General features: G+C 33.2%; 8 protein-coding genes across 12 annotated transcripts in view; 4 read left to right on the top strand and 4 right to left on the bottom strand.

Moving 5' to 3' along the window:
* The window catches only part of LOC125847993 (uncharacterized), a 3,250-nt gene extending 2,991 nt beyond the window's left edge, over window positions 1-259 (bottom strand). The window contains exon 1 of the mRNA XM_049527767.1: window positions 5-259. Coding sequence (XP_049383724.1) covers window positions 5-228 — 224 coding nt within the window. The 5' untranslated portion in view covers window positions 229-259. The remainder of the gene's footprint in view (window positions 1-4) is intronic.
* Window positions 260-1,256: 997 nt separating this feature from the next.
* LOC125847738 (lysM domain receptor-like kinase 4) lies at window positions 1,257-3,560 on the top strand. Its single transcript, XM_049527418.1, has one exon. It carries the CDS (start codon window positions 1,454-1,456, stop codon window positions 3,392-3,394), a length of 1,941 nt encoding a protein of 646 aa, XP_049383375.1. The 5' UTR covers window positions 1,257-1,453; the 3' UTR covers window positions 3,395-3,560.
* A 1,143-nt stretch (window positions 3,561-4,703) lies between these two features.
* Window positions 4,704-7,284, top strand: LOC125847739 (protein LYK5-like). Its single transcript, XM_049527419.1, has one exon. It carries the CDS (start codon window positions 4,986-4,988, stop codon window positions 6,834-6,836), a length of 1,851 nt encoding a protein of 616 aa, XP_049383376.1. The 5' UTR covers window positions 4,704-4,985; the 3' UTR covers window positions 6,837-7,284.
* A 374-nt stretch (window positions 7,285-7,658) lies between these two features.
* Window positions 7,659-11,900, bottom strand: LOC125847744 (protein DA1-related 1-like). Its single transcript, XM_049527426.1, has 12 exons — window positions 11,546-11,900; window positions 10,797-11,094; window positions 10,525-10,615; window positions 9,889-10,042; window positions 9,655-9,775; window positions 9,464-9,547; window positions 9,198-9,317; window positions 8,812-9,024; window positions 8,636-8,698; window positions 8,433-8,548; window positions 8,251-8,309; window positions 7,659-8,160 (listed from the first exon to the last, which is right to left on the bottom strand). Exons 2-12 carry the CDS (start codon window positions 10,986-10,988, stop codon window positions 7,823-7,825), a joined length of 1,551 nt encoding a protein of 516 aa, XP_049383383.1. The 5' UTR covers window positions 10,989-11,094; window positions 11,546-11,900; the 3' UTR covers window positions 7,659-7,822.
* Window positions 11,901-30,682: 18,782 nt separating this feature from the next.
* On the top strand, window positions 30,683-37,003 carry LOC125847732 (BEL1-like homeodomain protein 2). 3 transcript variants are annotated; one of them, XM_049527408.1, is made up of 5 exons: window positions 30,683-31,020; window positions 31,249-32,523; window positions 33,049-33,431; window positions 34,868-34,928; window positions 36,196-37,003. In XM_049527408.1, exons 2-5 carry the CDS (start codon window positions 31,297-31,299, stop codon window positions 36,742-36,744), a joined length of 2,220 nt encoding a protein of 739 aa, XP_049383365.1. In that variant the 5' UTR covers window positions 30,683-31,020; window positions 31,249-31,296; the 3' UTR covers window positions 36,745-37,003. The 3 variants fall into 3 exon arrangements, with proteins under 3 accessions (XP_049383365.1, XP_049383366.1, XP_049383367.1); XM_049527409.1 differs by having other exon boundaries at window positions 30,714-31,020; window positions 31,252-32,523; XM_049527410.1 differs by having other exon boundaries at window positions 30,714-31,020; window positions 31,252-32,527; window positions 33,053-33,431.
* Window positions 37,004-42,480: 5,477 nt separating this feature from the next.
* LOC125847743 (BTB/POZ domain-containing protein At3g50780) lies at window positions 42,481-46,805 on the bottom strand. The gene is made up of 2 exons (XM_049527425.1): window positions 45,549-46,805; window positions 42,481-43,746 (listed from the first exon to the last, which is right to left on the bottom strand). Exons 1-2 carry the CDS (start codon window positions 46,170-46,172, stop codon window positions 42,772-42,774), a joined length of 1,599 nt encoding a protein of 532 aa, XP_049383382.1. The 5' UTR covers window positions 46,173-46,805; the 3' UTR covers window positions 42,481-42,771.
* Window positions 46,806-51,293: 4,488 nt separating this feature from the next.
* On the top strand, window positions 51,294-52,299 carry LOC125847763 (uncharacterized). Its single transcript, XM_049527445.1, has 3 exons — window positions 51,294-51,663; window positions 51,743-52,021; window positions 52,135-52,299. The coding sequence occupies exons 1-3, from the start codon at window positions 51,546-51,548 to the stop codon at window positions 52,212-52,214; spliced, it is 477 nt and encodes a 158-aa protein (XP_049383402.1). The 5' UTR covers window positions 51,294-51,545; the 3' UTR covers window positions 52,215-52,299.
* Window positions 52,300-52,392: 93 nt separating this feature from the next.
* On the bottom strand, window positions 52,393-65,060 carry LOC125847728 (histone-lysine N-methyltransferase SUVR5). Of its 3 annotated transcripts, none has more exons than XM_049527404.1 (12): window positions 64,767-65,060; window positions 61,835-62,430; window positions 60,387-60,689; window positions 60,162-60,272; window positions 58,930-59,028; window positions 55,538-58,351; window positions 55,227-55,388; window positions 54,826-54,942; window positions 54,656-54,759; window positions 54,423-54,560; window positions 53,046-53,133; window positions 52,393-52,788 (listed from the first exon to the last, which is right to left on the bottom strand). In XM_049527404.1, exons 2-12 carry the CDS (start codon window positions 62,318-62,320, stop codon window positions 52,681-52,683), a joined length of 4,530 nt encoding a protein of 1,509 aa, XP_049383361.1. In that variant the 5' UTR covers window positions 62,321-62,430; window positions 64,767-65,060; the 3' UTR covers window positions 52,393-52,680. The 3 variants fall into 3 exon arrangements, with proteins under 3 accessions (XP_049383361.1, XP_049383359.1, XP_049383360.1); XM_049527402.1 differs by having other exon boundaries at window positions 61,835-62,413; XM_049527403.1 differs by lacking the exon at window positions 64,767-65,060 and adding an exon at window positions 64,515-64,655 and having other exon boundaries at window positions 61,835-62,413.
* Window positions 65,061-71,568: the final 6,508 nt, after the last annotated feature.

The raw sequence follows: 71,568 nt of genomic DNA, 5'->3' as shown, positions 1-71,568 counted from the left end.
TCACCATCCATTGCTTTTCAAATCTGCAGCCAAGAATTTTCCTACGAAACCCATTCCCAGAATGAACATTCGATTTTTCGAATCCGGGTTTTTAGTGCTCGATTCGTCACCTAGACTGCATTTAATATAGGGGGGAAACTGTGGCGTTTTAATAGAGTATATTCCGGCTGTTTGACCCTGCCGGAGATGAATAACGGCCGGTTGACTTGGCAGCCGGCAAATCTCCATTCCAGATAACTCTATACTCTGAAACTTTCAGGTAGTGGTTAAAACTTAAAAGAAGTGCTGGTCAAACAGAAAGCTCGTAAGCCCATCCCAATGCGCTTTGGGCTAATAATATATGGGCCGTATCGGTGACTTAGTGCTAGTTGGCCTCAATAGAAAGCCCAAGTATAATGGTTTCAGTTTTTCTCTTCTTCAAACAACCATTACCAACCAACCAAATAGGTTTAATTGTGACATTCTTAGAAGGACATATTTCTATATTTAATAATAATTTATTTTTTAATGAAATAATTTATAACTACATAGATATTTAAAAGACTTGTATTAAATAACGAGTTTTAAACATTTTTATTTCATTCTTAAAATTGTGTATTGAATCAAATATCATCACATAATTTACGACGAAACGAGTATATTTGTGAAATTCCCCCACCCCCAAGGAACTTCTTCAAAACTTATTTCTAAAAGTTGACCAAAAGATTTGAAGGAGTCAAATTAGTAGCACAAGTAAGACAATATCTCCACTTGAATAGTTGATGCTTAAAGTCAATTTTGTACAGCTGCTTAAAAGCTCTCCACAATGAATCCACACGCTTTCTTGCCTACAAATAATTTTCAGGTGGCCCAATTGCTCCATTTCTTTTCATTCTAGCCTAACTCTTCAATTTTCCCTCCTTTTTATTTCTTTTTACTTATTTTGTTTCAATTTATGTGACACTTTTTATTTTTTGAGAGTCATATAATTTAAATTTGATAAAAAATTTGCACATGAAATCTTTAATTTTTTTGAAATTAAATTTATATATTTATAAATTACGTATAAAATACTATAAATTACAATAATTAATAATTTAAAATATCTATGAGACGTGACTTGAACGTCCACCTTTTTTTGGATGACTAACAGAGATCACAATGTCCAAATGCACAGCCTAGATATATTAGTCTATGTAATAGTACAGCTCTAATAGCGATGGGTCTAGAAATCAATATTTAATCTTCAAGGGTCAACCCATCAAATTATTTGTGATTAAATATTACTCCTATATATCTCTGTGTCTCATCAATTATTCTTTTCTTACATAATATTCCTACACGCATTTACGTTGACTTTTTCTTTTGAGACATTATTATGCCGCGTTGGTGTTTGATTATTGTTTAAAAAAATTAAAATTTCTGCTTTGCTTATATAACAAAACAACAATCTCTTGATTCTTCTGAGGTGAAAATGAATTATTCTCATCTCGTCTTTGTTTTTACCACCATTCTTTCTTATTCCTCTGTTTCAATTCTTGCACAACAGCCTTACTTTGGAACAGGAACAAATGACTGCAACGCCCAAGATACCTCCACTTCTGCTTTTGGGTATTTATGCAATGGCGCTAACCGTACTTGCCAATCTTATTTGACCTTCAGATCTCAACCCCCTTTCAACACCGTGCCCTCAATCTCTTCTCTATTGGGTGCTAACCCTTCACAGCTCTCTCAGCTCAATTCAGTTTCTCAAAATGCTACTTTTAACACCAACCAAATGGTTCTTGTTCCTGTCACTTGTTCTTGTTCAGGTCAGTTTTATCAATCAAATGCATCTTATGTTATCAGAAGGGATGATACTTTCTTGAATATTGCAATTAATACCTTACAAGGATTGTCAACTTGTCATGCTATCAACTCGGAGAACACTGAACAAGCTAATAATCTGGTTGTTGGTTCAAGAATTAATGTTCCCCTGCGATGTGCTTGTCCTACGCAAAACCAAACTGATAATGGTACAAATTATCTCCTTACTTATTTGATTGCTTCTGGGGAATTTGTTTCCTTCATTAGTGATAAATTTGGGGTGGATTTTAGGGCAACTCTTGCTGCTAATAGTATACCAGAAGATGCTCCTACTGTCTTTCCAAATACTACTCTATTAGTTCCTTTATCGACCCCACCTTTGAGTTCCCAAGTTGCTGGACCATCTCCACCACCGCCTCCTGCGACAACATCAACACCACCACCTGCTGTCCCTGTATCAGAGAGTAGCTCGAATAAAACTTGGATATATGTTGTGGCTGGTGTTGTTGGAGGACTTGTTGCTTTGTGTATTCTGGGGGTTGTTGTTTTCTTTTTGTTTTTCAGGAAAAAGGAAAAGAAAGCTGATCCACAGTTTGTTTCTGAAAGCTTTGAAGCTGTTGAGAAACCGTCGAATAAGAAAGTTGAAGAAGAATCAGAGGAGTTTTTGGAAAGTTTATCCAGCATAGCTCAATCTGTTAAGGTTTACAAGTTTGAAGAGGTTAAAGCAGCCACAGAAAATTTCAGTCCTACATGTTTGATTAAGGGATCTGTTTATCGGGGCACGATAAATGGAGATTTTGCTGCGATAAAGAAAATGAGTGGTGATGTATCAAAGGAAATTAATTTGTTGTGCAAAATCAATCATTTTAATCTTATTAGTCTCTCGGGAATTTGTTTTCATGATGGGCACTGGTATCTTGTATATGAATATGCTGCCAATGGACCATTAAGTGATTGGATATGTCACCATAATGGTGATCACAAGTCACTAAGTTGGGCACAGAGAGTACAGATTTCTTTTGATGTGGCTACAGGACTTAACTATCTCCATAGCTACACATCCCCTCCTCATGTTCACAAGGATTTAAACAGTGATAATATTCTTCTTGATGGTGATTTAAGAGCCAAGATTGCAAACTTTGGTCTAGCAAGGTCAGCAGATGGACAAGAAGGTGAGTTTGCGTTGACAAGGCACATAGTTGGGACCCAAGGCTACATGGCACCTGAGTATTTGGAGAATGGGCTAGTCTCTCCAAAGCTGGATGTCTATGCATTGGGAGTTCTGTTGCTGGAGATTCTCACTGGGAAAGAAGTTTCTGCTTTATATGAAGGCTCAAATACAAACTTGTCTGAGGTGTTGATCCCGGTGCTTCATGATGAGGATGCAAAGGAGAATTTAAGCAACTTCATCGACCCTTCTCTGCAAGGGAAGTACCCTGCAGAACTTGCCTTTGCCATGGTCAGATTGATCGATAACTGCATAATGAAAGATCCTTCGCATCGCCCTAGTACGGATGAGATTGTGCAATCTGTTTCAAGAATTATGACAGCCACACACTCATGGGAAATGTCATTTAGCACTTCAGTGCCACCACATAGATTGCCCTAGATCAATGATTGTAAGGTTTTCTTTTTGTGTTTTTTCTTTTTGGTTTTTCCTTCTTCCACGTCTAGCATGATTTGTTATGTGCATAATGTTATAACCTTGTTTATGAATTTCGAAGAGCTATGGCACCATTTATCCTACATAAAAATCAGTTAAATATTTCAATCAAGCCACCTTGTGCTCTCTTACTTATGTTCTTTCTTGCTCTGAGTAATGCATGTAGTCCTCCTCGTGTTCCATATATGTTCCAAGCGCAAACAGGTCCTGGCTTTAACCTAGCAAAAGAGGGTGGCTTCATCATAATAAAGATCCTGATAACTGGTAAACAACAGAACTAAACCTACCTTGAATCATAGATCAAGGCAGCAACTTGCTGGTTTTACCTTATAGTGACAATGGATCACTGGGCCTGTCTTTTGTTTTTGCATCTCGTATTGTTGGTAGCTATACAACTTGTGAACACAACAGGTTAAGCTGATTTATAAAGCCATGTTGAAGCTGTAGAATCAGCTGAACGCCAATTAAGTATAAAAGAAAAACTGACTGATTGAAGGAATATACCTGTATGTTCCCACTGATGCCACAATATTGAACTAGTCTAGCCGTCTGAAAACTAATTATTAATAACATCATCTTTGAGTTCTGGAATTCGATGGTCAAGAACCATAAAGTATTAGAAGGCTTTTGCACATGATGATGATGGCACAGGTATGTGAGATGAAAGTGGAAACATTGACTTGTAGCATACAAATCAAATGATTGAATACATATCTGGGGAAAAATGAAGGCAGGGCCGGCTGGTTATTTATTTAATTTAATCTGACTTGACTTTGTTCAAAAAGGACAACAGGCTAGTGGTTGTTATTATTATTATTATTATTATTATTTTTTGGGCCCTTGAATAGAAAGCAAATACCTGTGGGATGACGTGATTAATGTATATTCGAGCTTCTTGTAATTGAATGATTTATGACTGGTATATTAAGTTGTGATCATTTTGGACTAAGATCCGGTTAACTGCAGCAACATGGACAATGAGGACTCAAATAGCCGATCAAACTTGCATAGAATTGAGCATAGTAGGAGTTGTTACTGTTTATATTAAGTTGTGATCAAGTTAGAGTCTGCTATCTTAGTTTGCTTTAAATAAATAATTCCTTGTGGCATCTAGAGATTTCAATTTTCAGGATAAACTATGAATTATTATGGACGGCATCTTAATAAGCAGTTGCATCTGAGTTTCTTGCAAGACTGTATAAAACAGAAATTACACGCTAGACCTGCTCATCAAGCAAGGTCAACAGTTGAGAATGACATGAATCGCCGTTTTGAAACTTCACGTTTATGCTAATTGTTTAATAGTTAAATGTGGAAAGCTCCAATGGTTGTTAGAAGAAAATGTCGTTTAGCTAGAATATTGTTTCATTTCATAAGTGGTCTGCATCAATGTGGTGGCTTCATATTGTCAATGACATATGATGTTTGACTTTACATTGAAGAATATTTTGTGTTCACTTGAATTACACTGGCCATAAGGGCATGTACCTCTAACTTTCTCAGCTGCCATTGGGTGACTCTGAGGCAATAGCATACCATGGGCGATTTTCCGCTTATCTTTTTCATAAGTTTCATCGGTTTAGCTTCAAAGGTCTATGCCCAACAAAATTATTCAGGCAATACTGTCATGAGTTGTGAAGGAACCAATGAAACAGGAACTACTGCTTCTTTTCTCTATTCTTGCAATGGTGAAAAGTTCTCCTGTCCATCATTCCTGATTTTTAGATCAGATTCTCCTTATAATTCTGTTTCTTCCATCTCAAAACTCCTATCTTCGAACCCTGAAGATATTGTCCACATCAACAATATCTCAAGGTTTAAAATATTGGATCAGAATCAAGAAGTTATAGTTCCAGTAAATTGTTCATGTTCAGGTCAATACTATCAGGCTGACACCTCTTATGTTATACCAAGCAAATTTGATACCTATTTTCGCATCTCAAACAGCACGTATCAGGGGTTATCTACTTGCAGTGCTCTTATGCATAAAAATGTCTACAATGCACTGGATCTGTTTCCAGGTCTAAATTTGCGGGTACCACTCAGATGTGCCTGTCCTACAAGGGATCAGTCAAGAAATGGAGTGAAATATCTGGTGACTCATTTGGTTACATGGGGGGACAATGTTTCTAGCATTAGCGCGCAGTTCAGTGTCAGTAGTCAAAGTACAGCATATGCAAATGGATTATCTGAAAATTCAGTTCTTTATCCTTTCACAACAATACTGATTCCTCTGCCAAAAGAACCTTCAAGCTCCCAAACAAGGACTATTAAGACAGCACACACTGAAATATTTTACCCTTCTAGGCACAAAATATCATACCGCAGTCTTTTCATTGGGGTAGGAACTGGTGTATCCCTTGCAGTCCTCTGTTTTATCTTGTTCATTGTCTTAAAATATAAGAAGGAAAACAAAAGAGGTGAAATACTTGGGAACCGAAGACAAGGGAAACAAACAAGGAATTTGCCAGAACATGTCCTGGAAAGTATTGTTGGTGAAGGTCAAATGATTAAAGTGTATGAATTCGAAGAACTGGTGGCTGCAACTGAAAACTTCAGCTCGCGAAAAACAATTGGTAATTGTGTTTATAAAGGGGTCCTTCGAGGAAAACTGATGGCCATCAAGGAGACGCGGACAGACATATCAAAGGAGGTTAAATTCCTTGCAAAGATCAACCATTTCAATTTAATTAGCCTCACTGGTGTCTGTAAGCATCACCAACTATCCTATCTTGTTTTTGAGTTCATGGAAAATGGATCTTTAAATGAATGGCTTTTCAAGGATGATAACCCCGAGGCTCAGAGCTGGAACTGCAGAATTCGTATTGCCTTAGATATCGCTGATGGTCTAGATTATATTCATAACTTCACAGCTCCAGCTTATGTGCACAATAACATTAGTAGTAACAGTATCTTACTTAACAGACATCTAAGGGCCAAGATTTCAAATTTTAGCCTGGCGCGGTCAGCAAACAATGAGGGAAAGGAAAGTTCATCTATGAAGTTCGTCAAGGGAAACAATGGCTACTTGGCACCAGAGTACATTGAAACTGGCCAGGTTACTCCCAAGGTAGATATCTATGCATTTGGAATCGTTTTGTTGGAGATTATTACAGGAAAAGGGGCTGCTTTTGAGCAGGATGGAAAAGAAGTACTCTTGTCAGAGACCGTGCTTGAAAGTATGGATAAAGAATCTAAAATTCAAGAACTCGAAGATCCAAGGCTACAAATTAAGCACCCGCTTGGTTACATAATTCAACAAACTGATCTCGTTCTTCGATTGGTGAAATTATCTGTAGCATGCTTGACGATGGAACCTGAAAGAAGACCAAGTGCAACTGAAATAATATCTACCTTAATCAAAATCCAGACAGATATACAAAACTAGAGAACTTATATACAAAATGAATAAGTGCTTATATGTTATGTTCATACATATTGTCCCAACAGTAAACTTTTGTTTCTTAAATGTAAAGTTAAGACTTAGTTGTGGCTTCTGTACTACTGTTCATTTAGTCCCCCTTTCCTTCCTTTTCTCTTTTCTTAGTTTTCTCTCAATGGGCTGTGACTCCCAAAATATCAATTCTTGATGGATGCCATTCAACAAAATATACAACATCAACTGTTTCAGCTGCAAGACAAATGCAGAGAATAACCAGACACAAGGACTGCAATATGCAGTAAATTGTGGAGAGAGCTCATCATTCCATGCATCTTTTATGTTACTTTAGCTTTGTTTGTATGATTCTCTATTGTCATATATGAATCCTCTCTATCCACTTAGCTCAATCTAATGAATTTAGAGATTCATTATAGTTAAACTATTTTTACAATGACCCGCCATCCTCCTCTTATCTTCTAACTTAGAACAAGCTATGTGAAACTAACACAGTTGAAGTAAGCTGAAGAAGTAAATCAACCAAAAATGTTCTCTGAATAAGATGAAAAATAAGATATTACCACCATATAATTACAGGAGCAGGCAAACACAATACAACGCCATATAATTTCAGGAGCATGCAAATAAGATATAATTGGTGCTGCTTCATACATTACATGGAGTCAATTAGGCCTATATGATCAATCTTCCTCTTCTCCACGACAAAAATGAAGCACCTTTTGGTGGACAATAAGAAAGGTAGATACTTGTGCATCAATATGTTTGGATTTCCTTTATATGAATAAGTATACAACTTGAAGCAGACACAAGTGTATTAAACGTATCTGCATCTTATTGCTGCATTTACTCTTTATATTTTGATTATTGTGTAATGATTATAATTGTATGTGCTATGTGGTCCTAACAAAACTAGTATAGAAGGTTTGTTTAGAACATCCGCGTTGAAGTGGAAACACTCGGAATGACTGAATATTTTAACACGGGTAGGTTCCTGTAAGCCGGATGTGATCAAGTGTCGTCTTGAGGCCATACTTGAGCACTGCCTTATTACCTTCTCTGAATCCATCCCCATAAGCTGCTGATGTATCTGATTCAATCTGGTGCTTAAAAAAATCACCCAGTTTCTTCTCAAAGTCGGAGCGTTTCCCTTTCTTTGATGAAGTAGATGGTGATGAAGATGACGATGAGGATGCAGATGTAGATGCAGAAGTTGAAGTACTACCAGAACCAGCTATAATTTCTGAGTCCAACCACATGTGAGCTAAAACTTGGCAGATACCTTCTTCCACTTCTGGACTTAAACTTGGATAACCTAATAATCATTTAAATAGAGAACATATCTTCAGAATCTAAACATATAAACAGATATCTCATTCAAGTGTTATCAAAATAAAAGATCCACCTTTAAGCCGCAGCCATGCATGCATCATTTCATGAGCCAGAATTGAACCAGTCAATAACCTGGAAAAGTCTTAGTTATGAGTAAATTTGTCTTCAGAAAGAGTGAAGCAAGCAAGAATTTTTTTATGAGGTATGACTTTTAGCCCATTCTATTAAGCATGAAAGAAGTGTGACATTTATTACCTAGGAAGACCATACAAGATTAGAATAGCTGTCACTTCACATTGTCGAATTAACCTGTGAGGCTCTGTAAACATATCCAAAATCCGATAACCACCAATCCGTGGTCGCCTTGAAATCTGAAATGTTTGTTTGAATCAAGACATATTTCATTTTGAACAGTATATGGCCATTAAGGAAAGTGCAGAAAAAGGGAAGACTCATACACTGCTAATGGTCTGTTCTTCCGACAGGCATAGTCCTCGAGTCTCAGGCATGTGATGATGACCCTATCAAGACAAAAAAAAAAAAAAAAATGGAAGTTGGATGTAAGGTAACAGCTTTCTGGGCCTGTGATTGTGTAGTGTCTTAAGAAATGGATAATTCTGAACAGAACTCTCACATTCTTTTCTCCTTCCATCGCTTCATTTAATGCTTGTCTTTCAACTAGAAGCAAAGGAATTTGCTGCTCTACTTTCATATTTAAACCTTCATAAAATTCTTGTATCTCAAGATAAAGGGGTTGACATTCATGAGTGTCCATTATTGAAGAGTCCAAGCACTCTAGACACAGCTTCCTACCATCTTCAAGTATCAGATATCTGGCATCTACGGGCTAAAAAAACAAGAAATCCTAACATTATTCAACAAGAACAAGAAAGAAAGAAAAAAATGTCTCAGGTTGTGACATATATTCAGGTTTTATAATATTCCTATTTGTTCTGCTAATCTTTAAAGACATATATGCACTTTAAAGAAATGTAACAATAGTTAGTAGCAGCAGCTAACCTCCATTCTCTCACAACTGCAACAACGAGGCGTCCCATCAGTTTCATGTGATGGGCAATACTTCTGAAGCCAGAAAGGATGAGCCCTATATTCAATTAGACCAGCCGGATTTGTTGGAATCTAAGCACATAGAAGTAAAGGCAAAATACAAAAAATATGGTTAGTCATATTTTACCAGACGATGAAGCTGTTGGATGCAGTAAAGTTCACAGTGCAATACCACGATAACAAAATGTCGATCTAAACAAAAATGAATGAACACTTACAAAGTTCTTGCAAACATCACATTTTGGGTGATGTTGTTCCTTGTAGCATGATTTATGGTATGGACGGTTATCTAACATTGAAAACTGTAAAAGACAAGAAATGAATTGCTTTTATATTCAATAAGTCAAGGTAATTACTGAAAGCACCATGGGATAAAAATCTATTCAAGTAAATTTGACTACATTTAGACCTCATAGTCAGAAATTGGTTGATTGCAACCATGGCAACGGAAACATTCTGGATGCCAAACAGCTCCCATGCAACTTAAATATCTTCCCTGTCCAATTTCGGCATTGCAACCGGCACAAACCCTACACTCAGACACATCAGTACAAGGATATGATAAAAAAAAAAAAATTACAACTCAATTAAGAGAGAAAATAGTCAAAATTCTTCTGTTACAGAAGAATAGAAGAGGTGTTACCTATACCCATACGGAAACGAGTATGATACTGGTGGAAAGGGACTTCCATAATCATATCGAGGTGGTGGTGGTGGTGGTGGAGACGACTCCACATTCAAACTTTCCTGAAGGGCCTTGGCGAGAGCCTCGTCTTCCTCCAAATGGGGTTCACTCTCTATTAGGCAGCAGCAGAAGATTAGGATACACATTGATTAGCAATTAAGCACCAATATACTAGAGCTCTATAAAACATTACAGACTAGCCTAGATACTATAACCCCTAAATCCACAATTACCCTGACCAAAGACGCAACAGTAAATAAGTCCTATTACATCAGATGCTTGACAAAAACATCATTTTTTCTGATTGATTCTGCATTTATAACCACACAAATTCTCAAAAAGAAAGAAAAAAACTTAGGACAAGAGTTGCAGATTTATGCAAACACAACAATCTCAATAAGGCGAGTGTTGGACAAATACTTCATATATAGCATACAATTCTATAATGAAGTCAGTGAAAAACTTGTCGAGTGAAGAAAAACAGAAAACTTCGTCATTGTTTACCTTATTATTTATTCATCAGATGATCTAGACTAGAAATCAATCTTTATAAAATGGAAGACATTCATATTAAATCCCAGTAATGCTACTTACCGATTACTTTTTTCCCTTTCTGATCCTCTTCTGCTAGAGAAAGTGCAATGGCACGATCAATTTCTTCTTTATCAAAATCTGACAATTCATCCTACACTCAGTCCGTATTATCATATTCAGTTAGCAAGGGAAAGACTTAATTAAAAGCTAGAACTTTGAGAGCATTTTCTCAGCAACATAGCCTGGGAAAATGCTCATTTTGTAATGCACCAAGCAACTGTTAGAAAACACAGAACAACTTAAAAGCAATTAGCAATAAAATCACTGATTACCACTGATGTAGTTGGTCCATCCCAAGTAGTACTGTCCTCATACCCTCCATGATATTGTCCTCCTTCATGCCCCGAATGATATTGCCCTCCATCGTAGCCCCCATGATATTGCCCACCCTCATAACCTCCATGGTATTGTCCACCAGAGATCCTGTGTGTGGAACCTCCAAATATCTTTTCTAACCAACCCATAACACACGATTGCCTGTCCCTGGTATACAACAACAACTATGCCTCAATCCCAAACAAGTTGGAGTTGGCTATATGAATCCAACAGTGGTGTGTAGGCAATACACACCTGCAAAGACAAATAAGGATATTTATTAGGTACTGCTTGTGGACTGGATCATCTGTATCTGCTAGCAAACTCAAACTGATCCTATAAATAACAAAACTAACATGAACTGTAGGCAGAGTTGAAACTGCTCATCTACAAATTAGTCGAATGAATGATCAAGAAAATCACAAAAAAAAGATAAAGGTAGCATCTGAATACTACAGTTAATTCAACATGACTACTAACAGAACAGATAATCAGCTGAGGAAAACGACAATCTTCTCGAAAATTGTAATAAAAAAGTTGCCCCATGGAAACTCATCAGTACAAAATAATGACCACCCACCAACCGTCACAAAGACAACCGACTATTCATTTGGGGTCTAATTACCAGACCATAGAAAAACATTTGAATTACTATGATCCAAGTTAAAGAAACAGTAAAAAAGTGATTATATGTTTGGAGTCTCACTTCCAAATGAATCAGCACAAGTTGAAGTACAAAGCATCAAATTTCAGTTTGAAGGTAGGTCATGCCCCAAGAACTGGAGATGACACGAAAGATACCCATATCCCCACCATCATCATTCCACACAAGAATAAAAACTTGGCAAAATTACAAAACAGAGGTTCAGAGGAACATTCTAGTGGAAGTGTGAATAAGATAAAAAAAAAAAAAAAGGTAAGCCAGAAAAGGAGAAACCAAATGAAAGGAATTGAATTCCACCCAAAATATAAGCCCAAATTTTTTGCCAAAGAAGAGTAATTAGATCGGCGAAAATTGAATGAAAGGGGTTATGAGAAAAGTTTCATTATTTCAAAAATTGGAAAAAGTTTTGGTGCTTTTCTTGGAAGGTGGGAACTTTGTACCATTGATTTGGTATCATCAGTCCACACTATGTCAAAACCCCATTAACTTAACTGCTAAACTTTTTCAAAAAAAATGCGTCAGCAGAGAAAGAGAAGACCATTTTTGGGGGGTCACTGTTGAATCTTTTGGCCTTTTTCTCCAAGTGGGAACTCAACAGTGAACTTATTAATAAGTGTTGCAATTTTTATTATTTGCTGTGTGTTTTCTGGTAAAAAGAATGAAATTACTTAATCGTATTTTGAATGGGAGTTTAAGGATGTGTGGCAGGTGGGAAGTACAAATCCGAGCTGAGAAAATTGACAAGTGGCCAAATAAAAATCTCATCTATCTTTGCTTAAACTTCTGACACCAAGTGACTGTCTACTTTGTATTGTCCTATAAAAATCAATTTTCCCTTTTCCAAACTTTTACTACTTTAGAAAAAAACATTTCACCTGCTCTGTTTTCATCATTACTTTAAAAACATTCAGTTACTTTATTACTTCTCCATGTTGCACGTAATAATAACCGAACCAAGTTGAATTACCTACGCTTGAATTATTTTGGTAAAATTTTCTAAACTTTCAATGTAAACCAATTTTTTTGAATTATCTTTACCTCTATAGTGAGATGATTTTAAACTTTTGATTATTATCCAATTCATAATTTTCTAGGGAAGGAAATTCAATTATGCCCCTTATTATGGTCTACTATTCCTATTAGGTAAACTAATCGGTAAAACCTAGATTTTTTTGTAAAAATCACTTTTTTTATTGAAATTTGAATTTTGTTCCCTAATGATTTTCACCTATTTTATTGAACAGCGGCCACACCCTCAACTGTCGATCAGAAGGTTATAATTAAAATGCTAATCTTCAAATTCTACTTATATTTCCTTTTATGGATTATTAACTACATTAAAAGTGTTGGAAAATTATATGCACAATATATTAAAATCATATTACTTATATAAATAATAGACAACATATATGTTTATCCTAGAATACATACAATCGTGCTAGAAAACATAAACTTTCTGAAATTTAATTCATGAATTACCTCTTGAAGCATGAGCAGATAGATACCTTCAACCAAATCCACAAGTTAAACTGACCTTTAAGTGAATCCACAAGTTTGATATCAATTCTATGTCTACTAATCCCAAGTTCACATGTAACTCTCTCAATACTTGGATCATATACAAAACTTATTATCTTTCTAGGTAAGAAGAAACCCGCTAAGATTTCTTCCAAGTCCAAAAGCAAGAAGAAAACTCACGTTATTCTTGAAAACCAAGAAACCCACTCCATTCCTTTTTTCCCTTAAAATAGGATTTTGAATTATAGTTAAATATGGATTAGTAGCACTAAATTAATTACTGAGGCTTCATTGAAATATTTTCAAATAATTAATTTGAATTACTCATACCCTAACAAATTGCAAATCATTCCACTAGTAAATTCATAATTGCACTTTATTAATTATATTTCAAAAAACTTCATTAAACGCTTATGTAATTCCTCATGTTAAGATTACATATATTAATCAATAAATTAAATTACTGACGAATTTCATTCAAGATTGATATTCACTTTAAATGCTTCCTGTGTTTATTTATTTTATTTTAACATTTAATTCAGATAAAATAAGACATTTTAAGATCAAAAAATGAAATTAAATTCAAATTTATAATACTTTATTTAGTTAAAGGTATTCAAAATTAATTATGAATATTTCACCTTATTCTATCGACCTAAAAAAATTGTTTAATAATTATAATCTCAAGATAATTTATCCCACTAACCAAACTATCCTTTTATTTATCGATAGCCTTATATAGGGAACCGACTTATGTTTCAGTGATGTCAAAGTATTGTTTGTTCTGTTACTCTGCCTTACAATACTCCTATTTACTATTTTCGGAAAAGAGTACTTTGTATTCGTGTAACTTTCATTTATGGATGTTTTTTAGTTTCCTTTTTATATTGGTTTGAATTATCGGAAAATGAAATTCTATTTAAGGAAATATTTTCCTAATTGTATTACACTTCATTTATTTGTTTGTTGGGAGTTAGGGATGAAAACAATGTTTCAGCTTAAATTATGAATAATAATAACCATAAATAAAGTCAAGTGGTACCCTCTCAGTTCCATTTTAATAGACTTGCTTTAACTTTTTACTTCTTCCAATTTGCCACCAACAATATCAAGCATATAAATTAAGTAATATGGTACTATTTCAATCATCAACTGACACTTTTAATTTATTCATTGTACTTTCTCAATATTACAAAGTCATATAATGAATGCATATGTACTAGATGATAAAATTTGGATCGAGAAAATAATTATAAAGATAAATTATTACAATAATCACAATATCTTATTTCAAGTGTAATGAGTGTTGCAATTTTTATGAAAATCATTTGATTCTTCTTTCCGACAACAAATTCGAAGGCTTTTGCGATTGATTTTGGATTTGGTGGACTTGATCTTGACTTGTACTTGAATTCAATGGCTTGAAGTTGATTGGATCTTCTTTTCAATCTCTAGAACTTGTAGATAAATACTTATTTGTTTGAACCTCGTAGCTTATAGAGAAATTTGCGACATTTGATCCACGAGCCCTCTCTGAGACCCTGCGGAGAATTGTAATAAAAGATTAATTTTTTTTTACCACTGAAGTGACATGATCATATTCGATTGAACGGAACATGACATTTGTATACGTGATACATTTTCACTAACCTTTGATTTAACTAGACATATACTATGTCATTTTGGCAACTGACAATTTCATTAACTTCTTTATTTGACTAATTGAGTGCCATGTCATTTGACACGTGATATTAAATTAGACGTCTTGAATAAGAGCATGTGATCATGGACTTAACAAAGTGAGTTCGTCATTTATAACTCAACAAATTATACCATCAATTAAATTCAAATAACTAATTCAATTATATCAAGGTCATAATATTTATATGAAACTAATATTTTTAAATTTAATACTATCTAAATCATTAACTAATTTAAATCCAATAATTAATTTTAATTTTTTACAACATATATATATTGAGTGAAGTTGCAGATAAATAATTTTGGATCTCGCGAAATCAATGATGCATGTCTTATTGGCAATGTCTCATTTTTGTATAGGTGGAAGAGTAAATCCAACTCAATTTGCGCTTTTTAAAAAATAAATCTTAATGGCATACTACTATTTAAGCTTTAAAGCCACCCATGTAGAAATGAATATGTATACGTAGACATTAAAATTTTAGGGGACTCTACAAGATGTATGTGTTTAATTTGAGTTGAGACTCTACAAAAAATGTTCAATTCCAATTAGATATTTTGAAGGCTACTCAACCCTAAATCCTAGTTCATGTTTATTCCCATAAAAAGATATCTCAAATATTTCGTAAAGAGATAATCACAAATATTCTGCAAATTCAGAGAATATTCATAAAAAAAATCAAATTTAAATCATCCTAATTTGAAAACTCACAATGTTTATCAATTAAATTATATTTCTTCATATTTTATATTTGTGATTATTATTTTATTTTCTCAAACTAAAATTTGTTGCAAATACTACTATTCTTTTTTTTCCTTCGAATTTATTATGATATTTATATTGAAGTATGATTAAATTTAGTTTTGTATCATGAAATTCAACATCAAGGTTAAAGCCTCCCTGCGAGTAGATAAATGTGAATTTTCACTATAACTGCGACTTATTTTACTCTATAATATAGAGGCTAATAGAGGAGCATAGGGTCAGTCGGTCGATTGACCAATTTGCCCTTCTCCTCTATTTATATTTAGTTTATTTTTTAAATATATTATGTATTTCTAAATTACTAAAAAATAATATTATAAATTATAATATTTAAAAAATATACTATAAAAAATTTGTTCAATTCTCGAAATAGGAATAACATATATTATTTGAAAATTACATTAAGAGTATTATAAATCACAACAATTCACAACTTAAAAATATTTTAAAAATATATATTAAAATTTGATAAATTCTCGAAATTTCACATGTACAATATAAGTTGAAATTGAGAGAGTACATAACAATTAACAACTTAAAATATCTAAAAACATATTAAAAAATTGGATGACTCACAAAGTTTAGACAATAAGATGCTAAGTTAATTACTCTAGACATATTAATAGCAACATTGAAAATTTTTCTAACAACTAATTTATACTATGTAATTTGAGTCAACCTTATACGCCTACCATTTATTTAATTATCTGGACTCATTCACCGACAGCGTATTAGGATTATCAACCCAAAAACATCATTATCATTCCACCAAATCCCTTTGTTTTTTCAAAGATAATCATGTTGTACACCACATAATATATACTCTCATTTTCTTTTTTTCTCTCTCTCTGTTTTAAATATAAAAAATATTTTCAAATAAACTAATTTAAATCTTTTGATCAAACAGACTCTTTAATCCTTTCGGGCAAGCGGCCACTCACTTCGAGGCTACACTACAAAAAAAGCTTAAATTCTGGGGGTTTTAATTACATAATGTGACGGTCAATAACCCCCGCAATTTAGTATTGCGGGAGTTGAATAAACTCCTATAATTAGGTGTGTCACAATTAAGTCACAGGAGTTTCTGGGCAACTGTTGATATCATTAGCAGGGGTTGCAGCTAACCTCCGCTTTAAAACCCCCACGATTTAGGCCTTTTTTATTGTAGTGCTAGGGCCGGGGCCATGGCGCCATTACTTTTTGTCAATTATCTCAAATTTGTTGAGCGAAAGCATAGTGACGTTGAAATTTCAAACCTATATTAAAGGGTTGGCTTTTCAACGGGTTATATCAACATAAAGTACAAAATTTGCACTGAAATTAATTAATCAACTAAATTTTTCTTGCTCCTTTAATATCAACGCATTACCTCTATGTGAAAAACTGTAATTGTATCTTAAATAGACACTTGTAAATCTGTACTGTCATGATTTAATCTTGTTAATCTAGATAGAGACTTGAATGATTATATAATAAATTTATGTTTCAATTAATTTTTTTTAGCAGAAATTATCCATTATTATTAGTCAAAATTTTAGGTATCTATTATCATAGCAAGGAAATGAATTTTAGCCCCCAAATAGGATGCGCCTTGCTCATTGACCATTGTGCGCTTAGTGTTTTTTTTAAAAAATTTCTTCATTTTCAAAATTTGAATTTAAATTTCTAACTAAGAGCAAAGGGATATATCACACTCATCATATCCTGTCATAACTATAAAAAATAGTGGTTTATCACGTTAGAGTTTATGTGCATTTTAATATTAAAATTCAATATATCTTTTCATGTTATAAGTGGACATAAAATGACAAGAAAAGTGGTGGTATATCTCATGCCATGATATACCACTAATTACCACATTAAGACTGGAATATCGTAATCACTATCACATGTTTTACCTCACTTAATATCTCACTCTACTCTCTAATTCACTCTATGGAAGGATTCCTATACCTATTTATAGAGAGAGAAATTTCTTTCATGAGTTGTGATATGAGAAATATTATATATTAAAAATATGTGAAAGAAAAATGTTATAGTGTACAATGCATGATAAAAGTGAGCGTAATATGGTGAAAAAAGAGTTGAGAAAGAAAAAAATATTCTAAATCTAGAACTTATTTATTAATATGAAATTATTTGATTATATAACGTTATTAGGTTATTATATCTTAAAAAACAAGTCAAAAGATATATTAATATATTATTGTATAGGTGGAAATGCCCGACTTCTATAGAGGAAGTAGTTGGCCAAAAGGAAAAAGAAAGTAACAGGAAAGTAGACCAAGTTTCCTAATGGTCAAAGATGATACTCAATTAACGAATCCAAATAAAATAAGCACAACCATATGGTTGCTATAATATTGATCTAAATAACTTAATTAATTGTTCCTTACTATGTGCGTACGCAACTCATTATGTTACAAGAAAAAAAAAAGGAGTCCTTTTCATTACCTACACATCGATACCTAACGCTAAATAATGCACTTTCTTTAGAACCATTAATTTTGATGAGCCTAACAACCACAAATATTTTTCAAACTTTATTGTTTACTATATAATACATGATCAATCATATTTTGTTAGCATTAGATAAGGGGCTTTTGCTGATGGTGACTCCTTGCTGATGAATTTTTATACTTGATATACAATTTGAAAAAGAAAACTTTTTTAGCTTGAATAATATGAAATGGATGATTAAGACACATTAATTCTACATGTCTATAGATATGATTTCCGCACTAATTTAGTCAAAAAAAAAAAAAAAAAGAGATGTTGGTAAATGTAAAAGGAAAATTATAGTATAATAAGGAAAATTAATTTAAATAACCACCCTCTTAAAACACTATCTTCTCTAACTAAGTTTATCATACGTTCATCACAACTTGGAAATTGGTGTACATCTGGCCTTTAATCATTTAAAAATGGTAAAATAATCATATTGGTTGTTTTTTATGCAAATATTCATGCACGTTATTTGTGAATTTATTTTTCTATGTAGATTCCTTCTCCGTAATAGACATTTTAGGTATACATAAAAGGAAAAATTATGCAAATTGGCAAACATTACAAACTCAATTCGTACAATTTATAAATTTCAACGAAAATTAGCATAGCACAAATGGATTTATAACTATAAAATGTAATTAGGTAAATTGTAGCTAAGGAGGGTTATTGAGTTTCATCTCTTAGCTATTTATGAAATTTTCTCAATAAAACAAGAGACAAACGCAATTTTATGCATTAAACATTACAAAAACATTATTAACACCCAAGAAAAGGTTTCATATGCAACAACGTGATAATTATAGTTACAGTATGTTAGAATTTCTGTTATCTCAAAAAATAAAAGTTGAAAGTTATAACATAGAAATTTTGTGAAACACTTGTGCTTATTGGGCCGGTTGATCAAGCCCGCATAGTTGCTTCAGGCCATGTTCAAAATTTATGCTTGTGGATTTTCATGGCCCAGTCATGCTCCTGTCCAGTAGAATCCGCTTTGTTTTAATTCATTTGAGTTCTTGTTAGCTCTTACCTTGGCCACGTAAGTGTTTTTCTTTCCATTTAGGAGCACACCTTAAGAACTTGTTTATGGTATGTAAATTCTGCGTACATCTTACCCTCTTCATACAAGGTTATGTTATTTTTATTGTTGAATATTTTGTTTGATTGTTATCAGTTATATTTCACGAGCTATTGAAGAAAAGTTTGGCAGGTAAAACCAAAGGAAGACAACTACTTTTAAGAAAGAATAATGATGGTGATATTTTCCATCGCATGTTTACCATAAAATTGCACTTTTATCCTTCAAATTGGTTAATCTTTAACTTAACGTAACATAAATTCTTTAGAAACTGAAATCAAGTTCATAGAAAAACTACAGAATATGGCAAACATCAATATATATTTAAAACAAATAGCTATAGTTTATTTTTTTTATGTTATATGGATATAACTATACAATAAATAGCAAAGTTAATTATATACAAATAATCAGGAAAGTTATTAAATATTAAATAGGAAAATTATTATCACAAGGATACTTAATTATGTCTAGCCACATTTTATGTGATCAATTTTTCAATTTTATCCTCATTAATACTTTATCTTTCATCAATATTCCTATATCACATATTCTCAATATTTTCATCCTATATTCCTTCCAATTTAAGATCTTTTTGATGATTCTAGGAGCAATTTTTGTGATTTGAATTCATCGAGTATCTTTTAATTGATTTTTTTTTCTCTTTTTTATGAAGATTATATTGGTATCAATCTATATTTTCATCTATTTTTATAGGGGTTCAATTGAAGAATTATTTTATTTTCTCCATTGCAATGGTTATAGTTATAAAAAAAAAAGTAGTAAAGGAAGAACATAAGCAAAAAGAGATTGAGGTTTGTGTGATTATAATTTGAATTCATCAAGTATATTTTAATTGATTTTTTCTCTCTTTTTTTTTATGAAGATTATATTTGTATCCATCTATATTTTCATCTATTTTTATATATTGGGGTTCGATTGAAGAATTGTTTTGCTTTCTCCATTACAATGGTTATAGTTATACAAAAAAAAATAGCAAAGGAAGAACACGAGCAAAAAGAGATTGGGGTTTGTGTGATTGTCAAATTTGTATATAGTAGAATACTTATATACATAGATACTTGTATTGTAATATTAACACAAGTTGAAATGGTGATTTGTCCATACAAGTATATCTGGATACATAAGTAATCTATCCAATTTAAAAGATTGATTAGGCAATACAAGAATAATTGAATACATTAATCCTATATTTTTTATAAACAAATACATGAGTTAACACCAAACCTCAAGTATTACAGAAAAAACTTGACCAAAAAGAGATTGACGTTTGTTGGACTTATCCATTTTTTTATACAAGCGAATACTTACACACTTTGATACCTACACATTTTATTATTTTCCATTTTTCTTGTTTCTATGTTGTCCAATGTATCCATCTTTTGTTTAACAACAATGTATTCATATATATATATATACTATATTGGATTCATTTTTTTTTAATAACAACAATGTATTCATTTTTCAAATTGTCATGTTCATATGTTAATTGTCATACTTTACCTTGTTTGATATATTAATACATTAAGTTTTTATAAATACTTGTATCCTTGATATATTAATACTTTAAGTCTAATAAATAGTGATACCAATTTGAATTCAAAGTATTCATATGCTACACAATTAATACATGTTCCTTATTTAGTTCATTGTAATTAAAACTGTATTAGTGTATAAATAGAAAAATAAAAATATATAAAGAAATACAGCTAGAAAAAGATATAAATTGTAGTCATTTTTTATAAATAACATACTTATAGCTATTGAACTTCAACAACCCTATAAATATAGTCATCTTTGTAAGTTACTCTATAATTATTGAAATCTCGTAATATCAAAATATAAATTTGTGCTCAATAAAAAAGTTATTTATTACGAGAGACATAAATTAAAGGCCCAAGATGATGTGTATACTTGCACTTTATTATATGGCCCATGAGCCCATCAGCAGTATTTCGGCAATCCTTCGTTGGGCCGGACTACGTCTGCATGCCTATGGATTCTCGTCCAAGTGGGTGGAGGCAGCATATACTTAGGGGTTAATCCGAACCCCTTCGGCAGAAAATATTACTTCCTCCATTTAAAAAAGAATGACCTCATTTCTTTTCTAGTCTGTTTCAAAAAGAATGACCTCTTTCCTTTTTTGGTAACATTTTAATTTCAGCTTTCCACGTGACATGTTTAAAGCCATAAGATTGAAGGGCAATTTAGTACATTTGACATAACTTTAATTTTGGACCATAAGATTCAAAAGTCTTCTTTATTTTCTAAAACTCAGTGTCAAGTCAAACCAGGTCACTCTTTTTGAAACGGAGGGAGTACTATTTATACATGGTTAAAATTACTTTTTAGATATGTATAATAGATGTTGAATCCCCTTCCACTAGTTTGTGTGTTTACTTCTAAAAATTTTAAATTCCCTTATTAAAAATCCTGATTCTGCCACTGCGACGGTCCAACGGTCAACAAAATATCGGGTCTTCCGCCTCTTGATGGTTATACAAGAGAAGGTTCATATTTAGAGCTTCCTCTATTTAAGGGTGGACAGGTACGATGCATACCAAATATTATATGGAGCTACGATAGAAAAGTATGAAACAACAAATATCTTCCACCTCTCTCGCTCTTGCTCACTTCTATTTTCGTTGTAAATTGTAATAAGTAAATTATAGCTATGGAGCTTAATTAAATTTATTTTAAAGGCTATGTGCGAAATTTAACTTTATATTTAGCTCAAATCAACTCAATTTTTAGATTAGCATAATTTTAAACAAATCAAAATGAACCGAGTTGATAAACTAATTATACGAATTGAGTAGGTCATATTTTTACAGATTAATTTTTCCACCCCTATGTGAAGGAAATTTTCCCATGAAAATCTTGAGTTGTTTATTCTTATGCACCAAATTTCTTGAGAATGATGGTTCTGGTGGAGCTCATAGCTCCTCTTCTGAGGCTGCCATATCTCATTGCAAAAGAATATGATTGTTAGGTGTGGTTTCATGCTTTTCACCATTGAGATGATCATATCATGATAATTTGCGATAATAATTTAGTATAATATTATGAAGTCTGAAGAAGAATTATACTAACGTAATAGAAAAACTGTATGTTAAAAATTTGGTTTTCAAAAAGAAAAATGGATGTTAGGTGTTGTTTCAGTGTGTGGCCGCTAGTATATGGCAACCTCCATACTCAACCTTCCGAGGCCAACAGTCTGTCACGTTTTCTACAGTATACGTGTCAAATAGTTGACAACTCATGTCCCACTTGGACCACATCTCCCACGTGGCTGGGCCTACCACTCTGCCTGCCTGGCCACGTGGACCCCCTTCAGGACCACCATTTACATGTTGTTGGATACCCGCCTGTATTATAGGCCCCCAATACGACATCTCTCAAATCTTTTCTCATACCTATGCCTAATATAATACTCCTTCTCTCCTATCCAATTTTTCGTTTGTATACTTGTCGCTTTTTACGTTGAAAAAGATAGAACATCTTGAAAATCTTAATAGGAATAAAATGATAATCTTATTTATGTTAATTATTATTTTTCTTAATAGATATATCAATTCAAAACTGGAAAAGTAATTAGAATAAGAAGTAATAACCAAAATTTACTGATTTGATGAATTTTGAACATGATATTACATTGCCTTTATTTGGAGAAACGTATTATATTTTTATATATTAAATTAGAATTGAGATGTTTGATTAAGAGCGAAGGAATTTCAATTATTTTTTCGCGTTCATTAATGGTGTGAAATTTGGAAATTGAAAAGGAAAAGTTAAGAAAAGCAATGGAAAAAAGAAGTGAATCTGTCACTCCCACTCTTCCTTTTTTTTCCTTCGGCTTTTTCCTACTTTCAATAATTTCATGTCCTTTTCCATAATGGGGTCCATAACTCCTATTTTTACTTCATTGTTTTCCTCTTTTTCTTGTGTATATCTTTCATTTTATCTACCTCATTAGTTTTCTGAGGTGAATATATATAGTAGTAGTAACTAGCAATGAAAAGTAAGACTAGGGTGGGAGCAAAGGAATTAAAAAGGTGAAAATTAATTTAATGGAGAAGACAGAGGGAGGCATACCATGAGAATGTTTGTCCTTTATTAAATGTAATCATCAGATGAGAAAGTGACTCATATTGAGAAAGACCCTAGCTAGCTACTCCCTCTTGTCTCTTTTCATAGGGTTCGATAGGTTAGAAACAAGTAATCTCGAAATTAGTTATTTCAAGATTGTAATACTATATTTTCGAGATAACTATTTCTGTCACAAGTTATCTCGTAAATTTATTCTAGACCTATCCTTTATAGCTCTTATCTCTTTTCATAGGGTTCGATCGGTTAGAAGTAAGTAATCTCGAAATTAGTTATTTCAAGATTGTAATACTATATTTTCGAGATAACTATTTCTGTCATAAGTTATCTCGTAATTTTATTCCAGGCGTATCCTTTATAGCTCTTCTCTCTTTTCATAGGGTTCGATCGGTTAGAAATGAGTAATCTCGAAATTAATTATTTCAAGATTGTAATACTATAATTTCAGACCAGAGGGAGTTGCTCGGTATTAGGGTTTTGTCCTGATTTTCTTACCTTATTTTAAGTTTATTTTTTCCTAAAAGAAAAGACAAAACATTACCATAAATATTTTTACTTTTCCTGAAAGGAAAATATAATATTCTTCCATATTTGAGTTTTTCTTTCCTTGGAAGAAAAGTTTGGAACTCTATAAATTGAACACCCCTCTTCTCATATAAAAAACACAAGAGAATCCACAATGTAGTCAGTTAAGAGTCTTGTTTATGGGGAGATTTTCTCCTAAATATATTTATGTTTTTTTTCAATATTATATTAGTTTTATAATATGTACGTCGTTTGACCCAAACCATATTAATAATATATCTTTAGTATGTTTTTATTTGTCGTCTAATTTGTCAACCATATGATTTGCAAATTATAAGCTTCCGCATGACGTCCTATTCACATTCATAATCCAACACTCGGATGATAAACACCCCTCACTTCCAATCTGAAAGTTGCGAGTTCGAGTCACCAAGGGAGCAAAAGGGTGGGAGCTCCTAAGGAGGGTAAAAAAAAAAACTATAATTTCAAGATAATTATTTTTGTCATAAGTTATCTCGTAATTTTATTCCAGACTTATCCTTTATAGTATCATACCCCCTTTCTTTTTTTTCTTTTTTTTTTAAAATTTTAACTGTCCAATTATTACTGATATCAGTCTTTCCTGCTTTTCTGTCCCTTTTTAATTTTCAATATCATCCCCCCTCACCAACCTCTAAAAAAAACAAAATGCTACATTTGTAAGGACAAATCTACTGCTCAAGATTGATGATAGAAAGTTACAAAAAAAGACCACTAATTAATTTATTCTTTTTTTTCATCGACTGGCTAATTAATGAAGCTTAGGAAGACATAGTGGTACCCAAGTTGCATTTTTTTAATTGGTAATTCTTAGACGTTTGACTTGATCCAACATTATTACCAACATATAAAAATGTAAACCTTGTCTACTTGTTGGGCTACCAAAGGTGATTGGTTTTATGTAATGGTTATATATATACGACATGAATGACACCTTTGAAATAAACAACGTATATTTATGTGTGACGTAATTGCAATGATTTTCCTCATATTACAAAGTTGTCAAAAGAGGGATAGATTTCAACTTTTTGGACCAATAGAAGAAGAAGCTGAATAAATAAAAACACCTATCTAAATAGATGTTTGGTGGGGCTGTTGTCATAATAACCTTTGAGTTTAAGTAAAATATATTACTGATCATATGCCTTTTATAGATTTAATTGGTTTCTCTCTCTAGTTTGCTTAGAAGAGCATACATATTATAGAATCAACAGAGATCCCAATTGGAAATTTTGTTAGTTAGGTTGTTATACATCATTAGGTAAAAGGTTATGTTCTTTAATTAATATATTTGTGTACTGTACTTCTTTTTCTTTCTCTTAATAAGAAGATTAAAAAATTAGAATTTCGTTTTTCATGTGATCTTATTTTATATTCACTTATTTGTTTTTGTGACTATTCAAATTTCAAGGATATATATATATATTGAAAACACTCCCAAATTTAGCTTGAATTATTAGTTTCATTTCAAACTACTGACAGCCTTAAAAACACAATTTTAACTTACTTGACTAATTGAATTTAAATACACCCCCAAATCTTGTAACATGAGAGAAATACACCCCTAAATTCTCGTCAAGTTTAGGGATATTTCCAACATTTCTCTCGACGTTTTATGTCATGTGCCAGATAGAGGGTGTATCTAAGTTCAAATTTCAAACCCTCAAAAAACAATTTGCAAATTAGGCATATCCGATTTGTAGCTGTAATTACTGGAACAAAATATCAGAGAAACTCCAAATACTCCTACTAATTTACGGGATAAATTTCTTCTTTATGACCTAGGTGGTTATGGATTAATCTTGCAACTGGGACAAAAATTGCGAATATTTTTTCACTTTATTTGAAAATCAGCACTTAGATTATACAATTTTCAAATCCAACTTTGACAGATAACACATTGTCAGTTTTAAAAATGGACATCGTTACTATTTGCTAGGTGCCATATACTATTATTGTATGGTTCTTGAATTTGTAAAGGTCTAAAATTACCTTTGGGGAAAGTGAGGTGACTTCTTAAGAGTACCATTCACACTCAAGATAAAATTCAGAGCTACGACAAAAACATTTGTTTTTGCTAGTGACATGACAATATTGATCTTATCATCCTAGGTATATGCAACTCACAGTCACTTTCACTCAAGAATCTCCCTTCATTTTTCAGTCTCTGTTCTTGTTTGTAAATGGAAATAAAACTAAATTATCATGATTATTCAAAACTTTTTAAAAAGGTACTATTTGATGAAACCTTCCTAAGTTTCATAACATATATCTAAAAAAGAGTCTGATTTAATTTTTCATATGATGTCCGATATATCTCCGCTTTAATTTGGAGAGGTCGCTTACATGAATTTCACATCTAAGCACTTAAACAAAGTTACGTAAAGAAAAGTGTGGATCCACGACCAATTTCAATTTTCAGGTCCAAAATTCATCTTTCGATTACAACGTCTCCTACTCAAAAGAAAAAGGAGTACATTAAAGTCATAAAATTATGGACCGCAATGTATATTTAATGAGGCATGCTACCTCAACAAAAGTTGGTCAAGTTTTGATCTATCAAAAGGCTCCGATCAGTCAATGGCATCAAAATACTCAATGCCACAGAAATTTTTTTTTTTTTAAAAAGATATAGTGTGACATAAATTCAAAGATTTACAAAATTTTGTTGCTTTTAATATTGTTTAGGTTTTGAAGATAGAAAGGGGAAGTTGAACCCACAATGTCAATATCATGAAGGTGACTTTTAATACTAAGTCCACTTAAAATTATCAAGGAAGCTTTCCTCCAGTGGAATTGTGGTCACTGCTACTAATAATAAAGTTTTCGTATAATTATATTCTCAAAAGGGGGAATGAAAAGAAAGAGCATCACTAAAAGGTAAAGGAGGATTTCAGTGACACCAAAAGGAAAAAAATAAAGAAGCCTCCCATTTTCAACCCTTTGTCTACATATTTAGAATTTAGGTAAAATAAGTGATCGGATCATTTTTTACACAATATATATATATATATATATATATTTCAAGGAATTATAACGAAGCGTTGCGACGTGGAGTGGGATTGGGGGGGGGGGNGTAATTGAGTGGGAGAGTTGTGATGAATTATGGTCCTTTTTTGATTCTGTTGCTTTGCATCATTCTCTTTTATCATTTCTCCATTAGGCAAAGAGACAGTTATAGGAAATGGAGTTGACGCTTCCTCGTACGAAAAACTCACTTCCATCTTCTTTCTTTTCATTCCTTACCCATTGTTTAGCTTTATACAATCACCAGTTAATTTGTTTGCACTTCGCACGATTATAAATACATCTTTCGATTTTGTAAATACAATCGGAATAGAAAATATAAAGTTTTAAGCACAAAGATATTTTTGACATTGAGAATTAAGTTACTATGATACCATGGATCAACTGAAGAATTGGACACTAAAACATCATATATGATGGAAAAGGAAGTTGCAAAGCGCTTGTCAATGATAATTATAGCTTCCAAACTCCACTATCGCCAATTATTGTAAAGAAAAACATCATTGTTTTAGCTTCCTAAATCAGACTAACCATCAGATTATATTTACCTATTCTATTTACTTAATCTTTTCTTATCTAATAATCAACAGTGCATCTACCTTGAAAGTGTATTTACGTATACCTTGAACTCTTTTTAAATTGATTAGCGTATCAACGTATTTCAATGATAAAGAAATGTCATCTTACACAATACAGGAGAGGTTGCTCGAATGATAAACACTCTTTCTCTTCAGTAAATATTGAGGGTGTGGGTAAGAAATTAAAAAAAAAAAAAAAAAAAACTCCTCGAAAAGGAAAAAAAAGATATAATTTCTTTTTTTAAAGAATCTGAATGATTCAGTGCAAACTTGTTATCAAGCTTTTATGACCATGTAAATGACAATTAACTGATTATACATGTTAGTCCATCATCTGCAAATAATTTAGGTCGTATTAAATTGAATTTAAGGGTCTGTTAGACGACCTGCTATTTTTTCATAAATAAGCTAATTAAATAAAACCAACCGACATATAAACCCTTTTTAGCTTTTTGCATGCCCACATAAAATAACAAATATGTGATGCTTCTTAAATCCATAAAGTCCTCTACTTTAACACGTGAATTCCGGTAGACTCAATTACAAATATGGAAACAAGACTAATTAAGGTGCTAAATTGTGCTTATAGATCAGTAAAACTTGGTCTTATCCAAATAACAGCGTAAAATTAAACTCCTCAGTTGATAATGTTTGAAATTTGGTACAACATTTTTCATAACTTTTCCTTCAAAATTTTAAATTGTTATTTTCATGAGTCATTTAAATATTTTGCATTTTGGGTTTCATTAAAATATATTAATTGGAAGGTGGCACGTGTGGATGAGATAAGTGATTTTGAATGGTTAAGTTGAAGTGGTCCTGTCAATTAAGTTGAAGCGTGTGAAGTGTGAGATTCACGTGACATCACCCTAAAGTTCACCAAAGACAGCTGAAAGTTAAGTCTTCTACCATCAATCCTCCTAAGTTTCACCTCTTTACCTGATTTTTTTTCTTTTAGATTCTTAACTCGATGTTCAATATTTATATTAGGACATGACTAACTTTGATTTCACATATTAATTTTGTTACGTTTGTCATTTTTTATGCTATCAACATTTGATTGTAGCTTCCTTCCGACAAGAGACATTATTCAATAGTAAACATATTTTTGCTTGCCTCATCTACTATGTTAGAATATGAGGTTTAAAGTGAACTGTTAAAATGTCTCATGTTAATTAGTTGACGTACAAAATAAAATATTACTAGTTACTAGTATATCATTTTGATATTATCTTTTTGTTGAGATAGCCCAAAGTTCATTTTTATTAATTACTCTCCAACTTTAATTTATGTGGCATTGGGTATATATAAGACAATAAAGGAGGAAACTTGTGAGGATAAATAAAATACATCCATTAATTAGTCATAAAAAATCAATAACTCGTTCAAACTTAAAACGAATTTGACGAATTGAACAAGTTAGAGTTTGATATTATACCATTTACCACCCTATATATGCATAATATTAGGGAGGTGCAACGTGTAGATTGTTGTATAGGTACGTACCCTTGAAAGGGAAATCATGTACTATAATGCGTAGGTTACAATCAGAGATTAAAATACAATATCCAGAGAAGAGTAAGCCAATAATATAATTTAAAAAAACTTTGGGAGAAATGAAGAAAGTGACTAAATCATAGATAGATATGTATGTATATATAGTGATAGTTGTACAAGTCTTCCTCAGTGCCAAACATGAGTCAGTTATCAGTGCCTTTCACCTCTCCACACCATTTATACACAAAACCCCTCGAACACGTGTTACCTTTAATTCTTTAACGTTTCTCTAATTTTCTTCCTATTTAATTATACTATTTTTCTTATACTCTCAATCCATTATTATATGTCTAATCCATAATATCAAGTTAATTGAAGTACTGCTTTTATCATAGTAATAACTACTCTTTGTTTCATATTAATTGTAACATTATTTAATAAAATGTTTTATTATCCCAAAATATTTGTCAATTTATAAAAATAAGATTATAGACTTAGTTATTTTTTTTCATTTTCCATTAAAATAATATTAATTTCATTGAAAGAGTTGAGAATAATTTAGTTATTGAATTTTAAATGGGCGTGTGGAAGGAAAATGACAATTTTTATAACAAGTAGCAATAAATTAACTTATAAGTCATCTTTTTTGTTTCTGTCATCAGCATATTATAAAATAATTATTCCACATTATTATTATGTTCAAAAACTTTAATGAATTATCTTTTCTCCTCTTTTTGAATTTGGGGTGTTCAATATATAATTTAATGGAGATGAGATAAATTATAAAAGGGAGGAAAAAAAAGAAAAGAAAGCAATTAAATAGCTAGTAGTCTAGAAAGTGACTGGCATGACCCTATCAACAATACCAGTATACCACTACTGTCATGCAGGCAATGTTATAAGGGTATAATTGTCATCTAAACTGAAATAAAATATGAATAATTTTTTTAAAATTCTTTTACTGCAATAAGAAAATGTCATTGGGATGACTCATTGCTCACCTTATCCTTTTAATTAAACTCAAATTCAAAATATAGCATTTGGTTTCTATGACAATTACACCGTAGGTTCCCTGAAAATTGAGAAAAGCTGTGATAATGATAGATTAACGTTTAATAAAATGACGTTGAAATGTCTATTTAGCCTACCTTAATTTTAAACTTTTAAGAGAAAATTGTACCTTCAGCAAATTAAAGTTCACTTACTTAAATTGTAAGAGTTTAATTCTTAATGAATCATTAATCTCCTCACGAACGTTATGTTGCAATCATTAGCAAAAACAAAATGAAAGAAAGTTTGGATATGGAAAATTCCTTCGCGCTTTTCCCAAATGAGTAAGTCGGACTCGATATCAAATAATGAATGAAAAAAGAAAATGTTGAAAGCACATAATTTAAGTTTATCTTTTCTGCAAAAATAGTTAGTACAGTTTCTTATGTTAAATCAAGTTGGTATGGTAGATTGATAACTTGCAAAAATGACGAGTAAACTATGAGAAACCTTCAGTTTACGGTACTGTAAAATATATATTTTTTACACTTTGTTTAATTATTTTTAACTATTCTCTTTACATTTATTCCCCAAAGTTTGGTGAGCATATATTATAGTCACCCATCCCATCAACATCTTGGCTAATACTAGCTAGGAGGTTATATGAGTCAATTTAAAAAATGACTAAATAATTCAGGTAGTATTTTATGTTTTGGTTGAGTTAGTTTAAAGTTTATTTGTCAAGCAAGGAAATTAAATAGGAAACTAGTACTGGTACACACTTAATGGAATATAAAAATTAGTTGAGTGAAAAAAGAGAACAGCGACCTCTTCTCTATTTTCTTCCCTTAAAATTATGTCTCTCTCACACACAGAGAGAGACAAACACAATACAAAGAAAACCAGAATACATATGTGAAAGTTCATCTTCCTATTTAAAAAATATTTGTTGGAAGCTTAGTTCGATTATCTTTCCAGAAGGCGATTGCAGCATAGAGCACTCAGTACTGCAAAAGAGAAATAAAAAAGAAGAGAGATAGAGAAACGACAGCAGACAGAAGAGAAATAGAGAGAGACACTCACAACAGCTTTGCCTTTCAAATCCCACGAAGAGAAAACGATATCTGAGAAACCCTTTTTCCGACCTGCAAAAAACTCTTATGAGGTTTGTGCCTACATGAATAAAGCTGATGACTTCTCTTTCTTTTTTTATTTTTATAAAAAAATTAATAAATAAGAAAAAGTCTTTTTCTCTCCCTTCCTCACCTCTTACTCTTTGTCACACACTTATATATTTTTCAATCTCCTGACAATAATTGTATCCCATGATGTATTTTTTGAATTATTTTAATGATTATAAACCGATTTTAACTATTTCATGCCCGATCCATAGTAGATATATGAGAAGAAAAGAGATGATGAAGAAGAAGACAACGCTGCCATGGGAATAGCAACACAACCAATTACATCTCGTCCTTGTCACAAATATCCAGTAATTCATCAAGTCGCAGAAAATCTCAATTCTATGTCCCAAGATTATCATCACCACAGTCTCTTCAGTTTCCCTAATGGGTTCGAGAGATCACAAGCCGAACAACAGCACCAGCAACAACAGCAGCAGCACCAGCAACACATGGCTGCTCAACAGATCCGCCGAGATAAATTGCGAGTGCAAGGATTCGAACCGTTTGAAGAAGAAACAAGTGGCCTACCAACAGTTTATGAGACCGCTGGAATGTTATCTGAGATGTTTAATTTCCCTCCTGGAACCACCACAACCAACGCAGCAGAATTATTAGAAACTCAATTCAATCCGAATTTTAGACAGCCAAATCCACGGCCGCAGCAGATTCATGCTGCGGCCATGGGGAACGAGTGGTTCGGGAACCACCGACAAGGTATGGTAGTGGGTGGAGGTGCAAGTAGTCAACAATTGGGATATGCAAAAAATCATACTCCTAATGTGGCGGAGTCCATGCAACTTTTTCTAATGAATCCACAACCAAGGTCACCTTCTCCATCTCCTCCTAATACAACTTCTTCTACGCTTCACATGTTGTTACCAAACCCATCATCTACTTCAACACTTCAAGGGTTTCCTAATCCGGCCGAAGGATCTTTCGGTCAATTCATGACATGGGGGAATGGAGGAGCAAGTGCTTCCACAGCCACCCATCATCTCAATGCCCAGAATGAAATCGGAGGAGTAAACGTCGTAGAAAGTCAAGGCCTATCTCTATCCTTGTCTTCTTCGTTACAGCACAAGGCGGAGGAATTACAAATGAGCGGAGAAGCTGGAGGAATGATGTTCTTCAATCAAGGTGGGTCTAGTACTTCCGGGCAGTATCGATACAAGAATTTGAATATGGGTGGATCAGGAGTAAGCCCAAACATTCATCAAGTCCATGTTGGGTATGGGTCATCATTAGGAGTGGTCAATGTGTTGAGGAATTCCAAATACTCGAAAGCTGCCCAGGAACTACTGGAAGAATTCTGCAGTGTTGGAAGAGGTAAATTGAAGAAGAATAACAGCAAAGCAGCAGGCAATGATAACCCTAGTGGTGGCGCTAACAATGAAGCTTCTTCAAAAGATGTTCCTACTTTGTCCACTGCTGATAGAATTGAGCATCAGAGAAGGAAGGTCAAACTTTTATCTATGCTTGATGAGGCATGTATCCTAATCTCTCTCTTATCTCTCTATCTTACGGGGTCAATGACCAATCATTGTTGTTTGTTTAATCTCTTAATTAAACAATCAAAAAAAATCTTACAGAAAGTTACGGCATTTTTTGTGGAATTAATATTATATAAACGAGGACCGTACCAGCTAGAAAAGGCCGGCTAGGGGATTAGATTTCGTCATTTCCATAGATTTTGTTTGATTACATTCTAATTAAGAAATCTGTATTAGAATAAATAAAGAGTAATTCGACGGTTTTAAATTTCCGACGAGTAGACAGAGATATGTAATTCAATTATTGTCATGATAATTATATTAGCAAAAGTAAGCTAGCTACCATTGGACTAATATTTCAAACAAAGCCCGTTAATGTCAAATCATGTTTGGTTAATGTTTGACCTTAATATTACTTACACTTCTATATTCAAATACTACAAAGTAAACTAACATTTATTTTTACTTGACGTCAATAATGATTTCAATGGTACTAACAGTAAATTATGTTATAAGCAGGTAGATAGGAGGTACAATCATTACTGTGAACAAATGCAGATGGTTGTAAATTCGTTTGATTTAGTGATGGGTTTCAGCGCAGCAGTTCCCTACACAGCACTTGCACAGAAGGCAATGTCGAGACATTTCAGGTGTTTAAAGGATGCAATAGGAGCACAATTGAAGCAGAGTTGTGAGTTATTAGGAGAGAAAGATGCAGGAACTTCGGGATTGACTAAAGGAGAAACTCCGAGGCTTAAGATGCTTGAACAAAGTTTGAGGCAACAAAGGGCGTTTCACCAAATGGGAATGATGGAACAAGAAGCTTGGAGACCACAAAGAGGCTTACCTGAACGTTCTGTCAACATTTTAAGAGCTTGGCTTTTTGAGCATTTTCTACACCCGTACGTATATCTATCTATCTATGTTTTGCAATATATACATTTTTTTTATATTAGTATTAGTTATTTAAAATATAACAACGGAAAATGAGACAAAATATCTGCTATAACAAGTTAAATATCATTGATAGGTCAAAATAATTTTTTTTAATATCTAAATTTTAATTTTTGAATATAAAATTTATTTAATCTAATTCAGATTCAAAGTTGAGTTAAATTGATTCTCGAGAAAAAGTGTCAGGTAAATAGTGGCTAAGTTAAGTCTTTCACTGTCAATGTATTTTATATGTTATAGCAATCAATTTTCCTTATTGTTTTTCTTAATCTTCAAGTTAGTACTTCACTTTTATAGGAGTAGGTTAATAGGAGGATCTTTTAAACTATTAGTGTGTATATATAAGTTAAACCCGTACATTCTTCCATTGACTGTTCTAAAGTCTAACCTTTTTCTCAAGAAGTGTTAACTCCTAATACCGATGGAATCTGAATCTTTTTTATATTTTTTACTGTATAAGCAAAAGTCTAAAGCCCCATTATTATGGAATTATGAAGAGACAAAATGAAGCTTCAAACACATCAATCAACCATTTTTTATTAGTCTAAGACACATTTCCAACATCTCTTTTTTAGCTTTTCCTTTTTCTTTTTTTCTTTCCCTTGCAGTGTCTCTGAGTTTAAAGGAATTCCAATTCAGTGTCCTTTGATGTATAAAGTATAATTTACGTTCTTTACTTTATTTTTCTTTTCCTCTAGTACAAGCTCTTTTCTCCTGGATCCAATGCCTCACTACTGCTGACATTGGCATGAATTTGAACAATAACGAAAAGAAAACCAACCTATTCATTATTCTGTCATTGCATTATGCAAAGTAACAATAATGATGATAAAAGCAACTTGCGAGCTGCTCCTTCCATCCTCTCGTTCTTTTTTGAGAATCAATTTGACTAATTAAAATCAGAATAATGTAATATATTGAATTTTTAAAACTTGGATAGTAATTAATTATATGAAAAGTATTTCTGATAGATTCTCATTTTTTTCATGCCAGTATGATGAAAATATGTACTTATAAAATGTTGATGAAAATTTACATAGTTTGATTATAAGAGAAAACGAGAACAACCACATGAATTGGGACGGAGAGAGTACGGCACAAAAGAAATGGTAAAATAAAATAGAATCTATGTAGTAAAGTATATGTTATGAAAAAGATAACTGCATGCAGTTTTTTTTTTTGGGTTTGCTTGTGTGAATAGTGGCAGAGAGGTACTGTAATTGCTGCTGTTGGTTCTTGGATTGTCACGCCCATGCAGAGAGAAAAAATAATGTTAATTCAGATCTAGTGATAAAGAAAGTTAGTCATCTCTTTATACAGTTTTGGTAAGGAATATGATTTTATTTTTTTTTTGGTTTGTGTTTGTGTGGTTGGTTTTTCTCAGGTATCCAAGTGATGCTGATAAACATCTGTTGGCAAGACAGACTGGTCTCTCCAGAAATCAGGTTTGCTTTATTTCTATTCTGAATCTTCTGTTCTTTCTCTTTCAAGCTTTCTTACCACATTATGCATATGCTACACTTTTTCCCCCCTACGAAATTAAACAAGTAGTTTTACTTTTTTTCATTCTTATAGTTTGAAGAGAAATACATATATGAGTCGTTGCAAATTGAGTATTCGAAAAATAGAAATATAATGCAATCTTCTTAACCATAGAGGGTAGTATTTTTTTTATTTTATTTTTAGTTTCAAGAAAATGTATAGTTAATTTAGCTAAATAGATATTGAATTTATTACTTATTACTAATAAAAATTATTCGTATTTAAAACAAAAGAAGTAATTTGTGTGGTACATGACTTTCTTTTTCTTCCCCTAAGGGCAGAGAATGAACATTTTTTTTCTGTTTATATTATTTCTACAAAGACATAAATTCTAGGTTTGTGAAAGAAAATATTAAGGAATAGTAAGTGCAGAGGCAAACTATACATTTTTCCACGACCCATTAAAGTTTACAGCTCTGTTTGTTCCATACTCCATCCATTCCCTCTTTTGTCTGGTGAATGTTGAACCTAGCCACACTTGTCAATCCCTATTAATTAAATAATATGTCATAGGTTGAAATGTCATGGGTTTTTTCTTCCTCTTTAAGACAAAAATTTATTTCAAGAAACTGAAAAATGCAATGTTGGTCATACATGTTTTCAATTTAGTGACATGATTGGATCTTATTCACTGAAAGATGAAATATAATTAACACTTGTGGGGTAGTATATATTTACTCTTTTGAACGTTTCTACACTTCTATTCTTAACTCCCTTTCACATCATCTATCATTTCATTCTCCTCCAGATATTTTTTAAAAAAAGATCTACTCTTACTCTATGTTGTGTATTTAGTTTAATTGAATCCTATTTAACAAGAATTAAATCTATGTCTAATTTATATGATATTTTTCAAATTTCCAGAGTAATCGTTCAAAAATATATTTGTTAATTTCCTATTCTAAACAATTTTTTAATTCTATTTTTCGTATGATATGTGTAAGCAAACAAGATTAAATGACATTTTTATACATTTTACTGTATGTATCTATAATTTAAAACTATAAAGATTCAAAAGACTGATTTTCTTAAAGTCTGTATAAGTTGAGATCAGATCAGACAAATAAATTGAAACAGAAGGAAGGATAGTACATGAAAGTTAATCTCTTATTATAAAAAATAAGAGTTTTAATAAATGAAAGTTATTTAATGAATGTGGTAATTATTCAGGTATCAAATTGGTTCATTAATGCTAGGGTTCGGTTGTGGAAACCCATGGTAGAAGATATGTATCAACAAGAAGCCAAAGATGAAGATGGAGATGGAGATGGAGATGAGAAGAGCCAAAGCCAAAACAGTGGCAATAATATAATTGCACAAACACCAACGCCTAATAGCCTGACTAACTCTTCATCTACTAATATGACGACGACAACAGCCCCTACAACTACGACAGCTCTAGCTGCTGCAGAGACAGGAACAGCTGCCACTCCCATAACTGTTACCTCAAGCAAAAGATCCCAAATCAATGCCACTGATAGTGACCCTTCACTTGTAGCAATCAATTCCTTCTCGGAAAACCAAGCTACTTTTCCGACCAACATTCATGATCCCGACGCTTGCCGTCGCGGCAACTTATCTGGTGACGACGGGACCATCACACATGATCATATGGGGTCCACCATGATAAGGTTTGGGACCACTGCTGGTGACGTGTCACTCACCTTAGGGTTACGACATGCAGGAAATTTACCAGAGAATACTCATTTCTTTGGTTAATTTTCCCCATAGTAATTAATTAAAACTGAATTTGCTTGAGCTCATCATAATTTATGCCTTGCTTTTTGTTATAAGAAATTCCATAAATTAGCTTTGTGTTAGCATTAAGCGAGCAAGCGCTATGAGATATTTATTTTTACTGTAATTGTATAGTAGTAGTAGTACATTATTAATTTTTTCCACCAGCTTTTTGTTTCATTGTACTTATAGTGTCTTGTACCTCATGAAAGCTGGTTTTGGACAATAAAATGAGACTGTTTTCATATGTTCTAATTACCTTGTTTATTGGGTTTGGAATCTTTATAAAAGTGTACAAAATTATTCATACACGGTAATACTAATAGTCTCATTGCTTTGTTCTTATATACTATCTCTTTGTTTCTTCCTTTAATTTTATCTAAATTTTCTTTCACTTAAAGGCCTACTAGCTTAGCACCTAGTCCCAAGAAGCTAAGGCTTTATTTCTTTGTGGGGTGGAAGAGCTAGCTAGGGAATGTGTCAATCAAAGTATCCCTATATATATATGCCCAGACCTACAATGGGGACAAATGAGGGAACTAATTATGTGTAATGTGAATGCAATCATAAGGGAGCTAGAAAACTTTTTCATGGAAAAGATTTATTCCTCAATTATTTATTATTTAAACCATGTATGGTGATAGAAAGCAACAATCCATCTGATTAAATTTCCATCTCTATTATTATTAGAAGGCATTTTCTTGCTGTGAGTAACATCGTCAATACAATCCAACTGCCACAGTACGTAATATATTTAAGTAGATCGTTTTATTTCATACGTAATAATCAATACAGAGTCAGATTGAATGTGCAAAAACCAAAGAAAAATAAAATATGTGCAATAATGTTGGTAAGGAAAACAAGTAGAAACTCGTTGTTCTGGTGAGTTGGTTATGTTACCTATTTTATCCAACTTATTCTTTTCTTAAAATTCAAACATACAATTAGATGCACAGTTACAATCACCTTTCACCTAATATCATTTCCTTGTGATGTCTTTCTATTTTTATATTTGCAGAGCAGTTCTGAATGGTAAGGTGACATGTCAGACTTATTAGTATGAAGTAGCAAGTAAAACTCAAAATGCTTGGGAGTAGATTTTGTCTATTTATGCTAAGAGTGTCCCCATCTACTGACTATATGAGGAGATGTCATTTTCGAGTAATAAAATGCAATTGGCATCTACACTTAACTTGCTACATTTATTGTACATGTTTGGTTGGAAGATATATACTACTTATTACGAGCCTCTCTTATTTAGTCTTCAGATCTGAATTCTTTGTGTTAGTCAGTCTCCACATATTTAATTCTCATTCATAAATCTTTAAGGATTTAAATTTACCTACTTCAAATTTGTCTCCTATAATTATTGTACGGATGTTTAAGCAAATCCAAAGGATCTTACTACTCCACCGTGCATTCATTATCAATTATCATCTCCAAATTTTAAAACACCCCACTGAAATTTAATTAGCTCTCCCTTCATTATCATTTAATTTTACTAATTAAACTCATAATTCAAGAAAGGAAAGAGAACGTTTAGCAGATAAGAAGTAAGGGAATTAACTAAATTAAGGACCCGTTTGGCCATAGATTTTCCAAGTAATATTTGGAAAAAAATTTGGCAAATAGTGTTTGTCCATACAATCTGTCAATTATTTGGCAAATATTTTTGGCAAATATCCCAAATTCCCAAATACAAGTTTTTTCTAGTAGTTGGGTCAAATCTCATTATTTGGAATCTTTTAAAAATTGAAATTTTACATCATACTTTTATCTTTTACAAAAACACCCTCTATAGTAGTTGTTTGTGTTGTATTACATATTTTTTTACGTGAACACCAAAGTAGTGATGAAATATTCAATGAATATGAAAGTTATGATATGGTTGTTGATGAAAATGATGAACAATCGGCTCAAGGTAACAAAGTCATGTGCTTTGTTTACTTCACGATGTATGGAATGATGCTTGTTGCACTCACTTCAAACTATCACATTACTCCCGCGTCATGGACACTACTTGTTATTTGTTGCAACGAAGATCCAATTGACTTGTAATACAAACTTATTGTTAGTTTTAATAGTTTTTAAAACTTATGGGTATAAATCATATTTTTCTAAAAAAGTTAAATATTTTCCCAAATATTATGGCCAAACACATGGTGAATTTTCACCTAAATAATATTTGCCAAGAATATTTGGAAATCTATGGCCAAACGCTAGCTAAATATGTATGTAATGTATCAAGATATCTTTAAATCTGGTTTATAAGCATGTTAATTATATGAATCGTTGAAATTAAAGAGTTACTTACAAAATATAAAAACGGCATTTGCATACTTTATCTGGACCTGATAAACAAATGTTATAGTATGATTCAGGTCTGATCTAGCTCATGGATACCTTTATGAATAAAAAAAAAGATTGTAGTCGATTTGATAATGATGTACTAATATTGTTTTTCTCGACCCGAAGAATCCCTCATAACACACTTGTTTGTTAATTTTGAAAACCAAATGGTGCCCAAGTATGCTGTAATTAGGATATATGTCATGACTCATGAATTAATGGAGTGACCCCTCCGAATGCTTTCTTTGTCTTTCTCTCTCTGTTAATTTACTATTCTCACTGCTTGTGGTTGACCAATATAATCAATACTAATGTCAATCGTACAAATTTCATCTATAGTGTTTGGGAAATAAAAATTTGTCTTCAAATAAATAAAGCAAAGGCTACTTTTTTTTTTTTAGCAATATAGCAGTACATGACTTGAAGTTTGGCTAAGGTGGCCCCCTATTCTGATTGAATGCAAGAGCAAACAATAAAGATGCATGTCCTATTCATGGCCCCCCCACTAATCAGATTAGGCTCAAGGAACTTTGGATCATGTGACACAAGATGTTGTTTGGCCTTTTTAAGTTTTAACAAAATCACACACAAACTTACTTCAATTTCTTCCTCCTTTTGAGTGGTTGCCCATTTTGATCATCTCTAAACACAAGTAACTGAAATGTTAGTTCAGCTGGTCTATCTTGTTTCAGATAAGCAATATTTGGATTTCACCTTCTACTTTCAAACAATGTGTGGACAAGCTAGTAAAGACGGATCTAGAATTTTGATTTCTGAGTCACTAGTAAAATTTTAGTACAATATTGGGTAATAAAAAAGGCTAGCTAGATTTAATATTATATTATATTAGATTTGTCCATCCACCACACGAGCTATAGGAGAAAATGATGTCATTGTCCTGGATTTCCTCTAGGTGAATGACTATAAGAAAATGATAATGAATCGATCGATCATTTTCACCATGCAAGAGTTCTCTGGTAAAAACACTCATGTTTTGAAAAAAACTTACTCATGCATATTGATTGTGACAAGAGACATAGACTCACACAGCTACTTAATTTTGTAGCAGCTAGCTATATGAGTATGTTATAAGGACCACCATAGTTCTGAACCAACATTACTAAAGCAATCAATGAATGAGAACTTTCATGATTTCAATCGACCAATAGGTGTAATTATTAGCAAGGACCACATTCACTCTTACTCCTAGTGCGCATTAATTATATTTTTTATCAATATCCACTTGACCACTTCTGCTGGTCCCTTTAAATTAGGATTGAATTTGGGCGAATTAAAATTGGATGAATCAATAAATGAGTTATGGTCAAATCCTATTCTAAATTTATATGTGTAATTAGGGTTGTTCATGGTTATGATTATAAAATCAAACCAAACCGCAATTTGAATCAAATCGATTAAAAAAACCGATATTTGGTTTGATTTTAAATTTTGAAAACCGATATTATCTGGTTTGGTTTTGGTTTTGGTTTTACTAAAAATTTACCGCAAAAATAACCAAAACGAACCGAGAAGATATATATATAAATTTAATAATTATTTATAAATAAAATGTAAGTATTTTGATAAATTTTAATTAACTTAAGTCTTTAATTTTACTATTTTCTAAATCCCAACACTTAAATTTTAGTTCAACTATTAAAACCTTAAGTCTAAATCCCTCAATATTCATTATTTTAAAGATCACACTTTCTATGTTCTGTATAAAATTTTCTAACGCAACATTGAATGATTTAAAGCTCAAGCCAAAGAAGATGGTAATTGATTAGTTTTGACTATGAAATATTGGTTGTTTTAAAAAAAAAAAAAGTAATTTCTCTATATTTTAAGGTGTAATTTTATTGAAAAGTCTATTGATAAGATGTTGAGATCAAAATATTGAACCAACTTTATGCTATTGACAATGAGTTTTTTTAGTTTCTGAAACTTGGTACATTGGATGAATCACTTTAGTCATGTAATAGCTTATTTGTGAATTATTCATATACTAAGTGTTTGTGTCTATCGAGATGCTTATGTCCTCGACAAACTTATTACTTTCAAACAGAAAAAAATGAAAAAAACCTAACCAAACCGAGGATAACCAAATCGATGGTTATTTTTTTGATTTGGTTTGGTTTGGTTTTAGAAATTTAAAAACCGATTTAAATTGATTTGGTTTTGGTTTTAACTAATAACTGATCCAAACCGAACCATGAACACCCATGTGTGTAATGATAGACTTAATATAGGTCATAACTTATAGTGCTCTTACTTTTTAAAAAGTTTTGATATAGATATGATAACATTTTGAAAGAATTTGAGCAACATAAATCATAACCGAACTTGTCCAACTTTGAGTACCCATTATTTTTACAGTTCCTAACCTACACATCATGAGTACTACTGTAAGAAAGAATATACCATAATAAAATGGTGATTTGAATGCGTTATTTGTTGGAAAAATTACCTAAATACACAATGTATTTTATCATATTCTCTAAAATCACCCATTATTGAAAATATTAAGTACAAAAGAGTAGGGTTATGATATAATTAACTCCTAGGGGTCGTTTGGTGTGAGGGATAATACCAAATAATCCCGGGATTAAATTATAGTACCGCTTATTTTATTGTTTGGTTGGCAAGTTCGGGATAACTTATCCCGGAATTAATAATTAATACCGGGATAAGTTATCCCTCTCCTTGGGTGGTATAGTAATCCCGGAATAAAATAGGTAAATGACAAAAATGTCTCTTTCAACCCTTTTGTTATATCACTTTTTACATTACTGAAGGGCATTTTTGTAAACAAATAAATTGTTCTTAAAATTTATTATTTTGAATACAACAAACCAAACACTCAATAAAAAATAATCCCAACACAACTTATCCCATCATAACTAATCCCAACATAATTTCATTTTCAAACCAAACGACCCCTTAGCACTATGAGATTTGTGTTTGTTAGACATCAAGATCAAAAATATTTTTTTCATGGGTTAAGATTGGGCTCACCACACACATATTTGGGCTGCTGATTTTTGATAGGTTAACTTGGGCAATGACCCAAATCAGCCCATCATCAAAACTACTCTAATCCAAGCCCATTAAAACTTGAGTGAATTGGACGGATTGCATAGGTTTGAGTCAATTTTGCAGCCCATCCTTAAAATTCACATAAATTTGGGAAATTCCATTTTGCATGAAATTCCAGATTGATATATCAGTTGCCTCAAAACGCAGTGAAAGGCTACCCTTAAGATTTCCTTTTATTTAACTGTCACTACTACACCAGACCCCATTGTTTATAAAAGAAAGTTAACAGAAGTTGCATAAAAACTTTTAACAGATTCATCTCTAAATGAGTTATAGCTATAACAATATGTTATATTAGCCATGGTCCTGTTAGAAAATTTGATCCAACTATAATTTCACACAACCAACTTGTATTACATACCACTAACACACCAAATTGGACAATTCAAATGATACGCGAAATTTACACAAGGAATCAGCTAGACAACTTATATAGATGAGTAATTTGTCCCTTGATTTGACAGAGCCCCCGAGCTTTCTTCATTGCATACAACAGAAGCCTCCTTCAATCCAACTAAACACTGATCTTCAACAATTTCCTTTTACATGATACTGTATAAACTTCTAATGCTCCGTTACCTTTGGAGTCGTAACATGGTTTAATGGGCGAGTATTTCCTGACTCTGCATAGGGTCTGACAAATGTACGACGCCACCAGACTTCAAATGCTCTCTGAAGATTTGGACAATTATCACCAGACTTGAGGAAACTGCCTAACCAAGAAAGCAAAATGCTCTGCTGTTCCTCCAGAGGTAGTGTTAGGATTGTCCTGCCAATGCCTTCCTCCACAACCTTTCGGTCAAACGACCTGGATCCATGCTGCAACCAGCTGTAGTCATTGATCAATGGCTGTAACCACGTCTGTAACAAGAGGTTACGTGTGTCCTTTGATGGCAGAAGCTCCCCTTTTCCTATTCCTACAAAAAGCTTTGCTGTGATGCAGCTGACGTGGTGGCGAGACACAATAGGTAGCTTAGTATGCAGAGAAGCCAATTCCTGCTGGCTAGCCCACATCACCGCAAATTCATCTGCTGCTTGCCTGTCAGTTAAAATTTCAAGCATCCAAGAGAGGTTATCAGCCTCTAGATATATCTGCTTCACTACTGGTTCTCTGCAATCAGTAGAGTTGCTGCTAAACTCGGGTTCAGCTGCTTGTTTGAACAGAATCAATATTGAATCCAGGCAACTTCTACATGAGCCATATATTATTTCATTGTAACTGTCAACTGAGCCAGAGGAACTTGGAAGACAGTTATTTTCCCTGAGAAGCTTCAGTACAACTGATTTCATTTCCCGGCGGCCTCTCTCTTCATTACTTTTGAGCACCAGCTCTAGGATATGCGAGAATGTGTCCTTGTGAGGCTTAGAAATATCAGATGACACCCTCTTTAACACAGGGGTCACCCCAATTCCCTCACTCTGCAGCCGTAGGACTGAAGAAACAACTTTCTCCTCTTCTTCTTCCCCAACCCACGGTACTGCTTCCAAATACTCTAAACATGACTTCATGCATGATTTAAATCCAAGTTGTTCCGCTACCTACAGTGTGGGTCTGAGTTAGGAATTGTTTACTATTTCGAAGATAAAACATCATTGGTATATTCAATTACCATGATCAACGAGGATATAAGAATGATTTGCATGCAAAATAAATTTGACAACCAACAAATTCAGAGGGGAATATTCACGAAACTAAAATATTGAAGCTTCAAGGATTGTGTTGTAAAGAAGTTCACAAACACTGGATAAGGTATTGGTTCAATTAAACTCCATTTAAAACGAGAATATTAATAGTAATGCAGTAACAGGCAAAGAAATTATTCCTTTTATGACATTAAGATCATTGCAGCATTGGATGAATAAATGATCCCTACTGCAGTTTATAATTGAATGTCAAAGCATATATACACATCCTCCCAATCGATTAGTCTATCACAGAAAAACAAGACATTCAATCCTCAATTAAATGTATGTTAGTCTATAGTGCACAAAAACCAACCATATACGCTAACTCAGTCATATCTCTGTGGGAGCTTTATGAGGAAGCTTAAGAGAGTTTTTAACGCTAATTAAGACCTTCTATTGTATCTAATATATACTTAATAGCCCAGCATTTGATAAACCTATTGTAGTTGATAATTGGATTTCTAGATATATATACCTATCCATAATCAAATAGCCTATCATAGTAATTTGAGTCCAGTTCAAATTGCCTGATGTTAGTTCATACAGCAACTTCACCTCAATCAAACATCTGAGAATAGTCAACCATATTTCCTAACTCTCGGACATCTCTGTGCAAACTTTCTGAGGGTGCTTAAAAGAGTTCTCTACACTATTTAGGACCTTCCTATTAAAACCATCACTGAATTTTTAACCACAAATACAAGCAAGAACCCCATGCTTGCATTAGGGACACCACTCCCCCCACCCCCCACCACACACACACAGAAAAAGGTTTTAATAGTTCACCCTTCGTCAAACTGCAAAACATTGATCTGTTTACCCAAGAAGAAGGTTTTCATATAAACTTCATAAGTGAATCTGGCTGTAATCTGCAACCATGTCACACTTACAAAACAAGAATTGGTGTCCTGCATCAGTAAACAGGATCAGAGTATCATGCATCTGATGGAGTTGTGAGAGCGTGGGGCAGTCTAAATCTCTCTCACACCTGCAGGATGATCACACAGTGCAAGAAAGCGAGAGGGAGAGAGAACTTGTCTAAAAGTTTTTCTTTCAGTATTTATTTTTTTCACACATGTAACAAACTTAAGCGTTGAATTATCCATCAAAGTTTAACTTGTCCTCCAGATATTCTGACTGTTACCCTAAAGAAATGCCTACAATTTTCTTTAGGGCTTTATTATGCTGGTAACTGAAAAGGATTCTTCTAAAAATCATCAGCATGCTAAAACTCATATCAGTATCATCTACTACCTAACATAATCAAATCTACAGTGTATATGGAATATACTGATAAGCGAGCTAGAGTTGATGTTTCCATTAATATGTGACAGGTATAGTTTGAACTGAAACAAGCCACGGAACACAGAAATTGCTTTGAACAGTTTATGCCTTCATCTTTAAGCATCTTTCAATACATTTATTAATCATTCTAAGCATATGGAAGCACAGAGCTACAGCAGATATACAGCAACCTAGCATATTTGAATTACATTTACAAAATGGAAGAATGGAACTTTATGGGGAACTGATGATTTAAGTTAACTACTTGCATCAACAAAACATTAAGTAGGAGTAACATATAAGCAGTAGTTCTAGTGGAAACTTTCAAAGATATATATAAAGGGAAGTCCATCCCATGATTTCCAAATTACCTTGATAATACGCAAAACACGAGAAACACTTTGCTTGATCAACCGCTGCTTCATTTCTTTGCAATACATGAGGCCGATGGTTTCAACACATATCTCAACATCCTCACAATCATCAATTTCAATGCAAGGAAAAACTGGCTGCTGTACGGATATTTTATTAGCAAAAAAACTGCTATTTTCTACCAGAATATTCTTGTGAACATTCAACTTCACAGTGAACCCCTGCGTTCCTAGCAAGATCACCCTAAGATCACTAGTTCCAGGTTCACCAAACTCAATCGACACTTTCCTTGGTACATTTTCAGTCTTGGACCGAGAAGTTCTCTCTGCAGTAACAGTGGGTGTATCAGCACTAACACCTCGTTTTTCATCAGAAACAGCACCCGACTTAGGTGCCGCACTAACCGGTCTTTTCTCAGTTACTGAAGTTTGTTTCTTGTGAGCCGGGGTTTGAGTTGTAGGAAGAGGAGATTTGGGCTTGTTTAAAGGATTCGGTGTTTTAAGGCTCTTCTGAAACACATTGGGAGAGGGACAACACCAGAAACCCTCTGGGGTCACAGCAATTGGAACATTCCTAATTTTGGTTTGGCCTTGTTCTACCTTTGTCAGTCTAATTTCAGCCATTCTTGAAAAGACTAACTAATTCAATATATGGCATTCGCTATACGTTATCATGGGGAAGTTCTGAATTTTTTTTACTTGAGGGATGATGAAATTGAAATCAGGTTGACAACACAGAACTAAGGAACTCTTTGATCACATATCCTAATTAGGACAAAACATCAAAGAGCTAATTTTTCTTCCCCTCTGATAAAAGGATAGCTAAATAGATTGTATTAACAATAAAGAGAGAAAAAAAAAACTTCTTTCTTTCTTTCTTTCTCCAAAAGGACAGCAAACAAAACAAAAGATCAAACCTTTAACAGTATAGTTGTCAAGAAACAAAGAAAGAAGAGTTGAAACTCACCACTCCCAAAGAAGTTAAATAGCATGACAAAAGGGATTCTTGAAATGGAGAAAACAACAAATACTCACCTACAAACAGAGAGAGCTATCTGAGATTTTCTTGAAACCCCCAAATCTTTAATTTAAAAGTCCAAGAAGAGCCATTGAAAATGATTGAATGTAAGCTTTGATGTCAAGCATGAAGGGAACCACCAGATCAGAGATTTAACAGAGTGGAATGATGAGCTCCCCTCCTATATGTTTTTTTTAGGAATTGAAAAATTGGGGTCCAAATGAATTTCAATAATAATAAATAAAAAGAAATGAGAGTTATGGCTTTTGCGCTGTGTCTTTTGCAACTTTATCACTTTGTCTCACTGATGATGTTTACTTTCTTTATTCTGTTTTTTTATGAATCTGCTTTTGTGGGTCTCACAATTTTATTTCATCTTTTTCTTCTCTTACTCCCTTAAAAAACACTCTAACAAGGCATGCATTTGGGTTGTCTTCTCAAAGTCCCAATCTTGCTTTTGCTTTATTTGGTTTTTAATATATTTAATAAAAAAAATTGTTCCTGTTGCTTTTCTGGGTCTTTGCAGAATTGATTCTCCTTAAATTATTTACAAAAAAAGAAGAAGAATTCATCAATTCAAGATAAGGAAATCACCATCATTTTCAAACCAAACAAAGTTCATTGAATGACAAGACTACCCTCAAAGAATCACCAAAAGTAAAGGTGTAAGAGAATGTAATAATCCAAATTTAATTTAATTTATCTGTTAGGCACTAGTCTCATAATATTTGATAACTGATTGAATCAAGATACAATTATTATTTTCTACCTCTACAGTTCAAAGTGTGTTTAAAGATATAAGAATTTTTCACACCCTTTAAGAAAAGAAGATTAAGACATAAATTAGGCATAATTTTTCACTTTTACCCTTATTAATAACTAATGAATGGTAAAATTGGAAGAACATTCTAAAAGTAATATTGAAAATTGAACAATTAAGTTAATTTGAAAAATGAAAAATGTCTCAACAATTCAATTAATTTGAAATGGAGGGAGTATGAATAAAGGACAAAATAGTAAATTTAAAATCAATCTAATAATAATTTTTTAATTATTGCATAAAATAAACAGTACTCATCTATAGATTGGAGGGAATATTAAATTTGAAAAAAAATTGAAATTAAATCTTATTCATTATATAAAAAATCAAAATAAAAAGATAAAAACAGCAAATAATATAGATTTTTTATTTGCTATATATGGGTGTGGGGATCGAAGTTAAGAAATAAAAAATGAAAATGGTACGACAACTTTGCCGTAGGGATAAAGGAAGAAATTAATGGATGGAACTCCAAGAAGTGGACTTACCATTAATTTTTCCGTTTATTAAAAGCATCTTTCATTCTTGACTATTAAAATTTGCATGTTTCCAAAATTTGGCACTTCTAGTGGAAACTTGTTGATAATAACTTTAGTGGTTTTGATAATTCCCCTTATTTGTATCGAGTAAGTTTTGACCAAATAAAAAGGAACTTAAGATGGTTATATAATTATTGACATTTGACAATATTTAAATTATGTATAGTACATATTTCTCTTTCAAATCTTTTCTATTTCCATTTCCACTCACTAACTACAAAAGTGTGAAGAATAATTTGCATAAAGATGATTTTTGTCATGATTGGGATTTAGCCAACAAAACTCATTACGAGTTGACAAATTATTGACATTAAACATCACTTACTGTGTAATGTCAATTCTTTATATTATTATCATAATGGACTGTGACTAATTGGTGTTTAACTGGCACTAATCCATTTCACATGTTATGAACATCTTTGAAACATGATGATATATTTATGCGACCTTTTCTTTTACTCCATGTGACAGCTAATACCATACTTTGCGACAAGATCTGATATTTGCTTCTCAATTAGATTTAAGTTTCCTTTCAACACAATTTAATAGTCAGAAGGCCATAGTATAAATCGTAATAACTTTTTTTAAGAAAATAAATTGTACCTCTCATTAAATAAGACATTAGGTTACGCTTTCCCATTTGTCAAGTATACTACAAAGAATAGCATGGATTAGAAGAGAATAACATTCTGGCACAATATGTGGGCATTGAATTAGTAGGTATATAATGTTCGAATCTCCTGCCCTAGAACCTGCTTTTTATTGATATTGATCTAGAATTACCTATTAATTAAAAAATGTTTATTATTCCTAACCAGAAATTAAACTAATCTCGAGATTCAGAAACATATCATTATGCCTAACCTTAAGGAAAAAGATCTTGTTAGTTCTACCGTATATATATAAACTATTACGTCGATTTGGATTGAAAGGAAGAAGTTATTAGGACCCTTACTTTGAGAGTTGATTCGTTTCTACTTTCCTGGGATATCTTGATTATGTGCAAATTAAAGAGAAAATCAAGTCTACATCTTTATCCAACCCGAATTTAGGTGCAATTACTGATATCAAAGTAAAAGAAGGTGCATTAATACAATAGACTTTTGTTTCCATAGAATAGGAAGATAGAATAGAGGGGAAATGGGGACCAAAGTAATGTTTTAGGCTCATTGTTGCAAGTGCAATTATAGGATGTGCAAAGTGATGATGACACTATGTGTGTAATTATTATTATTAGAATTATAAGAAGAAAAGAAACACGTTCTTGTCATGAGTAGTTATAAGTAGTGTACAAAAAGAAGTCCATTATAGTAATTAGCTAGCTCTCCTTGTCACACCAATATTGGCCCCATTTTATTATATATTGGCATTTCCTATCATTCTTCTAATTCCTATATGCTCCTCCATGTGGGGTGGGAATTAATGTGGTATCTTAAAAAATCTATGTGCCCCTCTAATATAATACAGCCTTCATCGTTGTAAAATATATGGGAATGGGACTTTGTTTAAGAATCTGATCATATATCCTGTTTTCCCGGACATTCTTAATCAAAAGGTCTCGAATTCATATTCTCTTGGATACAAAATCGTTTTTGTTAGGGAACACTTTATCCTTTTCGGTGCGAATTCGGATGGAAAACAAAAGGAACAAATAGAAAAGGCCTAAATATGCCTCAATATTATCCTACACAGTTTTAAAATATTTTCCGTTTTGAGCATCTGTTCACCCAATTTAAAAATCTCGAGGTTCTTTATATTTTATTTTATTTTTGGAACAAATATATGTTGTTCTAATTTTATATATTCGATAAATAAGTAAACAAAAAGGAATTAAAGAAAATTTTGACAATTGAAGTAGTGAAAAAATGTAAATTATACTACGTGTTAACAGAAAGAAAAAAAAAATTATGCTGTAGTTTGAGGCTTAACCTCCTGGCACCAGTCTGAAGGTGGTCAGGGAATTGGGCGCTCTTTATTTTGTAGTTTTGTTGATGAGTGCTGGTAAAAATATTTCAGAGTTGTTAAAAAAAAAAAACAGAAAAATTAAAAGGAAAGCCGGACTTTTTTTTCGAAAAAAAGTAGGTTATAAGTTTAAGTTCTAGCAATATAGATGAGAGAAAGTCTAGTCGGAATGAAAGTTTGGTTAAAAAATGAAGGGAATAGTATCCATTTCTTGGAGACCTTATAACCCTGTTGAAAATTTGGCTCATTTATTTTTTCATTGATTTTCTCAATTATTGAGAGCCCAAGAAGTACATAAAGAGCTATATCCTTATTTGTTTTCATCAATTGAAGTGGTGGCTGATGATGTGTTGGTAGTGGAAATGGTTGGTAATAGGGATTGGTCACATTGTACCGATAATGGTGGTGGAGATGGTGATGGCAATGTCAATGGATATAATTATAATGATGGAGTAGTAGATGTGGTAGTGATTGACAGTAGTGGTTGACAGTGATGGTGATTGTCAGTGGTGGTGGTTGTGATGGTGAAATTGGTTGTCAGTGCTAATGGTGATAACTAAAGAATGTGTGGTGATTGACGATGTGTTGCTGGTGGAGGTTGTTTGTAATAGGAATTGGCTACAGTGGTGGTATTGGTTGAAAGTAATAGTGGATGTGGTGGCATTGGTGACAGTGAACATAATTATAATGTTGGCAAGGTAATACGTGTGGTAGCGATTAATACAAGTGGTTAGCAATGGTGATGGTTGTCAGTGAAAACAATGATGTTGTTTCAATAACACTAACAAAAATCTAGTGTAATTAACATGTATCTCGCATACTGGATATGCGAGTGAGATAAGAGAGTGACAAGCAAGATAGGAGGGAGGCGAGGGCGCGAGATTTGTATATGTATCCTAGATACATGCGAATCTACTTGAATAAAGTGTATCTAGAACAAATTAACCCAATTTTGAGTCCATATATTTCGAGATACTATCTGGGTACGAAAATTTATAATATTACAACATAGCGTGTATTCAAGTAATTAGATTATATACTAGTGAGATTATTGTAAATTACTCTTAAATAAAAAATTTTGGCCCATGGATCGGGCTTATAAGCCCTAGTTTTAAATGGGCTTGAAAAATTATATTCCAACCCTACCCTAATAACGGGTAGGGTTGGACCGGTCCCATGGGTTGAGCCCATTTTGACGGCTCTAAGAGTGATGGTAAATATTATCCACACAAAAATATCTTTTAATGATATTAAGACTTGTTCAAGATCTTAATGACTAAACTTATCTCAGACTAAATAAGTACTTAAATCTTAATGTAAACAAATACACTTAATCATTTACATTTAGACTTTCATTAAGTGCCAACAAATAAGGCCTAAAGTGATTTCTTCCCCTCTAGTCAAGCCTTAAGTTGATAGATAGATTTACTCTATACCTGAGATAATGGGAGTTAACAAGTAATCGTGAAATTTATCAAGTTTAGTTCTCCTCATAGCCATGAAAATTTTGGTGAACGTGGTGCAAAAGTCCTGGTCAACATTATTTCACAATAAAATATACTAGTGTGTCTGTACTTGTTTATCAATGAAAGTAGTTGGCTTAGATCATCTTTCACCCCTGGCACAATTTCAAAGGAAGAGTCAAATCTCTACACAACATGAAAGCAGAATCATCTTCTCAAGAACCTCAGATGCACATGACATCATCAAGATGTTCTTCACTATTAATGGCTTTCCTTTTTGCTCTCTCTGCATCTTTCCAATTCAATGACCCTGGTAATTAATTACCCTTTCTTCATTTAGCTATCTTTGGGATTCCTAACTGATTTCATTTCTTTCTGTTTTTGGTTTTCAGATTGGTATTTCTGGTTTCCTCTATATGCACTGGCTTGCCTTGTCAACATGGTCAATGGATTCACAAAAATAGCCAAAATTACTCTCTTGATGGGGACCATCTTATTCCTTAAAGTTGTCATTGAAGATATTTGGTTTCATCAAGGCATATCTGGAATTTGGTCATTTGATATGAGGGAGAGAGTAGTGAGGGAAAAGATTGGAAGTGGACTTGTTATTCTCTCCATGTCTTTACTACTGCAAAAAGAAAACCCCAACAATACAACACTTTTTGAACTTGGTAATTTTTCTACACCTCTTCCTTTGGTTTGATTCTCATATGTGTGTTGAATGTTTTTAGCCTTTTGTATTACTGTTTGTCCACTATGTCATGCATCTGTTTTTTGCTTGCAGGTCAGTCAATCTTGGTTGCAATAGGTTATGGCCTGTCCTTCGCGTTCTTTTTGTTCTCAATGCCAGAAATGAAGTTGTAATCTTACAACAGTTTATAGTCTAGTGGTATCAGTAGTATGAGTATTTCATAAGTTGGGTGCGAGTTTAATTCTCACTATTCTGTTTATCCTTTAAATCGATCCCCAGTGTAATAAATTTATTGGGAAAAAAAATAATATTACTAGCAGCAGTGTCTAGACTCAAATTCTTGTCTCTACATTTATGAGTGGAAATTTGGCCATGCATTTCTGATTGAAATTGAAGAGTGAGTGACCCCAGAAACTATAGAGAAAGAAAAAGCAAACTGGTAAAGCTACAAATCTGTGATGGTAAATTTCATTACATCACCAGAAGACGTGTGACAAAACTAGGTCACACAAACTATAAACTAAGGACAATTACAAACTTTTTGCTTCCTGCTAACACACCAGGCCTGCCTCGGGATTCCAAATCTCTACAGATCTGAATTCATAAACCTCTGAATGCACAATATATTAAGTAGAGGATTTAGTAAAGACGTCCCCTGCAATTGGAGGAGCCACACAGGCATGGAGACCCTTCTCCGGGCAATAGTTTGTATCTATAATCATAGGTCAGTTCTTCACCTGCAAGTATCTGCTCAAGGAAGTCGAGGGGGTACACTATGTCAGAGTCACGAAAGGCAAAGAGAAGGAGGGGGCACAATGTATCAGACAAAAACTTAAGACATCAGGGGATAAACCAGTCCTAGCTGAGATCAAATAAAGTTACCCAAAAAAAATCCAGTAAAAAAAATAAGAACAGGCAGCAATCTGTTTTTTTTTCATGATCTGACTGATACAATTGTGCATCGTCACTTGACCAATATTTACCAAAGAGGAGAGAGAACATACATCTCGCCTTGCATAAAAACCAACATGTGCAAGCTGATGTTCCATGCTTTCCACGAGAACTTGGTAATTCACGAGATTTGGTGAGCAACTAAAATTGCAACAAAAAAGAAACCAAAACATTTTCGTAAGAACTTAACTGAAAGCAATCTGAAATAATATTACACATCAACTCATGATCAGCAGCAGGAAATCCAAAAAAAAAAAAACAGCTACTGTTTCACTTATCAATATTTTTTTTTTCTTTTCTGTGTTTGTGTGTATGCTACTTTTACAGCAGAAGAGAACTTAAACTCCTCTTGAGTTACAAATAAGACATTTGTTAAGTGAAGGATCATTCCATTGACAAGCAGCAATCTACAGGCCACTGGAAGCCATCCTAATTGCATATGCATTCTAAGTAGGAATATTTCATCTATTAAGATTTTCATGTAGGCAGCATGGTTGTAGTACTCATTATGTCCTATGCAATTAGTACTACACCAGCATAATTGCTCTACATTCTATAAGAAAGGGCCCACCCAATAAGCTATCTTGCTTGACAAAAACAAGCGGCGAGAACTTTCTAGCAGTGTTTATGGGAAACTACTTTATAGGAAACCAAGGTGTAAATCATATGTAGAAACTCTACACAATCATCAAAAAAATAAAAGATGTAAGAGACAGGACAAACTTTCACATAGTTATACAACAACAGTGTACCCCAATTTAATCCCACATAGTTATATCTATTTAAATCTCTCAGCAACACCCAGGTAGGTGAGGTAGAAGCACTGAATGGCAGAAGTGAGAACAAGTTGAAGAAGCCCTTAATGATCAGTCAATAACCTACATATTTTAGAACAGATTTGGTGGAATTGAAAACAGGAATTATGATTTGTATGCAGTTGAGTTAAGCAAATTGATCACTAGAGTGTACTGGCCAAGTAAAAAAAAAAAAAGAACAGAAAAAGATAGTAAATCAGTCGTTGTATCTTGATTGTGACTTTTTTTCAGTATGCTGCTCCGTGTAAGGAGTGCCATGCACGGGTGGAGCAAAAAGATGGTATTCTTGCAGACTACTTAACAGTGTTTTTTATGTAAAAGAAGACCTTTTATCTTTATAGCAAGTTGGAGTAGAACTCAATTGAATTTTTGCCTAGTACAGGAATTGCATGCTGGTATTGTAATAATAGATTTGTTGGTTTGTCAATCTTCAGTTAATGAACTGACCATTATAAGCTTTGTTTGGCATTATAAAGGAACTTTGAGACGTGGTATTTCCACATTGCCTTTACTTATACACTTCTATTGGAGCTGATGGTCCCAATATAATGCAAATTGAGGCAATTATAACCACATTGCGATTAAAGCAAATCAAGAAGAGAGCTGTAACAGTACCTGTGGTTGATATAACGGGAAATGTTTCCATAGTTAGTAGCATCAATTACATATGGAGACTGCCCTTCAATCAGTCTGCTCATATCATTGATGTGAGCATCTATCTCCAAGAAGTACCCACAACCTTCTGTGGCATACCTACTCAAATAGGTGGATCCAGATATAAATAAGGTGCAATGACATACAACAAAGAAATTTTAGCTAGCAAGTAGAATGTGTTATAAACTTATAACCTATTGCGTCTTTTATTTGCTTCCTGCTCATCAAGTACCTCTCCTACATATTCACACACAAATGTACCACAAAGGATTGCTTCTCTTGCCCTGACTGCCCATCCCTGTAAGATAAAATAGTAAATAGCTAGAGAAACTAACGCCTTAATAATTTCAGATCAAAGCATTACCCTTGTCTCGGTTTTGTATATTTCTAGCTTCACACGCACTCCACTCTGTAAAACCCTATTCTGACAAGATTTACTGCATGAGCACCATTGATTGCATTCATAGACAAGGTAGCCCTCCTGAAAATCAAGTTAGACAATCAGGCGCAAAATGCTAATCAAATCGAACAAACCCTACAAAATTTCAAGCATCATGTATGATGATCATACTGTAATGCTCTCTCAGCCAACACAGTTATCAGACAAATCCAGATTATTGAGCAGAAGATAGTACACAGGGCTTCCTTATCTTTTTAATGACAAGAGTACACAAGGCATCCTAGAGTGCATAATTATCAGCCAAAAAAACTACGGACTGCAAATCACAAAATTACGAAAGAAAAATCAAAGGAATGTATTTTTACCTCCAACATAATCCGACCTCTCTCATCATATGGGAACCTTCCACGCATAGGCTTCCCATAAATATCTTTTGCATCCTCGTAATCATTATCAAAAAGGTAAATATGATCACAAGTTTGAGAAGAGCATGATGAATTTGGACAAGCACACCCCAATTGGGAACTCTGCCATAAAAGGGAAAAAATGATTTAGAGAGGAGGGGAGACAGTGACTGAGGGAAAATAACAACTAAAGGTTATGAAAACCATTTGTTCCAGTGCTTTGCCAGATGAAATGGAAGTTGCATGGAATACTAGAAGTCAAAACAAGTTACCCCTATTGCAAGATCCACGGATTGATCAATCAATGATTTTGTTGCATAGGTAAAGCTCTCCCAAGGTAGAGAACTTGTGGTAATTTGGCCATTGGAGCCATCAGCAAGAATGTGGAGGGAGGCAAAAAGATTTTCTTCTACCACACAAGTTATCGGAACTGACTCCTGTCCAAAGCTTATGTCATCACACAAGAGAATAGTTTTGTCGGATGGTTCATGCTTGAACTGTTGAGAATCAATGACATAGTGACATTCATCCATAGTCCACTCACTAATAGCAGAATTTGGTGGAATACTTCCAGTTCTATTTGCTTGACCAGGAAGGGGAAGTACTGAAGATACTATGAAAGGATCATGAACAGGTCTACATCCTTTGGGGCAAATGAAACCATCTTGGTGCCAGCTTACAAGGATATTGTGCTCACTACACAATTTTGCTGCTTTGAGATACATGCGCTCTGGCAAAATTCCATATGTTGCTTCAAGTGATGCTTGGAGGCTTACTTTGCAGCAAGTAATCCGAGCTATTGATAAGATGTCTGAGTTACTTGGCCGTGGCTTTGTTCTCTTAATCTCAGCAAACAATATCTTTGCAATATCTAAGCAGTGGGGATCTGCCAGTCTACCTAGACCAGCTGCCTCGGTTGCACTAGGTTGAATCGTAGATTTTCCACTAATAATGGAGTTTGATGACAGGATGTGTCTCTTCATATTCTGAGCATTTCTGTTCCTAATCCTATATGCTACAGAGCTGAGACCCTTCTTGAATTTCGGACGGCTAAGTCCTCCTGACTTCAATTTATGAGCATATAAACGGATGCCCTTCTTGGAGATATGAGAGCCAACAGGATTAGGACCCATGTGAGCAGCCTGATGATGGCGGCCTAGATCAGGTAGCAAGTCAAATTTCAGGCTACAAAATCTGCAGATGAATTTTCGGAAACCAGACTGGTTCTCTGAATTGAAATTATGTGTCGACAACGAGTAGCCTATATCAGGCTTCTCTGACGCAACCTCACTTGCAGGAAAATGATTCTCTTGAGCAGTATGAGACCATCTAAAACTGGCAGGATGTGCGGTGAGCACATGGGACCATAACTCCTCTGAGTTCCCAAAATTGCTAGTACACGGAATACACTGGAAAAGCATGCAATTTTCAACAAACTGTGAATGGTGCCTTTCCTGCACATGAGTTTCCAAAACTTTCTTATTAGTAAAAGAATCCAGGCAGATAGCACAAGCATAACCCCTGAACAGCCATTGAGCTTCCTTTTTGTGGTTGTCCATCCAGTGCGTGCCAAGCACTTGCTCATCTGGAAACGTCTCTGAGCAATTTTTGCACTTTATGACATCACAATGATCCTGGTCATTATCAGTAATCCTTAATAATGGAATTGGTTCTTCGATGTAAGAGGAAGCTTGTGCATTTTCACTAGAGCTAAAGCCCCAAACACTTTTCAGCCTCTCTTTTTCAGTACAAACTAATTTCATTAAGAATTCACCAACCATTGGATCTTTAGAAGCTTCAGATATGACCCACTGGAATTGCACTTCTTTTGGAATTGGGTTTCTCAAGGAAAGTAAACTTTTGAGAAGTCTATAGAAAAGCTCACAAGCTTGATGTAAATACAATCTTTGATCCCTGGACTGGCAATCCTTCAAAAGTTCTATGAATACTTCCTTTGAAATTATCCTACTCCTGCCATTCCTCGCACGTTTAAGCCAGCTTGGTAAATGCTTCTCACAGTATAATGAATGTCGTTTTGGACTTTCTACGCAAAGCTCACTTCCATGTGGCCACAAACCAATGCAATGCATCTCAGAACCACTAGGTCTGTTCTGCAAATACCGAGGCACCTCAAGCAAGTTGTTCCTATAGCAAGATTCTCCACGAAGAACTGAGATAGGATCAACTTGGAGCGGAGCATCAAATGCTCCAGCGAGAACAATATCTTTGCAACTTGAGGTATCCAATCTAAGGACATTGTCGTCATGCTTTCGTTTATGTTTACTCTCAGGCAAAATAGAACCTAATCCTTTCTCATCTCGGGGCCTGTGTTTCTTACAGAAAGGAGAGCCACATAAGGCACGATGTTTACATTTAGTCCCAAGAACAGTGGTCCCTCCACACATCGGTGTATCAACATGTGGAGATGCATCCACCTTAATTGAGCTACTGGCAAAGCGAGAGGCCAAGTGCACACAACAATAAACATCACCATCATTTGCCCATCTGACACATTGTCTTCTTTTGGATTCAATAAAAGCCATACACTGGCGATTCTTACTTCCATGATCAAAGGAATTACTTGAAACAACTCCATTTATAGGGGTCAGTTCCACATCTTTCATCTGAATGACGTCGGAACTGTCTGCTTGAACAATAATCTCTCCCCATCTATCTGCCACACTACCAGGAGAACCACTTGGAGGAACCTCTCCAAGAGAAATGTCATCTTTTGTTGGTTCAGATTCTAACAGTACATTTTTGGAGATATCATGGCCACCAAGAACACCAGCATCAAATCCAACAGGGACAGCCTGATGTGACACCTGAAATTCCACTGGCAAAGCATGTGCCTCAGCACGACGAACTTCAAGCTTGGGCCTCTTTCTGCTCTGCTGAAGCTCCATTTTCAATGGGCTATCATTATTCGGCTGTTCAACATCTCCACTATCAGATACGGGATGTGAAACTGAAAACCATTTCATAACCTCAGATTTGCAATTCTTCCACTGAGAGTTCAGATCAAGATGTAATCCTTCATTTGGAAGTGAGTTCAACTCATCCCAAAGTATAGAATCAGCCAATTCCTGAATAGAAAGATAAAAGCTTTAGTCTGCGCCAAGATATTAATATGATGAAATTTCAAAAGACCAGTTCAGCATCTATTCAATCAAATGGGTTTTCACTGATAAGGTAAAATGCTATTGAGAAGGTAGCAACTGTCATCAGTGAAGTAACTGCAGACATAATCAAGGACTAACACGCACACGTCCTTCCCACATCCCAAAGTGCCAACAGGAAGTTGGATTCTGCTTCTTGACAATGAAGCATGTTCCTATGCATCAACAACAATCATACTTTAGTCCTTGCAAAACTTCACTTTCAATGGCAGCAATCAGCTCTTAAAAGAGCAACACCCATCCCATATAACTGCCTCAGTGGTGCAGTAAAACTCCAAAGTTCCAGTTGTGTGGAAACAGAAACTCAATCATAAGAAGTCAAGTACACATATATTATAATTAATTACTCATAATTATTATTAGAAGTAATAAATTTTCACTCAAGAAAAAGACAACAAAAGAACAGCAAAACAAACAATAAAAATTTTACAACCAAGATATACAAGCAGAATAGATGCATATATGAGCATCATTTAGGGATTTACCTCCTTCAGCATTTCAATTGTCTCAGCACTGTTGGCATTCTGACAGCACTGAATCCAAGACTCCATCGAAAATGATTTTTTATACAACGGCAGTATCATCTGCATAAGTAAATGATTGTGTTATCCAGGCACAAGCAAGAATAGTATTATCCAGGCCAAGCAAGAATAAGTATAGTGCAAGCCATGAGAAGTCAAACCTTGATTATGGATACCAATTATTTGTTTCGGCTTTTTACCTTACTATACATTTCTGTCCTTTTCTTTTCTTCGTTAGAGATGATGTTTGGTAAACTGAACTCATTTTACCCTCCACTTGAAAAACTTATATACAGAGTAGCATTGACAAAAATACATTGTTGTATTCATTACTATACCTATCAAAGATAGCGTTAGAGTGGGTTAGAGTCCCACATTGGTTGGGGAATGGACTAGTGATATACTTAAATGGATTTGGGCAAATCCTCCCCTCATGAGCTGCTTTTGGGGTTGAATTAGGCTCAAGTGTTATATCTTTACATGGTATCATAGCTAGGTCCATCCCCATTTAGGCTCCCGGTCCACACTCTAGCAGGGTCTAGGCATGAAGGGGAGTGTTAAAGTGGGTTAGAGTCCCAAATTGGTTGGGAATGGACCAATGGACTGCTTATAAAGACTTAGGTAATCCTCCCCTCATGAGCTAGCTTTTGGGCCATGTGTCATATCTTTACAAAAAGTATTAAGTAATAACTCAAGGGATCCATTTGGAAAAATCTTCATGATAAGTCGAATTAAAGCCTAAGAGCACTCCCATTCTAGTCATGCTAGAGACATGTTAAGGACGTGTGTTGACTCTTCGTCCAATAGTCAATTGTCAACATTAAAGTTTGACAACACAATTTTTGCTAGTTTGATGATTCCAAAGTATAGATGTTTTGCCAGCGACATATGCCTACCTAGACACAACAATCTTTGGGTAGTGGTTGTTCTACTTAGCTTAAAGAACAACAGAGGATTAGAAACAATTGGCACTTTAAGATCAATAAGAAGAAGAATCCGTGTAAGATATGTTACCATTTTTAAAACAAAGAAGCAAAAGAATGGCACTGGAAAATTGCAGTGTCAAAAACAACAATGCAGTTCAGGAACCAGAATTTAGTGTCGTGAACCACATCAAAGGAGAGTGCTGGAGAAAGGAAACACAAAAGAGGGGAGAGTATGCATCTTTGCGTAGCTTCAAAGACAGGAGATTTTACATCATTAAATTTCAAAAGCATCCTTCCAAGATCAGGATAGCCCTTGCAGCGGGAAACCTCCATTGCAAATTCCTTCCATACCATCACACTGCGAGCAGTCTCTTCTAGAGCCTACATGAGTCAAGTAGCATCTCAACTTTTAAAAGATAATAAAAAAGTTAAAAACAAGCATGAATTAAATGTGAATGTATGTCTCTATATGTAATATGAGCTTCAAAAGCAAACCTCGGCATGTAATTGATCAATAATATTCAGTATGCTGATAGCAAGTCTTTGCATGATAAAACGGTGACCAAGAGTCAAGTCTTTCACCGTTTTCACCCCAACTTTATGGGTTTTATATGCGATGGGATGCGGAAATTCACTAATTGGGCGAACAAGAAGCACATCGGCCCAAGAATAATTTCTGGTGCGAGGAAAGAATATCACAAGATATTTTTTCCTCTCATGCGTAGGCTTAGCTTTGAGAGTCGATAGCGGCCAATCAGCTCTTGCACATCTAATTCCTGCTTGCCACAACCCCCTCCACTACAGAATATGCAAAATCAATAAAGAATCATCAGTAAGCAATCTTGTTTCTTTTTTTCAGGGGGGGGGGGGTCAAGGAGGGTTAGTATTAGTTGGGTAACAAAGGCAAAATGCAATGTGCTTCCATAAAATTATACTTTACAAAGAGCATCAGATTGTACATTAAAGCGATTCCTCAATATTTTCGAGCATGGAAAGGGAACACAAATTTGCTACTTAAGATGGACAGATGACTACCAGCCAATTATGTCCAACATCAGTTTTATAAGTTGACTTCGCCTCATCTCATCCCTTCCTTGATATCACTCTTTACTTCTATATTTTATTTTTTTAATGACCGTGGTGTCCGGGCCAGCTTTCACTCACCTCGACTAATTCCACGGGATACCTGCCACCTCCCAACAACAACAGGTACTAGGAAACTCTTTACTTCTATTTTTGATTCATTTATATCTTGTACTAAATAGAGGATCCCCTTTTGTATAGATATTTAGAATAGTTTGATGGAATATTGTGGTTGAGAGTCTTGAAACATACATCTACATACTTTTGACACCATCTTGGTGTGCTTAACTTTACCGAAAGAAAAGGAAGCAATGTCAAAGGTCCTTTCTTAGTAATTCCAGTGATTCAATTATTATGTACAAAATGAGATATTGCAAGATCCCTCTCAGTACATGAATAAAGGAATGAAAAAGAATCCGTGTAATCAGCCAAAATCTGTATGTAATAGGAGTAGCAAGTATGATCATGATCACACCAATCCAAAAGAAACCTTGATGCAACATTTCAATCTGTTGAATTGAAAGAAAATATGTCCTAGACTCACTAAACTTGGGTAATCGATATGCAGAACATACTTTTTAAGAAAAATTTCATTCCATGCAGCTCAATGGCTTAATGTCATGAACTTATGTCTAAGACTTATGATGTGTCATTTTCAGTTTCACTACTCTCACCGAGAACCACTTGCTCCGCCAATCAGGAACATGTTGTGTTGATATCCACTTTTAAAGGTGATTTAAGTAAACACAAGAATTAAAGGGTACAGGACTCCAAAAATATCTTTATCCAAATAGGAAAAGTTAAGCATGTAGGTTATAGAAATATATACCGAGATAAAATGACCAAATACTAATAAATACCTTGACCCATACTGCTAGAGGTCCATCTTCATCCAGCCACTTGGACTCACAGGAAGAGGATCCCACAACCTGGTTACTATAAGGGAGTCCACTTTCAATAGTGTCAACAACTGGTCGCAGGCACTCTGGCACTAGATCAGATCTTGTAACGTGATCATGTTCCACAACATTGTCATCTCCAGAATCATGGAAATCACTGGACAGCATTTGGCCATCTCCCCCAAAATCATAATATGCATCTTTAGTAGGAATCACATCTGCAGTTGGTAATCCCTCGACAGAGAATTGACGTCCATCTGCTTTCTCTTCCTGAAACTCCTTCATATTAAGAAGGACATCATCGACTTTCACATCACCGGCTTGAACTTGTTCTGCATGTTCAAGGTGGTTTGGTTTTCCACCATACATAAGAGTAGTTCCAGAGCCCTGTTGAGGGCAATCAGACTCCGGGACATAATGTATATTGGAACATGGGAGCACTTCCATGATTGCAGAAGAAAATCTTCACTGCCATACGATGACTGAACAAGTTTGGCGATGAATTCAACCTCTCTATTATATGCTAACCTGACTAGTATCCTGGTTAAACAAGTAATCTGAAAATTCTAAGAATAAACAAACATACAAAACCTCTGAGATACACTACATGCATGCAGTTTATTTTCTTAGCAATAAGCAGAATAAAAAGAAGTTACTTTTTCAAGCGCCAAATACAAAAGGTTATGATAAACCAAAAAATGCACCTTTTTCAACTGCTTGCATACAGCAGCAATGATACTCTTTTGAAATAGCAGGTAGAGTTCTGACAATCTCTATAATCATATCAGCCAGCAGGACTCAAATCTTAAATTACATGCCACACAGAGTTAAACCGATGTGGACTAACTCCTCCCATTGAATTGAACTCTTAAAAATACATTTAGCTTGCTATTAACAAACCATGGCAAATAGGAAACCAACAGAATCTTTCTTATTCAAGACTTCTTACCATGGATCCTATCTTGGTAAAAATAATATATACGAAGGTAACTTTCGCCAGTGTATTTGCTAGTGACTAGTGTTAAAATTTACTTTATTTAAGGTTGCATGAGGAATTTTACCACCTCCAAACATGTGTATCATTCTCATATTGCTTCTAATATTTAGTACTGTAGCTGAATGTCTTTCAAAATCTGCAACTTATTATGGTCCCATCATGTTATTTATATGTTTATCCTACTGATCAAATGTCGTTTAAGAAAAAAAGAAATTTTGAAATTGCAAAACATTTGAGTGGAAACTTGAGCATATACTCTAAACTCTGTAAGGAATGATTAGTACTATAATTGTACTTCATTTAGACAATCAGGTCACTCGGCCTATTATAAGTGTTCCACAAACTGAAAATGCAAAGTTATTGTTAAAAGAGGGAAGAAACTATGCACAAACACACAGAGATGCATATAAATAATTTTCTTCATGAAAAGGACATTGATTTATGTTTACTGGATGTAACAAAAAGGAACATAATATGAGCAGATTTTAAATCCAAAACTATTCATAAAATTGTAAAAAAAATGTTCTAAAATATTATCCTTGCTTATTTTCAAAAAACAGATCCCGAGAACACATCAGGATGAAAAAGAGAGAATTATCTTTTGTATCCAAAGATTTGAGAGGAAAAATGCAGCATAACTTATCTCACAAAAATCCATAGTTTCCTTCTTAATTACTACATCTATCCACTTTTACTTGTCTACTGTACTAAAAATACATGCCCACTTTTACATGTCCAATTTAGATAATCAAAAGATAATTTATCGCTTAGTTCCTAATTCACCCTAATTTTATTAACTATAGTCATTTCTCAAAATATTGGATTTATTATATTCAAAGGGTAATATAGTAAAATTGTCATTCCTTAAGTGGTATGACAACAAGTAAAAATGGAAGGAGGGAGTATTTGTTTTACTTTCTAGTAAGTTAGACTAATGACCTCCCCAAAGATTAACAAACAATGGAGTATGTTATTAGATGAGGTAAAACAACAATAGTAATAGTGATGCTACTAAGAAGAAGAGAATTTCTGAACCAAAACTAGAAAATATTAATGTGCAGAAAATATATAAGTAAACAATGCCCAATTATACAAGTCAAATCGGTAAAGTATTGCTACAGATTCAAGTCCTAATCCATATAGAAATCCCTCTCTGGAAACTAATAATTCAACTGTTTGAACCTCAGCTGTCTATCTCAGCATTCGCTTCGCAGTCCACCTTTAATTGACTGCTAAACAATTTTAAGTTTCAATCCAATTTCAACTGTAACTAATGACATCTACCGATACACGAGCAGAATTCCATGTCAATTATGTACATTAAGCTAGGAAGTTACATCAAATAACTGTTACAAATAATTATCTTTAAACAAGTCATACGATACTGGTATGAAACCGTTACGAATAATCAAAGACACCGCTTCACACCCATGTATATGAAATTGTAAATTACCAAATCAAACACAATTAAACATAAACCTACATTATCTTAATTATCAATTAACATCAATAGAATTAAAACCCTAACTATATCAAAATTGAAATTGTAACACAGATCAAGAATGTACCACGACAATCCTAGGAACCAAAGGTGGGTCCAAATCAAAAAAAAAAAAAAAAAAGTACCAAATTCAATTGACCTACCCCAAATGTATGTATCGCCCTAGAAATCTTTAATGAAATAAAATAAAATCAAAAGGGAAGTGGGTTTTGTTGCTTTCGTGCAAGGGTTTACTGGTGCATGTTGGTTGTCGTATTTGGGTATGAAGAGACCTAGGTAGACATGGCAACACACATATAAATTTAAAAAAAAATATGTGACATATATATATATATATCAAGACTAATATTGTCTAAGCTAAATTAGAGGCATAAAAGAGATGATAGAAAATGTACCTTTACAGCAGAGATCAAGAAATTCTAAGAATATTTTTCCAGTGGGTGCAGATTTGGAGAGAGGGGTATAACAATTTTATTTTTTTATTTTTTGACTAAGTTATATTGTTGGAGTGTTAGGGAAAAAAGGAAAGATATAATAAATGCGTGGTGACCAGATTTTTAAGCTTAGAAATAATGGTTGAATGGGCACGTATAAGGGTCCAAAAATATTATAAAATCGAAGTGGGTAAATTAGGGATGAAAGAAAAGAGGGGGTAAGATGATGAGAAAATTTGATATAAAAAAAAAAAATAACGGAAGAAGAAAAGACCTAAGTAGAATATTAATGGAGTTTGTTTGCGGGTGTAGGTGAAGGAGATTTAAGGCATGAGAATTCCGTAACGTGAAGTGGGTCTAGATTTGGAATAAATGGGTTAAGTTAGGGGCTTTTATGATATTTTATTATTTAACAATGAGAATGCGTACATCGAGATTGTTGAACGATTGATTGGTAGTTGTGCAGTGAAGTACACCGAGGGGTTGGACTAATTTCGAAGAAGGTTAAAATAGGGATTCCAAAATCAACGAAATTTTAGATGGGCCGTTTGATGGACCGCTATGGGCTTAGAGAAATTTTAGAAAATATTTACTATTTATAGCAGTAAAAAAAATCACTGAACACTTATAAAATATTTATAATATAGTTTTAATATATATTATAGACAAAAAATTCTAAAACACATATAATTCAAATTTTAATCATGGATAATACATTTATCATATAATACAATGTGTCAATTTCTTACCAAACAAATATAAAATATCTTTAAATTTTATAATACATTTATATTGCATGCATAATTCCCTTTTAACACATAGCAAATTTGTCATAGTATTTTTATGTATTGCTATAAATGGTAATAAATAAAAAGGATCATTAAAACCATTGGGGTCAATTAATTTGGATTTGAGCAGAAAAATCTCACTTGTGAGTAAAACACTTTTTATCAAAAGTAATACGTGAATTCGAGCCTGAAAATTTTGGTCTTGTTCAAAATTAGAACCTATTTTTTTTATTAAGAATGGAAAGATACTTACCACCCTAATATGATCTTTGAAAATCTTGGAAATTGTTATTCTGTTAATATACTCCTCGAGTCTTTTTCTTATCATCCAACAACAACGTACACATACCCCTACTTTGTGGAGGTAGAAATGTTGTTTTTGAAAGACTCTTAAGAGCTCGAGTACAAAATATCAAAAACTAGATATAAAAAAGAATAATGAATAAAACAAAGAAAGTAATAAGAAAACACTAACAACATAAAATAGTGTAATAACGTTAATAAAATAAACAACATATGATAACTGAATCAAAAGAAATATAGTATAAGAATTATGACTAATCCCTTCAAAAAGTAAGACAACGCCCCATACCTACTAACCTTCAACCCTAATATGCAACCTCCTGTTATTTCTTGAGTTGCATCATATCTTGTCTAATCACTTTATCTCAATATTTTTCAGCCTATCTCAACCTTTCTTGGTACCCCATTATATCTACCTATCACACCTTTTTCTAATCTGTTAGGTTGGTTTTGACATGATTTGAAATCAAACTAATCTGAAGATTTGTTTGGAGAGGCAATTTGGTTTCATTAAGTTCTATTTTTCTTCGTAACATGAAAGCCTCACAAATTATAAAAACTATCAAATTTTCCTCAATTCTTATACAATCTTTACCAAATCATAATTCACAAACAAGAAATCGAGATATTTTAAGGAGCCGCATTAATAAATCACAAATCTATGTTCATTTTTTAAATAAATACATGCAATTAGAAACTTTTAAGTACACGTGATTTTACAAAGATTCATTAGTCAACAACAATCAACTGTAATAACTAGCTATTTTTTAATATAATATTTTTAAATGATAGACAATCCCTTCATGCCAACCACAAGTTGTTGGTTTTCTTTTGCAAATTTCAAAATAACAGGTCTTTTTTTTATATATAATATAAACTTATGAATAAATTTTATATTTTTTAAAAAATTGAAAATTATCGAAGAAGCCAAGATTCTTTATTAAAAATAAAATAAAATAAACAAATTAAAATAAGATAGCATTTTATGGCACCACTTTCCTTAATTGGAATCTTCCGCTCCTCATATAAGGGGAATTTTACACTGTAGAGCACAATTGCTAGAAGGGAAATCGATGTAAGCGTTGTTGGGCCTGGAATGAGCAGATAAATGGGCTGAAAAGCCCATTATAAAGGACAACTATTTATTTATTTTTGTGCTGAACAAAGGACAACTACAACCAACAGGTCGATAGGAGTCTGGATACCGGCGCATTTCTCTTCTCTCTATTTTTCCCAAATTTTTGCTTGGATCAAAGATGTATATGGCATAGATGAAAATTAATAGCTACGATTTAATTGATTAAAATAAGATTCTAATTATAATTTAGATAATTAATACTTCATAACAAATATATATTATCTTGTCAATAAATATATGATAAAAAACTTTTCTCTTTTGTAATTTTTTTTTCCTACATCTATTTATCTTATGTTCTTTTGAATTGAGTTAATCTTAATTTGCAATTTGAACTTTCTCTTTAAAATTAGTTATCACATATAATTAATAGTAAAAATACTCGCAAGGAAAAAATTTAGAAATGAGAAAAGATTTATAATATATTTATGGACAAAAAACAGAAGGTAATACTAGTTGGAAAGAAAAAAAATCGCTAATGCAACCACAATAACCAGATTCAGATTGGTAAATATTGTTGATAATACTTTTTGCTTGGTTACTAGTTGCTAATGCAACCACAATAAGCAGATTGTTGGGGCAAACAATCTGCTACTTTACCACCAATTTGAACTTTGAAGTCATAAATTTGATAATAATATATTAAAGGAAGCAGCTAATTATAGTTGAATAGTATGGGTTTCTGATTTTTATTATTGGACAGTGCATGGCCTGGCAACACAAGCTGCACTAATCACGGAGTTGAATCTTAAATTTGTCTTACTAGTTTATTAATCACATTTCAGGAATACAGTCTTGTGTTACTAACATAATATCAATATAATATTAGCAGCAATAGTATTATATAAAGATTTGATTTACATATATGATATATTGCGTAAAAATTCTATTTGCACATCAGTGCAGTTTAATATTATACTATAGCAGGTTATTAACTTGACAATAAACCAAAATGACACTGTAATGAACAGTTTCAAAGTTTAGGACTAATAGATAGAATGGCACGGGGGGCTAAAAGTGCAGTGGCCGTTGGGCAGTGTAACAGCAGTGGTGCTACTAGTGGCCAATTAACTATAGATAAAGCAGTATATAGCAGCTTCAGATAAAGTTATAACTAGAATTACCTAAAGTCATGTAGGAACACAACTCATCCTCATTGTGTTTCAAGAACCGAAAGTGTGTGCGGGAGACAGAGTGATGAATTCAGAATTTAATGTTGTAAGTCTGCACTATACTATATTTTTCATACATATATGTAGAAATTGATCTAAAAATATGGAGTTTAATTTGATTACGATCCTCATAAACATTGTGGGGACAACATTGGGAGAAAGAGATGCCTTTTGCACCCTTATATCATTGGCATTGACTCCCTTGTCCAAATCCTCTTGGAAAGTTCCCTTTTTTTAATGTCTTTTTTCTTTATGGGGATTCTAACACCTTTCTCTAATCACGGCCTGCCCCTCTTCTCAGCCCCACAAAAAAGCCTTAACTTTTTCTCTCAAATGTTGATATCAAGTTTATTAACCGACTCTATGCCAGAGGGCTCGTGAGATATTCACATCATGATCCATAAACAGCAACTGATAAAGAAAATGAAGTGAAAACAAGAATATCTGATTCGTTTTTAGTTTTGAATCTAAATGAGTACAATATGGGCACATCAAAAGAACCCTAACTGTTCCTCTATTTTAAAAAATCGATTGTACTCTACTCTGTAATCATAAATGACTTTTGTCACATATATTGCTTTACGGACAGCCTTCTGCATGGAAACTTAAAAAGAGCCACTGCTATGATAAGCACTAACACCAACACCAACATACTCGGTTTAATCCGGGTCTATGGAGGGTAAGATTTGCTCAAATCTTACTCTACCTTTGAGGTAAAAAGGTTGTTTCCAATAGACCACCCTAGAATTAGAAGAATAATTATCGAAACATAATAATATGATAACAAAATAACAATAACAAAGCAGTTGAAAAAAAATACCGTTATCAAGAAGGTCAGATAGACATAAGCAATAGGTAGTAATAAAACGAAGTAAAAATTACTGACATACTAAATAGTAGTAATACTACTCTGATCCCTCTTAAAGGTGCTATACCACTTGATTACATACTAATCTTCTATCTTAATTTTCGATCTCCAAACCTTTTTTTTACCTAGTTACCTCTATCCTAACACCCATTATAGCCAACCTCTCACCACTCCTCATGATTAGTGTAACCGCGCATCTCCTCTTCACATCATATATGCACTGATATGGAAAAAAATATCTACACAATCAGGTCTCTTAAATAAGTTAGAAGAATTTCTTTTTGACAGTAGTATCCGTTTATATATAACTTTTATCCTGTGAATAACTTGAAATAGTGTTTCACAGTACATTTTTTTCACTCATACAGGAGCATGACAAAGCTCACTTAGTAGTAGACTAGCAGTTGGGAAACTAATTTCCTAACTTCTTAATTTTAAAACTCATGGACATGTATATATTTATAAGTATACAGACAATTGATTAACATTGATGGCGACAAGAAAATTAAGCTTATGTTATACAAGAAAATTAAGCGTAAGTTCTTCTAATTTGTCTGATTCTAACATTTAGATTGAATTTGGTAAAAAATTAGTTCTCAACTTCTCCACACTGTTAATTTCAGCAACTGTCTATTTACTTCTGTGACTGTACCAGTGAAACACTCTAGATTTTTGTTTAGTTTAATCTTTGTTTGACCATTTCAACTAGAATTATGCTGATGAGAGTTTCTTGAGAAGTGCATATTTTTGAAAAATCAAGGAGATACAGGGGAATCTAACTTAATTTAGTGCCTGGGAAACCAAATTAAAAATATGTTGGTAGCATAATAATACTAGGCATGTTGGTTTTTGTAATACACAATTTACAGAATATCAATAAACAACTCAATTATTCATGGAATCACAAGGGATGTCTGTCAGATTCATTTGAAAATAGTTGCTTCACTTGCTCCACCAAATCATAAGTATTTTTATATTTAAATTTAATGTATAGAAGAACACTTTTTAACTATCTTCTGCCTACCCTGCACATTGGGAGATGCCGAATCCGAATCAGTTCATATAAAAATGGACAATAAGATAAAATAGAAGTTTCAGTTTTCTTTCCTTCTCTCTTTATTTTCATTTTTAGAGTAATTCATAATAATAACTAGGACCACAGGTTTTCATTTTCTGGTGATGCTCTAAATTAAAGACAATGTATGTTAATGTTGGACTTAATTAGGGTCTGGTTGGTACAAAATAAAAACTATGTGATTTCTTTTATGGTGTCCGACAATGACGAATCCAAGATTTTTAGAATAAAAAACTGTATTCAAAGGAAATTGAACACTAGTTTCTTTAGGTAAATATCTAAATCTTCAACCAGTGTACTTAGTAGGGGTCGTTTGGTTTGAATACTAGTTATGTTGGCATTAGTTATGCTAGGATAAGTTATACTGAGATAAGTTATGTTGGGATTAGTTTTTATTGCTTGTTTGATTTGTCATATTCAAACTAATATTCATTGTATAATTTTTGGGGAAAAGGGTCAAAAATACCCCTCAACTTTGGTTTATTGTTTGACTACGCCCTCGCCGTTAAAATGAAGTTATTTNTTTACAAAAATACCCTCACCTTATTTAGTTTTTTTTTTAATATTTTCTTTGCAAGCTTTAGTTATTCATTCTTAAAAATAAAATTTCCATCTTATTTTGCTTAGATTTTTTTGTGTGTGCATCCATGATTGTGCCGTATGTTTTAAAAATTAAACTTTCATCTTATTTAACTTAAAAATTAAATTTCATCTTATTTAGCTTAAAAATAAAATGTTCATCTTATTTAGCTTAAAAATAAGAGTTTCATCTTAAATAGCTTAAAAATAAAACTTTCATCTTATTTAGTTTTAAAATAAAACATTCATCTTATTTAGCTTAAAAATAAAACTTTCATTTTAAGGTTATTAAAGTAAAAGAAAATTTATTATTAAAGTTATCTACATTTTAATTATAGATAAAATATAATTTTTAAGTGAGCAATAAATAAACTATTTAATGAAAAATATGTAATTTAGTAGTGAAGTGAACATTTTAAGAGAAATCAAAATATAAATAAACATAATAATTACGCAAATAAATTCAACTTGTAGTATATTCATAAATAAAAATTGTATTTATTAAATGTAAATTTTGAATAGAAAAATAAATTTATCATAATAAGAACGAATAATTAAGGTTGTGAATGTTATTATAAATATTGTTAAAAATTATGTTAATATGTATGAATGTAAAAGTGGTGTATATAAGAGAGTTTAAGGAAGGTATTTTTGCTAATTTACACACCTTATCCCAGGATAACTTATCCTGGGATTACTATACCACCACCAGTGAGGGATAACTAATCCCAGGACTAATTGTTAATCCTGGGATAAGTTATCCCTACCTTTGCAACCAAGCAATGAATTAAAGGCCACTAAAAAGTTATCCCAGGATTATTTTCTCTTATCCATCACACCATA

This window comes from Solanum stenotomum, chromosome 12 (genome assembly GCF_019186545.1).
Source record: "Solanum stenotomum isolate F172 chromosome 12, ASM1918654v1, whole genome shotgun sequence".
Lineage (NCBI taxonomy): Eukaryota > Viridiplantae > Streptophyta > Magnoliopsida > Solanales > Solanaceae > Solanum > Solanum stenotomum.
The sequence above is the reverse complement of the archived record's forward strand: the minus strand, read 5'-3'. Positions and strand labels throughout refer to the sequence as shown.

Excerpts from the sequence above, each read along its gene's own strand:
- LOC125847744 (XM_049527426.1), bottom strand. The coding sequence starts at position 10,988 with ATGGGTTGGTTAGAAAAGATATTTGGAGGTTCCACACACAGGATCTCT. Across the intron at positions 8,699-8,811 it reads CGATGGAAGGAGAAAAGAAT|GGTCATCATCACATGCCTGA; the intron begins GTGAGAGTTCTG and ends TTGTCTTGATAG. Across the intron at positions 8,549-8,635 it reads AAGAACAGACCATTAGCAGT|ATTTCAAGGCGACCACGGAT; the intron begins GTATGAGTCTTC and ends CAAACATTTCAG.
- LOC125847728 (XM_049527404.1), bottom strand. The coding sequence starts at position 62,320 with ATGGAAGTGCTCCCATGTTCCAATATACATTATGTCCCGGAGTCTGAT. Across the intron at positions 59,029-60,161 it reads TGCTTTTGAAATTTAATGAT|ATGATACTGCCGTTGTATAA; the intron begins GTAAAATCTCCT and ends TTACTTATGCAG. Across the intron at positions 55,389-55,537 it reads CCGTGGATCTTGCAATAGGG|AGTTCCCAATTGGGGTGTGC; the intron begins GTAACTTGTTTT and ends CTTTTATGGCAG.
- LOC125847763 (XM_049527445.1), top strand. The coding sequence starts at position 51,546 with ATGAAAGCAGAATCATCTTCTCAAGAACCTCAGATGCACATGACATCA. Across the intron at positions 51,664-51,742 it reads TTTCCAATTCAATGACCCTG|ATTGGTATTTCTGGTTTCCT; the intron begins GTAATTAATTAC and ends TTTGGTTTTCAG. Across the intron at positions 52,022-52,134 it reads TACAACACTTTTTGAACTTG|GTCAGTCAATCTTGGTTGCA; the intron begins GTAATTTTTCTA and ends TTTTGCTTGCAG.
- LOC125847739 (XM_049527419.1), top strand. The coding sequence starts at position 4,986 with ATGGGCGATTTTCCGCTTATCTTTTTCATAAGTTTCATCGGTTTAGCT.
- LOC125847738 (XM_049527418.1), top strand. The coding sequence starts at position 1,454 with ATGAATTATTCTCATCTCGTCTTTGTTTTTACCACCATTCTTTCTTAT.
- LOC125847743 (XM_049527425.1), bottom strand. The coding sequence starts at position 46,172 with ATGGCTGAAATTAGACTGACAAAGGTAGAACAAGGCCAAACCAAAATT. Across the intron at positions 43,747-45,548 it reads GTGTTTTGCGTATTATCAAG|GTAGCGGAACAACTTGGATT; the intron begins GTAATTTGGAAA and ends CCCACACTGTAG.
- LOC125847732 (XM_049527408.1), top strand. The coding sequence starts at position 31,297 with ATGGGAATAGCAACACAACCAATTACATCTCGTCCTTGTCACAAATAT. Across the intron at positions 32,524-33,048 it reads TTTTATCTATGCTTGATGAG|GTAGATAGGAGGTACAATCA; the intron begins GCATGTATCCTA and ends TGTTATAAGCAG. Across the intron at positions 34,929-36,195 it reads CTGGTCTCTCCAGAAATCAG|GTATCAAATTGGTTCATTAA; the intron begins GTTTGCTTTATT and ends GTAATTATTCAG.